The sequence below is a fragment of the Mobula hypostoma genome, chromosome 6, assembly GCF_963921235.1.
Source record: "Mobula hypostoma chromosome 6, sMobHyp1.1, whole genome shotgun sequence".
NCBI classification, from domain to species: domain Eukaryota; kingdom Metazoa; phylum Chordata; class Chondrichthyes; order Myliobatiformes; family Myliobatidae; genus Mobula; species Mobula hypostoma.
Window position 1 is genome coordinate 14486015 of NC_086102.1, and position 72089 is coordinate 14558103.

The 72089-nt window shown below is 41.8% G+C and overlaps 1 long non-coding RNA gene across 1 annotated transcript; it reads left to right on the forward strand.

The window, feature by feature from the left end:
* Positions 1-29100: 29100 nt before the first annotated feature.
* On the forward strand, positions 29101-31810 carry LOC134347460 (uncharacterized). Its single transcript, XR_010018162.1, has 3 exons — positions 29101-29319; positions 31166-31395; positions 31613-31810. It is a non-coding gene; the product is annotated as an uncharacterized LOC134347460 (long non-coding RNA).
* The last annotated feature ends 40279 nt before the right edge of the window (positions 31811-72089 follow it).

Consider the following 72089-nt stretch of genomic DNA (forward strand, 5'->3'; position numbering starts at 1 on the left):
ATTCCTCTTATTATCTTGTACACCTCTATCATGTCTCCTCTCATCTTCCTTCTCTGCAAAGAGTAAAGCCCTAGCTCCCCTAATCTCTGATCATAATGCATACTCTCTAAACCAGGCAGCATCCTGGTAAATCACCTCTGTACCCTTTCCAATGCTTCCACATCCTTCCTATAGTGAGGCGACCAGAACTGGACACAGTACTCCAAGTGTGGCCTAACCAGAGTTTTATAGATCTGCATCATTACTTCACGACACTTAAACTCTATCCCTCGACTTATAAAAGCTAAGACCCCATACTTTAATATACTTTGGGGAAAAAAAAGCAGAAAAGGTCCCCTTTATTCACACTTTTTACCTCCTGCCATTCAGCCAATCTTCTACCCATGCTAGTACCTAACCAGTAATACCATGGACTCATCTTGTTAAGCATCCTCATGTGTGGCACCTTGCAAAAAGCCTTCTGAAAATCCAAATGCACATCCACTGACTCTCCTTTGTCTATGCTGCCCGTTATTTCTTCAAAGAGTTCCAACAGATTTGTCAGACAAGATTCCAGATTGGGCATCAGGATGCTAGAAGTTTTCTCTGTTGCCCTGTATCACACCATACTTGCATAGAGGACAATAAAATTGATTCAGCTTGGAGGAGGCAATGCGGAGACAAGATTTTCACTCCCCCCCCCCCATTGTTTTCTCTGCACATTGGCTGTTAGACAGTCTTTTGTTTTATAGTTTCTTTTGGGTTCCTTTGTTTTGGAGCTGCTTGTAAGATGATGAATTTCAAGGTTGCATGAAGCATACATACTTTAATCATAAAGTACTTTGACCTCAGGGTTATAAAATTATGAGGTGCATAGTTTGGACACATAATATATTTTCTCTTCCCCTCCCGAAAGGCAGGCAAGTCTGAAATTATGGGCAAAGTTTTAAGGCAAGGTGGGGAGAAACTTATAAATCTGAGGGTTAAGTTTCCCGCTCACATGGAGGATAGTGATTATTTGCCAGCATTGGATACTATTACATTGCTTAAAGAGGTGATTGCATAGGTACTTAGGTGTGAAAAACAGGTTACTATATGCAGGCATAAGAATTGACACAAAAAGGTAGGCCAGAAGTGTCCTTTACTGAGCTACAAGTTTCCCCAATTCTACAATACAAGAAGAACTGGATTTAGTTGTGTACAGAACACTCACAGCCTAAACTGAATAGTTCATTCGCAACTCAATTCAATTTTCATAGAAAGTGAAAGTTGTCATTAGTAAAGATTGATTTTGGCAACAAGTGGGAAATGCTTCTGATCAATGTCATCACCAATTACTAATCCTCCACAGAGCTGGTGGAAAGATGACCACTGACCATTGGTCACAGCACTCACTTGACCCTGAAAGTCCAGCCTTTGTACATTTCCTCTTGGACAGCATTCAGCTGAGATTCTTAGCTAAAGTTATGGAGAGAAGACAGGAGAATGGGGTTAGGGATAATAAGTCAAATTATGATTGAATGACAAAGTAGGCTTGACCATGTTGCCTAATTCTGCTGCTATGTCTTATGGTTCATGTCCTTGGCCCACCCCTTATTGTCCTGGAGCCAAATGGTTCTGCTCTCCACCTCAGAGAGCGGCTACAAACCTACTGCATTGGTGGGTCTGGAATCAAATATGGTCCAAAGCTGTACAAGAGTCACTGGGTGACACCGGTGAACCAGGCAGATATTAATGTCAAATGTTGTTTAATGTTCAATCAAATCTTAATGAGATGTTTCCAGACATTGTGACCGAGTCTCAGCATTAGCCCATTCAACTGGATTGTTAATCTGGAGATAGTATCAGTGTACTACTGTACTCCACTGCTAGGGGGAGCCCTGGTATGCTTGAAGTTCTGAAGTAGAACAACATAAAACCAGCTGGTTGGCAAGGCAGCAGAGAACATCATGCCAGGGGCAAGAAAAGGGCAAAGAGGAAAAAATAAAGCACAAGCCACACTGACTACTTCCTTGGTTACTCCATGTCCTGGCAGTCACTGCTTGGAAAATAGTGCCCCTTCAAGTGTCTTCACATTGAAAATAATTCAAGTCATTCTATTTTTGTCCAGTTGTAAAGGATGGAAATGAAGTGCAAAGCACGACCATATCCTTGGCTCCTTAGATTGAAGTGCAATAGATATTGATTCATTTTGACAGGAGGTCACATTAAAATTATGTTAGTAGACTTGGGTAATGGGAAGAGACAACCCTCATTCAGCCTCCTGAAATATGGAGGCAACTCAAGAAAACAACGGAGAGATTGGAGTACACTTCAGATTGGTCACATTGTCTAGATGTGTTGGATTCCAAATACAATCCAAAGTGTTCAGGGCAAAATGCAACTACATTCAAGTCGCACACTCAATGATTCAGGAACTTCTCCCTCTCATCAAATTTCTGAATGGACAATGAATGCATAAACATTACCTCACTTTTCTTTTAAAAAAAATACAAATTTTAAAAATGTATATTATTGTAATTTATAGTTATTACTATGTATTACAGTGTACTCCTGCTGCAAAACAAATTTCAGGACATATGTTGGTGATATTAAACCTGATTTTTTCCATTCTTTGACAATCAGGCTTTCATCAGGAGTGAAAAGGGGAGAGGAGGCAACATATTCGTGTGCAAGTATTAGGGGAAAACACAACAGAAACATTTTCATCAAATGCTTAATTTGCTTTCTTGATCAGTTGGCCATGTGGTTGACTGCTTCCTTCTGCATTCCAGTTTTCTCAATACAGAACAGTAGAAAAGTAAACAAACAGTGCAAATAGGCAATAGTGAGGCAGTTTTTAAAATGGATCATATTGTGAATTGCATATGCCATGATACTACCATGTGACATGAGCTTGCTTTGCTTGAAGTAAACATATGAAGTTAGACTCACATTTCAGACTCGAGCATCTTCCTTTAAATTAGTTTCACATTTTAAATAGTTACACAACATAACAAATCTCCTCAAACTCAATTCCACAAGTACAGCTGCTGGAATGTCTTCTTCCTGATTGCATCAATGTGGGGCAAGGATAGATCTTCTGAGATATTGATGCCCTGGAACTTGAACCCTTTCCAGTGCTGACCCCTTAATGAGGATCAAAGTTCAAAATACAATTTATTATCAAGGTATACATATTACTATCTACTACCTTGCTAGTGATGCTTTTGTGCCTTCATAATTACCCTCTAAAATGCTGGAGCCATTCTTCTCTGTCTCTCAAAATGAGAACTTCAATCACATTACAATAATTGCTAATTAAGACTGCTTTGCAAGGACATTTATCAATCAAATCACATTAACAGGTTGTATACAAGCCTGCTCTGCATTTTAGGAATCTATCCCAACACCACCTTGTACTTTTCACCTTGCCATGAAGGTCTATCTATTCTTCTGGTGTTATGGATATTCATTGTCCACAGCCCGGGGGGTGGGGGCAGGTGCTCTTTACCAAGCTCAGCTTTCTAAACACAGCAGCCAACTCTCCTAGGGGTCAAAAAGTTTTTTTTTAGTTAAACATCCAATCAATATCCCTTGCTCAGCCACTTATAACGAAATGAAAAGCATCCTTGTTTTCCATTATTTAAGGGGTCTACTTTGGCTTAGTTAAACAATCCATTCACCTGGCCTGATGAATGCAACTGAAAAATATCACTGTGTGAAATCACCAAGCAGTTGAAAAACAAAAAATGGTATAAACCTGTAACACTGCTAAGGCTAATGTAATGGCTTCTCTGTAATGTTCACTGCTTAGGTAACAGTTTCTCTGTAGCAGCAATGTTTGGTTACAGCTAGAGATAACGGGACTTCAGCATGTGGCGAACACACAGAAAAAAATGCTGGTGAACGCAGCAGTCCAGACAGCATCTATAGGAAGAAGCACAGTTGACGTTTTGGGCCAAGACCCTTCGTCAGTCCCGAAACGTCGACTGCTTCTTCCCATAGATGCTGTCTGGCCTGCTGCGTTCACGGGCAATTTTTTTGTGTGTGTTGCTTGAATTTCCAGCATCTGCAGATTTCCTCGAGTTTGCGTTTTGGAATGTTGGGGTTAGCCAATCAGGAGTTTGTTGCCCTGTTTTGTGATTCTGGAAGCAGTTGATGTGAGAGACACAGAGAGAGAGAACGAACGAACGAGAGAACGAACGAACGAACACACGAATGGAGAGATTTGGTAGATCGCCAGACGGGGTGGACTCGGAGCGGGGGTCCGAAGGTCGGCCGCACTCTGAGATTGATGGTGGAAGGAGGACTGCTGAACTGTGTGAGCTCCAACTTTGTGTGCACAGACTATTTAATAAGATTTGGGCCCTTTTTCTTTTGCATTCTATTTCTCTACTAACCATATAGTCAAAGTAAGAGTTATAAAGCTTAATCATTTAATCATATTGTGTACTGTTTGTTATCTCGGGGCACTGATTTGTAACGGGGACACATCGTGCAGCATCCACCCAAATGAGATTTAAGTTTGGCTGGGCAGGGGGTTATTACTCCCTATACAGTATTAAGCTGCTAGGTGAAGGGAGTGTTACAAACATTAGACAGCCACCAGACCTGTTAGCAATGGTCAAGGAACAAGAAGCATGACAGCAAGACGGTCCTCTGCCTTCGATTTCTACAACAGATTTCACATTTGTATGCAACATGTTGGTATGTCTTTTTAGCTTATAGGAATTGTAACAGTGTTTTGGAAATCCTTTGTTTTAGAAATCATTTGCAATTTGGAAATCTTTCGTAAGATAAGACATTTACAATCTCAAGTTTTCTAAGAAGTGTATTTGAATGTGCATCACTAAAAATAAGTAAACTACTTCACCAGCTGGAAGCATCTCCTCCTGGGTTGGGAGGGGAAAGCCACCACTCAAATAGTGGGTATTGGCAGCTAAGCTCACTGGAGAATAAACAGGGAAGTGAACTAATGAGTAGATGGCTACAATATAACCACCCTTTAGTGAGGGTACACATGGATATTATCAGATAGTTCTTAAGATCTTTGTTGGAATTCAGAGCTTCACAGAAAGCAAACCCAATACTGGTAACAAAACCACTACGTGACTGAATTCCTGAAGGAGGAGTTTTTTTTAGTGGACGGTTCAGGGGTGGCAGAACTAGGGTAGGATATGCACTGACGTGGAATTGGAATATCATGGTCACATGAACTGAGGCTGTGAAAAGTTTACCTTGCGTACTGTTTATGCAGATCAATTCATTACACTGTGCATAGAGATAGAACAAGGCAAAACAATCACAGAATGTGAAGTGTAGCAGCTATAGAGAAAGTAAAGGGCAAGATCATGGCAAGGTAGTTTGTGGGGTCAAGAGTGGAGCCAATTACCCCATCTGCAGGAAGATGAGCAGAAGCTTTAACACACATGGAGGGAAAAACAAAGGGGGGGGGGGTATTTGTCAAAAAGAGGTTCTCTAATGACACTAAACCAATGAAAATCGTCAGTGCCAGACCCTCTCTTCAGAAGTGTTTTAGTAGGATTAGAGTAACAGAGCAAGGTGTTGCAGTAACCATGCTGGAAAGTCTACTGTGACCCATTCCCAACAGGGACAATAGAACAAGGTGCAATCATTTTTAGGTACTCCTTCAATTTAGTTGTAATAATTTGAAACTATAACAAGTGCAAAAATTTCCAAGTATTTTTGTGGAAATTACCTTTCCTAAAGGGCTCTGCTGTCATTTGTGCCTCTTTTCTCGACTGTGGACATTTCTGCACATACAAAGTCAGATTAGGCTACAAGTGAGAAAAGTAACTGGAAGTGAAAGTTGATCTAGGTCACATTTGTTCCTGTTTCCTCCCACATTTCAAAGACACTTGGGTTAGTAGGTTAATTAGTCACATGGATGTAATTGGGCTGGAAAGGCCCATTACAGTGCTGCATCTCCAATAAAAATAAAATCTGGTTTTCTAGGGAGTATTCTGGAGTTAGATCAGATAGCAAGATATTACCTTCAGCAACCAATCTTTAGTCCTGAATGCAGAGTGTAGATTAAATTTAAAATGCAGCCCTGGACAATATGTTCCAAGAGCTGTGATAGCAGTTAATTGTAAAACCAGACAATGCTGATTAACATTCGTTTTCAGTGTCTGGAGCGTGGGTGCGAAAGAGGTATGAAAATTATATGTAATTCAAAGTATTGTAAATACATTGCAAATCTAGAATTGTCCTTTAATCTTTAAACTGATAAAATATCATGTAATGTTGGGTCAAACAGGCCTAGTCTCACAGAGAGCATCTCATTTTGTTGAATAGAAGACTTCGTTTACCAGCAGCATCTCTCCAGGGCTTTGCTCACATTACAACAGCTCCACATGCATAGTGTGGATGCTCCATTTCATCTAATCACCCAGTCGTCGCCAAATTGTTAGTCCAACTGGACAAATAGAAATATAATCCAACTCTACAGCCAGACAGATCAGAAATTAACTTCAGCCCACCACATTTGACCATGTTCACCAACTTCACCCCATTCCCCAAGTACCATCTTTCAAAGCTCAAAAGGACATTTGTGTACTCACCACCCCCCTCCCTTGAGATTTGTCTCCTTACAGGCAGCCACAAAGAAACCCAAATGAACTCATTAGAAAAAGTCAGTCAACACCAAATATGCAGACAGCATAAAAAAAACACAAATCATGCTGTGACGGGGTCCTGAATTACCCCTATGAACTGTGCTCTTGAAAAGAGAGAGAGTTATTTAACACCGACATACTGCTCACAGTTTGTTTATACTTTCTACAAGGACATTGCCTGCTTGTATGTTCTTACAGACAGAGAAGGGAGGAGCTGATTGAATGACAGTTGGTACTCAGTACGGGGAGATAAATAAAGGTCAGATGATAGACCTGAGACACGTGGTTTTAGACACTGAATGAGCTTTGTTGTGCCCACAGAAAAAGTGGGTTTTGGAGGATCGATCAGGCGGATCGATCAGTGGCTCTCGCAGTGTGAACAGGGCGTGACCTGTTATTTGTGTGTCCAACCCTCACCTGGGTTGATAGCTCCACCACAGAAGAATGGTCCCCTTTGTTGTGGTCACAATCGGTGACTTCTAAAGGAATTCTGAGGACAACGGGAAGATCAACGGCGTCAGCTCATCTGAAGACTCAAATCTCTCCCTCTCTCTCCATCACTATTCAACTCAATACCGCGAACTGAACTTTACTCATCATCATAAGACTATCTATTTACCCCTAGACTTGAAGCTTGGTTTTCATACATTTCCACACTTACTGATATACAATCATTGCTAATCTGTTTGATTTATCTGCATTTATATTACTGTATTGCATAGTTACTAATAAATACTATTAGTTAATATCAATACCAGAATCCAAGGTGTTTTCCATTTCTGCTGGTTCTTTAACCCATCACAGGGTACGTGACAATGCAAACAATTTGAGTATGAAAATAGCATTTTGAAGAAAAGGCAGTCCTCAGTAATAAAGCCCAGAGCAGGCCACAGCCTTAGTTTAGTGTATAGCAGAGTAAACATATCAGAGCCCACAGACACCAAATTAGAAATGCTGCAACCAGGATAGTGAAATTTGTTATTTTATGATAGTAAGACAGTGCAAAGACAAAAATCTATAAATTACAAAAATAAATGCAGAAGGGAATAAAAAGCTCATTGGCTATAAAAAAATCTGATGATGCATGGGACAAAGCTTTTGTGTGTTTTCTGTTGGCCATAGCATTTGTGTCGCTGGACCAGGAAAATTTCTGGTGATATTTAATCTAGTATATTGAAGCTCTCAAACATCCCCAATTCTGCACCATCACAGACTGGGGCACTCGTGTCTTAGAGAATATGGAGCCTAGACAAAAGGAAATTTTCTTTAGGCATCTGCAGGAACTTATGATCCACAGAGAAACTGCATATTAAACATCTGTGCCGGACTGGATCCAAAGTACCGGGTGTCCGGAATGAGCAAAGCTTTCCATCCTCAGCACCAGCATCTCCCACTGCAATCCCCATGAATAACAGCAGTGAAGCAGAACACTAAATAATATAGTTTTGCAGACACTATAAACTCAGCTGCACTTTATTTTGAAACCCAACATTACCCTTTGTACACAGTATATGATTGATGCCAATTTCCAATTCTAAGGCTATATTTGCAATTATATACACAAGAGATTCTGCAGGTACTAGAAACCCAGAGCAACACATACACACACAAAATACTGGAACAACAAAGCAAGCTAGACAGCATCTATGGAAATGAATAGAGATAATTTTTGTTTCAGGACATCTTCAGGACTGGAAAGGTAGGGAGGGAAGACACCAGAATTTGCTTGTTTATTTATTTTTAAAATAGGTTGTGTGAAGGGAAAGAGGATAGCTAAAGGTGATAGATTAAGTTAGGTGGGTGGGTGGGGGGAGGGGTGGGAAATGAAGTAAACTAGGTGCAGACACCCCACCCTGCAAAAACTCATTTCAGGGTGGTAGCACCATCAATTTGCGGGAGAGGTGGGATATCTGCAATAGAGCAGCTCCTTAGCAGCCAGCCAGCTAGTTTAAATAACATTAGCTATGCTAATGAATGAATGACACCTGTTAAACTCACCTCAACATGTCTTTTACAGTCTTAACCCACCATGGGCAATAGAAAAGTCACTGTTGGAAACAGTGCAGAGAGCAACACTGTCATTATTTTGACCCCTATTAGGCAGGGGTACACTTTAGTGTAGTCTGGGGTGACGTACGTTTTATATTTTCTTTTTTTGGAACGCTCTGCCATGATGCTCTCTCGCTCACTTTCTCACACGCTCTCAAAAAAAATTGATTTCCGGGATATTGTATATAATTTGCGGCCATCAGGGAGCCACTATTCATATGAGGGAGACTCCCGGAACTTCCGGGAGAGGTGGGATGTCTGTAGGTGATTGGTGGAAAAGGAATCTTATAGGAGAGGACAGTAGATGATGGGGTGGGGGGGGGAAGAGGAAGGGGGAAATAGGGGAGCCAACAGGGGAATGTGATAAGCAGGTGAAGAGAAGAGGTAGGAGGTCAGAAAGAGCAACTGAAGTAGTAAGGTAGAGGGGGGAAAAAAAAATCTACTGCAAGTTGGAAAATTTGATGTTCGTGCCATGAGGTAGGAGACTATCTAGACGGAATGAAGTGCTACTCCTACAACCCGAGAGTGGCCCTCTTGCAGCAGAAGAGGTGGCCATGAAATAACATGGCAGAACAAGAATAGGGATAGGAATTAAAACATTTGACAAACAAGAAATTCCACTTTTTGCAGACGGAGCGAGGTGCTCAACAGTGTGGCTCGAAGGGCAGGAGAAGCCTATTCTGCCCTGCATCTCAGTCAATAAAATAAAGCAATCCCCCAGTCTACGTTAGGTCTCACCAATGTAGAGGCTGCAGCACTGGGAGCACCGTATACAGTAGCTGACCCCAGATTAGCAGCGTAGTGCAAACACTTTTTGTGAGAGACTGAGGTTACATTGGACTGTGGGTGCAAAACGGTTTATACAATTGCATTCTGATATGCAATTATATTCTTCCCCAGATGGAGGACAACATACCAAATTGTAACTCCCAAAGGCATTTCACTGGTACTTAACAGAACAGTAAAGAAAATGGTACTGGTTAAAAGAAAACTGCTAGGAGCAGAGATGAATTGTCAAGTTCGAGAGATTTAGGTTTTGAAAATCCATTGAAATAAACCATCAATTGAACAATTGGAGAGAAATGCAATTCGCAAAAAGAAAAAATAGAGAGCTCTGGGTAACCCTAGGAAATTTCTGAAGTACGTACATGTTCGGCACAGCATTGTGGGCTGAAGGGCTTGTATTGTGCTGTAGGTTTTCTATGTTTCTAAACCTGTTTAAGTGTACAATTCCTTTAGAAAAATTACAGGGCTGAATAGTAAAAATATGGGAAATAAAAGTAGTTATGTTAGTACATAACTTTGAAGTTTCAAGGGTCGTCAACCTCAGTTGTTTCACCAACGTTCTGTAGCAGAGCAGCACAGTGGTTAGCAATAATGTACAATGCCATCTGTATATTAAAACAGGGTTTAGTTATTGCCACTGTAAAGAGTTTTGATGTACTTCCCATAACAATGTGTGTCCTCTGTGTATTCATTTCCACCCACATTCCAAAGGCATATGGATTAGGGCTATTGAGTTTGGGGCATGCTATGTTGGTGGGGGAAGTATGGTGACACGTGTGGGTTGTTTCCAGCACATCCTCAGATGTGTTAGTCATTGACAGAAACAACGCCTTTCACTGTTCTGATGTTACAAATAAAACTAATCTTTAACGTTGGAAAATGCTACCATCACCCACCACCCCCCACACACCCACAGTCCAGACCTGTATGTAACCTCAGTCTCACACAAAGTGTTTGAACTACACTCAATTGCCACTTTTAGATATTTACATTAACAAGGTGTACCCAATAATCAGCCAATTGTATGGCAGCAACTCAACACTTAAAAGTATGCGGACATGATCAAGCAGTTCAGTTGTGGTTGAGACCAAACATCAGAATGGAGAAGAACTGCAGTGGAAGTGACTTTGACCATGAAATAATTGTTGGTGCCAGATGGGGTGGTTTAAGTATCTCAGAAACTACTTATCTCCTGGGATTTTCACACACAACCATCTCTAGAGGTTACAGAGAATGGTGTGAAAAACAAAACAGCCAGTGGGCAGCAGTTCTGTAGGTGAAACACCTTGTTAGATGTCAGCAAAGAATGGCCAGACTGGTTCGAGCTGACAGAGAGGCAAGAGAAACTCAAATAACCACACATTATAACGTTGGGTGCAGAAGAGCATCTCTGACGTAGATGGGTTCCAGCAGAAGATCACAGACATGCACATTTTATTCGGTTGAGGAGGTCCATAAAGTGGCCACTGAGTAAATGTGTCAGACAATTAGCAACATCTGTAATCAAGTCTTAAAAAAACCACAGAACTTCACAACATCTGCAAGACACTTCTGATGAAATGCATTGCTTTAAAAACAATGCTTAAAGTCCAAATTAATTACCTGTATTAGACACGAGTCAGTGCTTCAGTCAGGAACAAAGAAAAACCATTGGCCGACATTGCCATTTATATAAAAAGGAATTTGGTGACTGGATAGTGATCTGTTGTATTCAAGTTAATTCATTAAATTAACTTTTCTCCTGTAATTCATGAAACTAGATCTGCACATCACTGTCAGCAGCAGCATCCATTATGCATCCTGGCTGCATTTGAACAAAGTAGCTTGTTTGATCATCCCAGAGTCCCACCAAGAATCAACCATGTTGCTTATGCAATCTAGAGTCACATATAGGCTAGAACTCCAATGATCATCACTTTGAGGTAGAGGCTTGCGATTTCCTGAGATCTGAGAGCAACGCTGTCTGGAATTCAGCTCCTGGTAAGATCACCCATGGGAATAGGGTGAAGGGGGGAGGTTCCAGAAAAACAGTGTTCCTAGATCCCTTTCCATCAAGGACTGTGTAGTGGCTATACAAAGTCACGCACATAAATGGAATAAACCCCTCAGGAGAAGATCACACATGCCTTGAGTGATCTATCACATACCCCATGACAGGAATAAAGAACCAGCAGAGTTGGAAAACACCTTGGAGTCCAGTATTGCCATTACCTAATGATATTGATTAGTAACAATGCAATACAGTAATATAGATGTAGATAAATCAAACAAGTTAGCAATGATTTTTTATATATCAGTAAGTGTGGAAATATATGTATGAAAAACCAAGCTGGGGAAGGGGGAACCGATCTTCTCGTTGTCCTCCGAAATCCTTTAAAAGTCAATGACTGTGACCACAACAAAGGGGACCAGTTTTCTGTGGTGAAACCAGGCAAGGGTGGACACACAGACAACTCCCCACCAGTCAACCCCTTTCCTTTTCACTGCAAGAGTGACTAATCGATCCGCCTGATTGATACTCCAAAAACCCACTTTTTCTGCGGGCACAAAGCTCAGTGTCCAAAACATGTGTCTGAGGTCTATCATCTGACCTATTTTATCTCACCATACTGGATACCAGCTGTCATTCAAATAACTCCTCCTTCCCCTCTCTGTGCAAGAAATACAAGCAGGCGATGCCCTTAAGTATAAACAACCTGTGAGCAGTCTTCATCTCTCTCTCTTAAAAACAAGCTGTTGGTGTTAAAGAACTCTCTCTTTTCAAAAGCGCAGTTCATAGGGGTAATTTAGGACCCCATCACAGATCGCACTACTTAGATTAGATACAAACAATGAACAGTAGATTTGGCTTCCTAAGTAACATCAAGAAACTGTAACCCTGCTGTCTGTATTCCTAACTACCACCAAAATATCTCAATTGCCTTGATAGCATTTAAAACTCTACCTCCAGGTCCAAGTCTCTGCCTTCCAATCCAACAATGTACCCACAATGTAACTGCACTGTCGACTCTGACATGGTTTGAAGTTCAGCCAAAGCTCCAAATGTATTCTTCTTTCCCATATCTGGAATTTCAGTCATGTTGTTCAGAACATGAGGACTGCTAAAAGGAATAATAAAAACCTGAGGCGCAAAAGCACAGGAGGAAGCCATCCAGTCTACTATGCCTGCAGCAGTTCCTTGAAAGAGCTATATGATTCATCCAAATTCCCTGCTCTTTTCCCAAAGCCTTACAAGTATTTTCCTTTAATGACTTATTGAATTCCCTTTCGAAAGGGACCTTTGGATTTGTGTCAGTCCTCATTTTTGATCATATATTAGTAACAACCTCCACATCCCATTCTTTTATATATAGCATTCATCTGATTATCTGACTACAATTATTGATGCTCTGTCCACTGGTTTCCTTACTTACTTTCACCAACAAAGTCTAAATAAAGACTTGTGCAATCTCCCCTCAGCTTTTCACACTCCAAGAAAAATCTCGGCTTCTGGATTTCCACATTACTAAATTGCTTAAACCCACAAGATCACAGATCACTTTGCTCATCCAGTGAGCATTTAATTGTCCAGAAGAGCCTGAAATGTAGTATGCAAGGTTACCCATTTTCTTGGGCAACATTCCTGCTCTAACTTCAAGGCACATCTCTTGCTACAATTCTCCTCCACTTTCTCTGTATTTTGTTAAGCTAAAAAACAGCAAGGCTGTTGCCAATTTTGCACCAATTAGTTCTGAAATACAGGCGGCGAGTCAATACACACCAGAAACCCAATTGAAACTATTCCAAACTCATTAGACTTAGAGGAAGCATTATCAAATCCCACTTGGACAGAAAACAAATCCTTATCACAGAGATGAAGGAAAAGTTACTGAACAATTTAACAATGATCCACAAGGCTCAAGTCCACACTTGCATTCATCCTTTGTAGGGACAAAGCTCATCCTTTGCAGGGACAAAGCACAAGGAACACGCCTCCCACAACCTCTTTGACGTCCTGCTGTCAGACAGAAGGCATTGCAGCACAAGAACCACGACTGTCAGGCTGGATAACAGTTTCTTTACCCAGGTAGTTAGACTTTTTAAAAAAACACCCTATTGCCACCCAGTACACCATTTGCTCTGCTGTCCCTACTCCCTGCGCTGGGCACGCCTCACATTTTATTGACATTCACATTTATACCACTGCTTGTTTTATAATAGCCATCTTACGTTATACTGTCTTACATAAGTATGCATGTCACACTGTCAACCTGTCAAACTTCATGCCACCCAGAGAATTTTGCTAATATTAACGATACATCCTGCGCACGACTATATGAACTGTGCTTGTGTACCTTAGCCACCAGAACAATGTTTCGTTTAGCTGCCTATATGTGCATGGTTGAACAACAATTACACTTGAACTTGAAGTAGTTGACCCTGTGATCCAGAATCGATTCCACTCTTCAACAAGTTTAGAACAGCCATGATGCTGCCCTCAGCTCCATTTTCCTGCTCATTTTGCACCTTTCTAGTACACTGCAGACCAAAAGAAAATTTATTTCAGCCTCTCATACATTTGATAACTCCATCTCATTACTCTGGGATGGTAGAGAATTTCCAACCTTCAGAAGGGTGGTTTTTAATTTCCTTGGTAAACAGTTCCTCCAAGAGGACTGCAACCTTGATGTGGTTTGGAGGCCCGTGTGCCTCAATGGCTCAGAGCACTATGTTGGCTGGAGTCAGGGCTTTTATACTTTGGTTCTTGGTGGGGTCACCCATTCAAGCAGGTCAAAGGGTAGATGTCAGACTAAGAGTGGTCCACCAGTCCTCCAGTTTCAGGGCCTCAGCTGAGGGGTAATAACCCTGACTGGCAAAACAAAGTTGTTACAGAAGCAACAATGAAGACTCCTTCTATATCCGAGTGCGATGGTATTCCTGAGTCTCTTTCATGACTGACTGCAGTAGAAACTGAGAAGAAGCTACTGACATGATGAAGGAAGCCCTAAACACCAGAGGTTGAGGACCTTCACTGCTGCCCTACACACCAGCAGCATAACAGGCAGCAATTTGTAAATAGTTGCAGAATAATGTTGTTCATATCTGTTAATTTTAGAATCCCAGTGGAACAATTCAGCATTTACTTCAACCGCTTCCGCAATGTTTCAATACAATGGTCACATTCTTCCACATGAATGAGCAGGGACCCAACCTGCTCAATATTGTCTGGTAGTGATTTGAACTGCCTACCAATTAATACTTATTGAATCAGGAGACCAAGAACATAAGCAATGCTAGACACAGTCTTAAAGCTCTGTACCATGGTAACAAGACTTAATTATACACTTTCCCCATTGCAACATGCAACATTCCATTTGCTTTTTAATTGCTTGCTGAATCAGCATGCTGACTACACTTTATGCAAGTGGACAACAAGAACACTCCACACCATAACATTCTGCAGCCTCCTTCTAATTAGACAATCTACACACTGTCCCTGTGTAGATTCTACCTGTTCGCAGTTTACCCCTCACCGCCTCCATAGTGGCCACATTATTGGGTATACGAGTGGAACCTGGCATGGTTCTCTGCCGTTGCAACCCATGCACTTAAAGATTTGATGCATTTTGCATTCAGAGATGCTCTCCTGTACACCATTGTTACAAAAATGTGGTTATTTAAGTTATGTCACCTTCCTGTCAGCTTGAACTAGTCTGATCATTCTCCTCTGACCCCCCTCATTAACAGTGCATTTTCATCCACAAAGCTGCCACTCACTAGAATTTTAATTTTTTTCACACCATTCTCTGTAAACTCTAGATACTTATGTGAAATCCCAGGAGATCTGCAGTTTCAGAGATACTCAAACCATCCCATTGTGATGTTTGGTCTGAACAACAACTGAACTGTTTGACCATGGCTGCATGTTCTTATGCACTGAATTGCTGCTGCATGATTGGCTGATTAGATATTTGCATTAAGGTGTACAGGTGTACCTACTGAAGTGGCAATTAGGTATACTTGTGCACCATCAGCAACTGTGTTTTCAGAACATCCAGACTCTTCATCCAAGTCATTGGTACAGATTGCAAATAGCCAAAGACCCAGCACTGATCCCTCTGGCAACTCTTGCAATGCAGATTGCCAAGCTGAAAGCAACCCATTCACTGTTAGCCAGCCAATCCTCCATCCATACAAATATATCAACTGCAAGCCACAAGTTCTAACCTTGCATGGCACCCTGATTACATTCAAAAATTCAAATTCCAATTCCCCACCATCTATCCTGCTCATTATATCCTTGAAATCCAAATATGTCAAACAATGCCCCTTCACAAAACATGTTCAATCTGCCCACTCACATCATCAACTTCCAAATGTCTTGCCGCAGGTTCTTCATAAAATTGATTTCAGCATTTTCCCCAATGACAGATGTTAGGCTAAATAGCCTGCAGCATCGTACTTTGTCTGCTTCCTTCTTTGTATTTAAGTTCCTGATCCTTTGGAACATAGGGCAGTTTTGAAGATCACAACTGCCTCTTGTGATATCCTAGATTGCAGGCCTATAGACTCAGGATCAGAAATGGAATCAGGTTTAATATCACTGGCATATGTTGTGAAATATACTGTATTGCTACCACAAAATGATAACTATAAATTACAATAAAACAGTACTGTGCAAGTCTTTGAGATTACACACACTAGCTATGGTGCCCAAAACTTTTGCACAGTACTACATTTGTCAACATTAAGGAGAGAGCGAGGTCGTAAATGTGGTGTGAGCAAAGGATGTTAGGAATGGTGAGGGTGGTGCAGAGAGGTGTGGGGTGGGTGGCAGAGGAGGAGTGCTGGGATGGGGGGTGGGGCAGAAAGAAGAGGAGGGTGACACAGGTGTAGACACACCCAGCTCTGAGACACTAGAAAAGGTCAGTAGATTCCAAACAATTGGAATATTGATCATTATGGAATGTCTCTCTGGTACTTCATACTCCCTCCACCTTTTCTCCCCAACCATGGTTTCCCCTCACCCTGCCCCTTTCCCACCCTTAATCCACAATAGAGACCTGTATTAGAGTCAGGTTTATCATCACTCACATGCATCAAATTTGTTTTTCTGCAGTACAGTGCAATACATAGAATTACTCCAGCGCAGTGTAAAAGTCTTAGGTACCCTAGCTATATGTGTGCCCAAGTCTTTAGCACTGTACAGATATACAAAAATTGAGTAAGTGCAAGCAAAAGAAAAAAGTGAGCTGGTTGTGGATTCATTGTCTATTTAGAAATCTGATAGCACCAGGGAAGGAACTGTTCCTAAAATGTTGAATGTGTCTTCAGGCTTCTGTACCACCTCCTATCTGGTAGCAAGCAATGAGAAGGGGGTATGTACTAGGTGTGGGGGGTGGGGGGTATCCTTAATGGATGCAACATTTTTTGCGGCATCACCTTTTGTAGATGTTCTCAATGCTGAGGCAAACAGTACCCATGGTGCAATCCCCCCCTATCCTGTTCATTGACCACCCCCCATACCAGATAGTGATGCAACCAGTTAGAAGGCTCTCCACAGAATATCTGTACAAATTTACAACCCTCTGGTGACATACCAAATCTCCTTCATTTCCCTTAGTGTGCTCACCACTTTGTCCTTGGTCATTGTTAATATCCCTCACAGAATCATCCCCTTAGGATGTTTCTGATGTCTTAGTAACAGAAAAAAAAACAATTTATTGCTGCTTGGCCTACTGCGTTCACCAGCAACTTTTTAATGTGTGTTACTTGAAATTCCAGCATCTGCAGATTTCCTCATGTTATTCAAACATCTGTTTTCTTTTCCTTCCCTCTTCACATTTCTATTTCCCTTCTCTCATCCGCCAATGGAGGAAATTTACACTGGCTACTCTTAAGTACACTCAGTGACCACTTTATCAGGAACAGGAATGGAAGGCAGTGTCATCTCGTGTTGCTGTAGCCCATCAACTTCAAAGTTTGGCATTTTGCATGCTCAGAGATGATGCTTTTCTGCAAACCACTGTAGTAACATGTGGTTAGATGAATTACTGTCGACTTCCTGTCAGCGTAAACTAGTCTGACCATTCTCCTCTGACCTCTCTCTCATTAACAAGGTGTTTCAGTCCATAGAACTGCTGCTCAAGGGATTTTTTTTTTAATAATTTGCACCATTCTCTAAATGCTACAGACTACTGTATGTGAAAATCCTAGCAGATCAGCAGTTTGAGAGATTCAAACCACCCTGTCTGGCACCAATCATTCAATGGTCAAATTTGCATTTCTTCATCATTCAGATGTTTGATCTGAACTACAGCTGAACCTCTTGACCATGTCTGTGTGCTTTTATGAATCAAGTTACTGCCACATGATTGGCTGATTAGATATTTACGTTAATGAGGTGTACAGGTAAATAAAGCAGTAACTGAGTGTATACAAACCTAATTTTCACTTTAATGTTAAGGGAACTTGATTACATGTGAAGCTGTGCATAACTCAGGGATGGCCTTCCCTATCCTGATGTTCGGGCTGAACAACTGGAACTCTTGGCCATGTCTGCATGCTTTTTGCACATCTGAGTTGCTCCTACACGATTGGCTGATTAGATATCTGCATTACTAGGTATGCCTGTGCACCTTGTTAAAGTGGCTATTGGGTTTTTCTGTGCAACATTGGCAACTGTAGTTTAAGAATATCTAGACTCTTTATTCAAGTCATTAGTATAGACTGGAAATAGTCAAAGACCCAGCACTGATCGCACATGATTGGCCAACTAAATATTTGCATTACTGAGCAGGTGAGAAGTATACCTTAAGTGGCCACTGAGTGTATATTTTGAAGCTATAGTAGTTTGTGCTGTTTGGTCATCTTTGGGAATATTTTGGAAAACAATAATTTGTTAACACAAGAACTCTACCACATAACTGATCAAATTTCTCAATGGAATTTATCCACTCTTGCAATCCATTTCCCCAGTCAAATTTAGCCAAGATTACCCTCCATTCCTTTACAAGTGTCTCTCAGTTTCAGACAAGTTCCTTAAACTCAGTGTGAAATTCAAATGATCACTCATCTTAAATGGACCAAGACCATTAGTTGGTTTCATTGCACTTTATACCAGGAAATCTGAAATGAGATCTCATTTGTGGCTGGTTCCACCCCAAACCATTCTATCCTGGAATTTACACTGAATGCCTCATCAGGGCCATCTTTGACAAGTTGTACATAGAATATTATACCATATTTAGGCCCTTTGGCCAGGATAGAGTGCTGACTTTTAACCTTTACCTAGTCTAACACTTTCCTCTCACATAACCTTCCATTTTCCTTTCATCCACACCCTAAAAGCCTTTTAAGTGTCCATATATATCTACGCAGCTACTCTGGAAAAAATAATAAACCTTACCTCTGACACCCCCTATACCTTCCTCCAATCAGCACAAAACTATAAAACATGCAATACAGGAGCAGAATTAGGCCATTTAGCCAATCAAGTCTGCTCCACCATTTTATCATGGCCAAGCCATTTTTCCTCAGTCCCTCTGTCTAAAGAAATTCCTCCTAATCTGTTCTCATCTTTGTATTCTCAGGCTGTGCATTCTCATCATAGACTTGCTCCCTTATGGAAAACAGCCTCTCCACATCCGCTCAATCCAGACCTTTCAATATGTTTCAATAAGATTCCTCCTCATTCTTCTGAACTGCAGTGAGTACAGGCCCAGAGACATCAATTAACTAATTTCTTGTAAACCTCCTCTGGACACTTCCCAAAGCCAAGGGATCTTTTTAGATAAAAGGCCAAAAACCTACCACGCAATACTCCAAATGTGGTCTGATCAATGCCTTTTAAAAGTCTCAGCATTACATTTGTTTTTTTAAAAAAAAATTTAGAATTTAGTCCTCTTGAAATGAATGCATGGCAACTCCATGAGGACAAAGGAAATGGATGCAGACCTGAACAACATACAAGGCAGTAGCCATTCTCTAATGTCTATTCTGAGACCAGCATGGAGCAGGCCAAGTTTAAATATCTTCACAAAGACAATAATTAGCACTTAAAATCAGATTAGATAGCAATCTTTATATTACTCCCCTCATAGAACTATTGCTGCTGGTGAGAGTTACTTCAGAGGATTAACCTATCCACAATCAGCATAATGTTAAAAGGTCTGCTTGCTTCCAGTGTGGGCACCGATGACTAGCATGACTGGTGGCCATCAGAACCAAAAACGAAGTCACACAACTTATGCAGCGACCACAATGCCTACCATCTACAAAATCCACAGCAGTAATTCAATGTTGTCACCAAACCCAGAAATCTGACCGGCTAGAGAAAAAGTCATCAGGAGCATGGGAATGTGTTAGGTACTAGAGAAATGATTATTATTGCACACTGTTCATAGAGATTATTACAACGCATTGACATAAAGTAATAAAGTATTACAGCCCATCCAACCTATGCTGAACTGTTATTCTTCTGGTACCATCGGCCTGCACCTGAATCATATCCCTCCCAGCCACACACTAAACCGCACTTCTCTTAAATGCTGAAATCAAACCCACAGCTACCATTTTCACTGGCAGCTCATTCCACACTGAGCGAAGTTTCCCCTCAGGTGCCACCTAAACATTCCAACTTTAAGTTCCTCTCACCCAACATCAGTGGAGAAAAACCCTGCTTGCAGTTACTCTCAGGAGGACAAGGCAGAAAAAAATAAATGAAGAAGAAAGTGCAAAAGCTACAGAGAAAGTGTAGACAACAGGAATTCTGCAGATGCTGGAAATTCAAGCAACATACATCAAAGTTGCTGGTGAACACAGCGGGCCAAGCAGCATCTGTAGGAAGAGGTGCAGTCGACGTTTCAGGCCGAGACCCTTCGTCAGGACTAACTGAAGGAAGAGTGAGTAAGGGATTTGAAAGTTGGAGGGGGAGGGGGAGATCCAAAATGATAGGAGAAGACAGGAAGGGGAGGGATGGAGCCGAGAGCTGGACAGGTGATAAGCAAAAGGGGATACGAGAGGATCATGGGACAGGAGGTCCGGGAAGAAAGACAAGGGGGGGGGTGACCCAGAGGATGGGCAAGAGGTATATTCAGAGGGACAGAGGGAGAAAAAGGAGAGTGAGAGAAAGAATGTGTGCATAAAAATGAGTAACAGATGGGGTACGAGGGGGAGGTGGGGCCTTAGCGGAAGTTAGAGAAGTCGATGTTCATGCCATCAGGTTGGAGGCTACCCAGACGGAATATAAGGTGTTGTTCCTCCAACCTGAGTGTGGCTTCATCTTTACAGTAGAGGAGGCCGTGGATAGACATGTCAGAATGGGAATGGGATGTGGAATTAAAATGTGTGGCCACTGGGAGATCCTGCTTTCTCTGGCAGACAGAGCGTAGATGTTCAGCAAAGCGGTCTCCCAGTCTGCGTCGGGTCTCGCCAATATATAAAAGGCCACATCGGGAGCACCGGACGCAGTATATCACCCCAGTTGCCTTAGCGAACCCGTCCCTTTTTATCCCCCTGTTGGGGTATCACCTGTCCATCACTTCAAACAGTTCAGGTTCAAAGCAAACCAGTCTTGACAATACCCAGACCGGTGTCTCCTTCCGTTAATCTCTCTCATCTCTTCATTAACATTTCCAAATGCTGCTCCATTGTCTTACTTATCTCTCTCCTGAAGACAGGTGGCAGATCAACTGTTGATCCCACTGGTGATGGCACAGGACAGTCAACATCTTAGTCTATGTGTACTTTTGTCACAAGAGTATGCATTATGATCAGAGATCAAGGGAGCTACGGCTTTACTCTCTGGAGAGAAGGAGGATGAGAGGAGACATGATAGAGGTGTACAAGATAATAAGAGGAATAGATAGAGTGAATAGCCAGCATCTCTTCCCCAGGGCACCACTGCTCAATACAAGAAGACATGGCTTTAAGGTAAGGGGTGGGAAGTTCAAGGGGGATATTAGAGGAAGGTTTTTTACTCAGAGTGGTTGGTGCATGGAATGCACTGCCTGAGTCAGTGGTGGAGGCAGATATACTGGTAAACTTTAAGAGACTACTAGACAGGTATATGAAGGGATTTAAGGTGGGGTGGGGGGGGAGTTATATGGGAGGCAGGGTTTAAGGTTCGTCACATCATTATGGTCCAAATGGCCTGTACTGTTCTATGACAACACTTCACAATGGTAGTGAAGCAGAGGAAGGCTGTAGCAGTGAAGAGTCTGGTCATCTTGTAATCCACGCCACTGGAGCCCAATCTGTCCTGGACAGTAGGGTGGCTGTCCGTGCATCCACATCCCCACATTAAACAAAGTCTTGCACAGGCATTCTCTATTAATGGATTAACCCCTTGGAAGATGATACTCCACTTGAATGATCATACTACTAATTAAAATACATAAAACTCTAATCTAGAAATAAAAATCCATGTTCTTCAGTCCCATTGGGATTGGAAACCATTGAGAGTTCCCAGTACATGAACTGCAGCAGTTTGATAGGGATCACCTGCCTTCCAGAACAATAGCATCACAGGTGACATAGATGCACTTTAAGTAGGTACTGCACAGAAAGAAGGGGCTATTCAGCCCATGCTGGTTCTTTGAAAGTGTTTCACCCCCTCCTCAGCAAGTTATGCACAAGAACATTAAGAATTTGATTTGCTTCAAAAAGTTTCAAATCACATTCTACTGTTGCTTTCAGACAAATCACTGGCCTAAGATGCGAATTTAAAATATGGTCTTCCATTTCCTTTTGAAGTTCTTGTCAATTATTTTAAAAAACACAAGCTCAGCTGAATAATTGTCCCTTCTTGCAGCCAAGTGAAAACACTGTTAATTATAATGAGCATCAGCTGATTCAGCATCCATGACTCACCACCTTCAGAAGAATGGCAAGCACAACAAAGTTTTCTGTAACAAAGAGGAGGAAGGTGGAGAAAGTTAACAATAGAATCTGTCCACCTCGACATTATGGCAGAAAATAATGCAGATCCCACTATTGTTCTGGGATGATGCAAATTATAGACAATCAAGTAATTGCTATGCAAATTGATAGGATTGGCAAGAAGGCATATGGTGCAGTGGCCTTTATCATTCAGGGATTGAACTCAAGAGATGCAAGGTAATGTTGTGGCTCTTTTGTCCTCTCCCATCAGACTTCCCCTTCTCAGCCCTGTCTCTCTTTCACCCAGCTCTTTACCTCAACCCTCCACCTTCCGTTTTCACCTATCACCTTGTGTTTCTCTCTCCCCTCACCTTTTTTTCCCTCCAGCCCTGCCAAAGGGTCTCGGCCCAAAACGTTGGCTGTACTTTTTCTCCCCACCACCCCATAGAGGCTGGCCGGCCTGCTGAGTTCCTCCAGAATTTTGTGCACTGCTGGGAATATTGTGATCAGTTCTTTTCACCTCAATATAGGAAGGTGATAAAGGTTTAGAGGGCACACCAGTGATTTACCCAGATGCTGCCCGGATTAGTAAGCATGGCTGCTGAAGATATGCGATCAAGCACATTTTGCTCTTTGGAGTGAAGGAGGATGAGGGGTGATCTGATAGAGGCATACATGATATGAGGCATAGATTGAGTGGAAAGATAGAGACATCCCCCTCCTTCAAGGCAGACACAGCTAATACAAGGAAACAATTTTAAGCTGATTGGAGGAAAGTACAGGGGGTGGGGGAGAGAATATCTGAGCCAAGTTCATTACACAGAGACCGGTGGGTGTGTAGGACACACTGCCAGGGGTAGTGTTAGAGGTAGATACATTAGGGGCATTTAACAGATTTAGATAGACAAATGGATGATAGAAAATAAAAAAAATGGGGAGCTATGTAGGAAGGAAGGCTTACATTGAACTTAAGAGTAGGTTAAAAGGTCCACACACAACACTGGGGGCTGAAGGACCTTGAGGGTGATGTAATGTTCTAACGAATACAAAGACTGCAATAGCAGAGGAGATGCAGTCATAATATGGGCATGGGAGGCTCCAAAAACTAATTACCAAAATATTTCACTAAAAAGATTTGGTTTAATAATAATTGGCCAAGATATCATGGAAAATTGTTTTTTTTAAAAAAAGCTGTCTGAAAATGCACTTTTGAAAAGAATGCAAATTCAAGTGCAGTGTCTGAACTGTACTGTACGCCTGCTGAGATAGAAACAGTCCCTGTCATTGCACCCAGAGAGTAGACTTCAGGTTGATGAAAGAATGGTTCACACTTCCTGCCCCGCAACCTGAAGTAAACTGTAACACAAGTGTTCAGAGGAGCCATAAATAGCATGTTGTCAAAGCAGCTTAACAAAAATAAAAAAATAATGCCAGGTCTGAAAGTAGACTGCCAATCATACAATTGAGTTATTGTCAGGCTCACACCTTAGCAAAGTAGCAAAATTTCCATCACAATTCAGGTTTTAGAGAAAAGCATCTCTTTTGAAGATGCAGTCTGACATGCAGTGTGTGACCCATATCCACTTTATTGCAAGCAGGGTATGGCGACGCTTCATGATCAAGTATCTGCTGAGTGCAGCTTGTATCAAATATACTGCCAAAATGTTTACTGCAACTGTTTTAAGCAACATTCTTGGAATCTGTACACATGTGCCAACAATAAAATGCATGAAGAACTAGAGAAATATTAATACTTTCTATCTACAAAATATATGTGCATGACCACAAACAGAATCAACACAAGGATCAGCTCAGTGCTTATTTTGTTGAGATTTCATATAAACTATTAATAGGTATTAAAGGGCATTATCCAAGTAACTTCACTACCACATCTCCCACTGCTGACAGAAGAATTGGTCCATGATAAATAATTACCAAAGATTGTTTTCTGAAGTCTTTACAAAAAGACAAAGAAAGTGTGTTCCTTGCTCATTGTACTAAGGCACTCACAAATAGGCAGAAGCTAGAGGAATCCTAGTGCTTTATTTTTAATAGTCTGATCAAAATATATTCTTGACTGAAAGAGCCCATGACTGATCATTGATGCAAAAACCTTTATTACTTCATTGCCATTATTTCTAAAGTACTGGTTGCCATAAAATATTATAGATATTAATACAAGTTTCAAAAAGTGTACAAGCTCTGAATTGGATATTTGTGTTCTTTCAATAACGCTTGGAGTTCCCCCATTATATACATATTTTACACACACACAACCAAAGGAGGCTGTGAGGTGCTCCTTCCAACTGCTAGCCTGCAGGTTACCCTTGGGCAAGGTGTAGTACCTGCTTCTTTAGACCCCCCCCCCCCAAATCAGGGTCACGTGAAGCCATGGAGCAGATGGTGGAATGAACAGCTGGTGCACATCTCAAGTCCTGGTTATACAACCACTGACATAGGCAGACAATCTCTGAATTGTACTGATAAGGAGTCACCCACCTTGTAAAGGCATTGCCAAGACCATGGCAAACCACTTCTGTAGAACAATTTGCCAAGAATAATCATGGTCACGGAAAGACCATGATCACCCACGTCCTAACACAGGGCACATAACAAACGAATATATATTATCTATCTATCTATCTATCTATCCATCTCAAAAGGACATCTTGTTCTCAAGTTTATGCAAATATAGATAAATACATTTCTGACTAATGATATACAAAACAGAATTAGCCACTGAACAGTACAGGTTCTTCCCAGGATTTGAATAGTGGGCTCAAAGTTGAAAACAAAACAAGAAACTAGCTCCATGAGACGCAAAGCCTCAATGGCGGGGGAAGAAGAGGGAAGAGAACCATCGGTACTTTTACTCAACACACAAAGTGCTGGAGGAACTATGGAAAGGAGTAAACAGTCGATGTTTCGGGAAGCTAGTTCCAAGAATGCAACAGCGAGTGAAGACCCTGGATCACTAGGTGATAAGTATTGTGCAGGGATTCGTACCAGGAAGAAAATTATCATTGCATCTCATTCACTTTGTGGGTGGAAGGGGTCAGTATCTGATGAAGGTACTTATCTTGTATCATTACACAACTGACCTTTAGATTAAAAGCAGTTAAAAATTATAACTAAGACTAAGAAAAAGTCAAGCTTCATAAAGACTGAAACACCTTCATTAATAACATCAAGTTACTTTCCACACTAGGGATTAAAAACTAGTGTACTGTCAGAGCAGGTTACTCAAGCCCAAATTTACAACACTGGGTCAACGTCAGCCCTAATCATTTTTACCAAACAGAAAGATGAAGGTAGTTTAATTAAGGGATCTAAGTCAGGGTATAAAGCTCACATTGCAGAAACATTGAACATCAGAACCTCCTCATATCCAAAATAAGTCACCAAGTCACATTACCATCCTAAACCTCACCAACTCCTCCAGCGAGTCAGACACCCAATTCAAAATCAATCTCCTTTATATTTACAAGATACAAAAGTGGAATTAGACCATTCAACACATCATCTGCTCCACCATTGCATCATAGCTGATACATTATCCCTCTTCACTCCATTCTTCTACCTTCTCCCCATAACCCAGGATACCCTTAGTAATCAGGAATATATTAACTTACATTTTAAATACACCCAATACCTCCACAGCTGCCTGTGGCAATGAACTCCACATATTCTCCACCCTCTGGCTAAAGAAATTTATCTTCATCTCTGTTTTAAAGGGACGCCTCTTCTATTCTGAGGCGGTGTCCTCTATCCTAGACTCCCCACCTAGAGGAAAATATTTAGGCCTTTCAATATTGGATAGGTTTCAAAAAGATCCCTCCTCCGGCGAGTACAGGCCCCCAGCCACCAAACGCTCCTGAAATTCACCTTGGTCAAGTGTCATGGCGTACGCTGTGATTTCTAAATACTCCCCAACTACAGAAATATTTACCAACACATTTTACTTCCCAAATAATCACAGGCGCACGTGCAGCTTACTTCAATTACGTCTCATAATGAAACGTAACCATCTCTTGACCATTTAATTAAAACATCTGTGCATTAAATGAGTTTCATCTTGAAGCAGTTTTAATAGCGGTTAACTCTCGTTTTCTCTCCTCAGCAGGCAACTAAATAGCTTCGAAAGGGGCAATTAACCGTTTGAAACCATTCTGTGCAGGTTAATCATGGCCAACCGAATTGAAAAAATAAACTCATATCTACCATACGTGAATCATCCCGAGTCTGGGCGTCTTTCAAGTTGAAATCTATTCCTATTCTTTCTAATCCTACACAAAACAAAATATCCTTTCTCTGCCCATTAAAAATAACCACAGCTACCCCTCACATCTCTGATAGAATCAATGGTCTCGAATCAATTTGCAATGGACAATTCGTCCCCATTTCCCGCCAGGGCTCAGTTTTTATCCAGTGGAATCCCTTCAATCACAGCTGTCAAGGCATGTTCTATCCCTCCCTAATCCCGAACTGTAAATGTGTCCAACCGCTAGCCCTTCGCTGAGACCTCCGATCCTTCACGAGTCCCAACTGATTACTTGCAGTGAAGAACCATTACGCTCAGGTAAGGAGGGATTGGAGGCGGTGGGCGAAATGTTGGTAATCTATCCAATGCTGCGGAAATCGGAGGGAACGGACAGCTCATACCAATGATCTCCAGAGGCTGGTTTCCTTGTTTAAAGCTTGCCCGCCGTTACCCCGACCCTCTCTCCACTGAGAATCCAGGAGAGTGGCGAGGGATAACGGGCTTAGAGCGACAAGGACGGAGAGCTAATGTCGGCTCGGGGTCCTCCGTGCATTTAAGGATATTTGTAACTTTAGAAGGTGCAATAGGAATTAAGGAATGATGGGTTGATTTGTACTACGTCACTTGTAAATATTGTCATCTGTGTGTATCCCGCTGCCCCACGGAGGTGAACGCAACGGATGCGGGGTTAAAGTTTCAAAGAACATTTGGGGCGAATGTCTTCAAAACCCGAGTCAGCACTTTGTCGCTTCAGAGGCGCAGACATCAACGCTGCCCCTCGTCCGACGCACATGTCTTCCGTACTTTAACATCACTGACACTTAGAGAGTTCAGACCCCAGGCGTCTTGGGCAGGGAGCTAGGTGGGTGGGGAAAAGCAGAGGGCAGACTGACTGCAAAGCGCGGCTGGGTGAGGGATTTACGAACAGACCGATAGCCCAGCCGACCCAGTCTCCCTCGCCCCCTCTCGATCTCCGTCTGCGCGTTCATCCGAACCCAACTGCTACTCTAGGAAATCTTTCTTCCCCAGCACCAATTCCTTGGACATTGATAAGAAATACAGTATGCCATGCAACAGTTTGACTTTCACAGACTGCGAATCGTACAAGGTTGTTTCTACCGTGTTCCGTATCGCCCGCATTTTTATCACGATATCATGTCTGTCTTTGCACACCCCCCCCCAACCCCCATCGGCTTCCTCACAAATAGGCCATTACTTTACAATTAAGTCTGTAACTGGACAGTGTTGACATAATGCTGCTCTTTATAATGAAGATAAATTTTAAAAAGGGCGTATATATAACAAGGTTAGTGTGTTAAGGGAAAGACCGTATTGATCAGAAACAACTGCCTACGCAGATTGTTTCAGCAATACAATCCTAAAAGCATCAATCAACAGATAGATTGGTAGGCAACAAGACTGGGTGGAGAGCATTTTCCCTCAGATCTCTCCTGCAGGACGGGTCCGTTGCTCTGAAAGACCCGCTTCCCCAGTGTACGATGAGAATAAAGTATTAATTTAGAGTTTGCTTATGAATGCAGAGCGCACGTTTGGAGACGACTTTTCATGGGATCTTACAGCTCCGCATCGCCCCCTTCTGAAGGAAGCAGCACGCTTCGGGCGAACGGCACTCCACTCGGAGTCGTTTCCGATCAGCCCGCTCTGCTCAAACAAGCGCGCCGGGTTTAAGCTCTCACACGGGGCGAGGACTGCCTAAGACACCGCTGTCGCCCGCAGTGACTGCTCGAGGCTGCGCGTCAACTAGATTCAGGTAACGTGGGGAATATACTCATGACTTCAGGTGTCCCGAATGACCACGTCAAAAAAGTCTATACCGCACGCAGCATCTTACCAATTGAAAAAAGTGCTCGAAATATAGTCGCTGAAGCTCAGGGGAAGGGGGTCTTATACGTTTGTCTTAATTTTCTTCATTATAAAGGAGCGATAAAAATACACGCGATGTACAAACTCTTTAGAATCCCCGATGTACCAGCCGAGTAACGTTAATGGGCGATTGATTGCAATTTACGGGGGCTCTGCTCAACGCCCCTGATTTAATTCTTAATGACGAGCAACACGAAGTTAGAGGAACTCCACTCTCACACTTCACTGCCTCTAGAATGAGCGCCCAACACAAACATCTGCACAGTCCCTTTCTCAAACAACCAACATCTGTCACAATAGTAGCCAATAACACCGACGCACACCTCGCTGACAGTTTAACATTAAACAGCCAAAGACGAGATTTCAAACAACTCTTCAGTACGCATCCTTTTCTACAATCTACTCCGGTGTTCATTTCGAATCTCACACTGCATTGCAGTCAATGCTTCTACCAGCTATTTAGTATCATTTATGAACACTCTCCTACCTTCCCCAATGCAGATGAACAATCCGATTAGGTAGAGCGAAGCGAAGGTCATTTTTTTTCCCTCAGGAGCTGGCCTTGTTGCGCGCTGACAGGTCCCGGAGACTCGCACACAGAGTCGCTTGCTCGTCTGCCAGAGCCTTCCCTGAAACTGGCGCTGGAAACGCTGCCACAGTGAACTATATCGCATGCCAGCCTCTGCCAGAATATCCTTCCGCGGCGGGGCGGCGCGTCGCCTTCACACTCCGACGGTAAGTCGGGCCAGTAGTTGCTCCGAGCGGGAGTGTCCGTACTTAGGGAGAGAGTGACGGGAGGGTACGGTGAGAACAGGAGGTCGATGGATGGAGAGCCAGAGATCTGGACAGAACCAGCTAGGGAAGGAGCAATTGATACAGGTACATTATAGTTAGGCATATTGAGGCAGGTATGGGTATAGAGAAAGGCATGAGCTGTCCGTGTGTGTATGATTCCATGAATACATGGGAGGCAGTCGTGTCGATGTCGGTAGATCAGTGGAGTTAGTTTGGTTAAAAGGTGTAGGGTGAGAGAGAAGGAATGGGAAGTTGTGAGTCGTGGGTCCCTGGAATAAATAGGTGGCAACTAGTCATTTTAAATAATTATCAAAATCGCGCCGTGTCTGTCTAAACCGTTGCACCTCCCGTCAATGTGATCTGTTACAGCAGCCCCTGTCCCCCAATATTACAGACGTTATGGACAACCCTGGCGGATACAATCTGCGGATGGACCCCGGGCTCTGAGATCCGAGGTTCCCAGCGGCTGACAGATATCTGACCAGCCCTTGGAAGGGGAAGGGTTGTCACTGCAGTTTAGGGGAAAAACCACACACAAAACGCGCGAGAAAGTTTGTTTCCATCTCACGCAGATGGAGCGAGAGTCGGTATTTTTCAGGCTTTGCCTGGCAACCATAACAGTTCTTCTGAGAATGGAAAGTAGCTTTGTAAAAGATACCGTGTGCGTTTCCAGATGCATCTCCTGCGGGCTGGTGTTGACTGTGGCGGGGCTGTGGGCTACTATGTGCAGGCGACGCGTGTTATGTAGTTAACAGAGATTTTCGGAGACCGGAGATAACAGGAGTCGTTCCTCTCAGGTTAATTACGCAAGACTCTTAACTTGTGGTTAAAGGTACCCGATCCACCCTAGAGACTAGAAATCCGCAAAATCCGGATCACCAGTGCCGAGGAAATAATCAGCAGGTTATCAGTTGCATGAAATTGGCACCGCTTCTAAGCGTGCCGATATTGTACGTTTAATGTGTTAACAAGCAAAACAAAATGAGCTGAACATTTCACTAATTTCAGGGCATCCAGTTATTCAATTTTTAAAAGTAAAATAATATAAGAAAAACAATCGAAATAGAGAAAAAAATTACTGGTTGGAATCTAACCGTGCCTCACTTTTAAATAAACTGCATAATATGGAGAATATTTTCAATATTTCAATGTTTATCTTTTAAATTTTGGATAGCAGTTCTGCAGATCTTGAGTGATTTGGAAATCGGGGGGGGGGGGGAACCTGCAGTTGTTGGAAGTCTGAGACAACTCAGTAAATGAGCGTGTTAAGCCACGCTAATCATTTCTCCAAGCAGTAAGGCTGATCAGCACCTCCACCCCGCCACACTCCCCAGCACCGCTACTTTAGCATTTCCTGTCAGAGGCATCTTATGTACGGACACTCTGTGCCCGGCATTACTTTATGGACATATCAATCTATGTATATAAGCTATACCTATTTATACTTATTGTCTTTTTATTATTGATTTTTTATTATTGTGTACTTTATTTTGTGTTTCTTGTGCTGCAATGGATCCAGAGTGAAAGTATTTTGTTCTCCTTTGCACTTGCATACTGGAAATGACATTAGATAATCCTTGCATCTTAGGTGTTAGACTTGAAATGTTAACTCTGTGTATCTCTCTCCTCAGATGCTGCCCGATCTGTTGAGTTCTTCCAGCTCTTTTCCTTTGCTTATGTGCTACTGGTTCAGAAGTATGTTGTAAAATACTGTGTTTATGATTTGTGTGAACAGATGTGGTAAAAAAAAATCTCAGTTTCAACATTCGGTGGAGCTTTAAACCACAAAAAAAAGTACTAATTATTTGCAGAGGGGAATCATTAGGCTGGTGCTTGTGATTTGGGAATTTAGTTTCATTGAGTATTTAGATAAACTAATGTTGGCAGAATTAATTCACACTGAATCACTGAATCTTGGGTTTGCCTTCAGAATTTTACAGGAACCATTGCAGATAAAGAGCCCATCCCATAGGTACAGGAACGTCAGAACCCAAACTGCCAGACTGGTAACTACACTTTCACCTAATAAATACCCTGCCATCGCCAAGGTCTCATCACTCGCAGGAGTTTGGGACTGAGAGGAAAGTTGGATCAGCCATGCTGAAATGGTAGAGCAGAAACGATGGACCAAATGGCCTAATTCTGCTCCTATATCTTATGGTCTGTACTGTTTACTGTTTATATATACTGTATTTTACTACATGCATTTTGAATTATATACTTTTAATTTAAAGAATGAGGTTTTGTTTTAAGTGCTGTACATGACGTATGTTTTGTGGGTGCACTGTGGTCCAGAGGAACATTGTTTTGTTTCATTGTATATATGTCCAGTCAGATGACAATAAACTTAAATCTGTAAACAAAACTTTCTCTTCAGTACAAGGTGATGGCAACAAGGGAGTTGTTCTTCCTGGAGGAGAAATTTGGGAGAAAACCCAAAGGAAGTTATGAAGATTAAAAAGAAAATGTCTAAAGTTATGAAAAGAAAAACACTTCTGATCTTGATTGAAATGGTAACTCAGTATCTTGTCGCCACAAGGAGTAGCATCTATCATCGAGGACCCCTACCACAGGCCGTGATCTTTTCTCACTGCTACCCAAGTGAAGAAGCTACAGGAGACCTAAGCCCCACATTACCAGCTTCAGGAACTGTTATTACGCTTCAACCAACAGACATCTGAAATGGCATGAATAACCTCACTCACCTCAACCCTGAACTGATTCTACAACCTGCAGACTCACTTTTTAAGAGGTTTCTACAACTCATGTTCACAGTATTATTTATTTAGGTATTTGTTTATTATTATTATTATTATTGATTATTATATCAGCACAGATTATCTTCTTTTGCACATAGGTTTTTGACAGTTTGTTGTTTCATCAATTCTGTTGTATTTCTTTGTTCTACTGTAAATACCTGCAAGAAAATGAATCTCAGGGTAGTATATGGTGACATAAAATGTACCTGTACACCTGCAACAATACATCCAATCATATGGCACCAACCCAATGCATTGACACATTCATACATGGGGACACAGTTAATTTGCTGTTCAGGTCAAGCATCAGAATGGAGAAGAAATGTGATCTAAGTAATTTTGACCATGGAATGATTGTTGGTGCCAAATGGGGAGGTTTGAGTATCTCAGAAATTGCTGATCTCCCAAGATTTTCACAAAGAACAGTCTCCAGCATTTACGGAGAATGGTGCAAAAAATACATCCAGTGAGAGACAGTTCTGTGAGTGAAAATGCCTTGTTAGAGAGGTCAGAGGAGAACGGTCAGACTAGTTTATGCTGACAGGAAGGTGATGGCAATTCAAATAACCATGTGATGCAACAGTGGTGTGCAGAAAATCATCTCTGAATGCACCACACATCAAACTTGAAGTGTATGTTCTATAGCCACAAAAGACCACAAATATACAGAACCACACTCATTGGCCACTATATTCAGTACCTCCTGTTCCAAATAAGGTGGCCACTGAGTGTACATATTCTGATAATAAATTTACTTTGATCTCTCCTCCCCCTCCCCCTCCAGATGCTGCTTGAACTGCAGAATATTTCCAAGATGTTCTCTTTTTGTTTCAAAGTTATGAAGGTGTTTGGTTGTGTGGATGGAGAAAATGATGCTTCTGGTGGTTGGTTGGGATCTATAGCACACACACTTCAAACAAAGCAGCAAATCTGGAAATACTCAGCAAGTCAGTCAGCACCTGTAGAGAGAGAAATGGGAACTCAATGAAAGATCATCGACCTTGTTTCCCACACCACAAGCACCGCCTGGCTCATTGAGTGCTCTTGTTACTTATTGCTAGTTATTTATTGTTGCATTTCAACAGCTTGTTGTCTTCTATGATCTTGCTCATTCAGTGAGCCTGTTTACAGTTACTATTCTATAGATTTGCTGAGTTTGTCCACAGGAGAAAAGAATCTCAGGGTTGTATGTGGTGATGTGTGTACTCTGATAATAAATTTTACATTGAACTTTTTGAACTTTGAATATTTCTAGCAATATTCACCTTTATTTTAGATTTTTGAACTTGCTTTCAGACATGGATTTAAGATATGTCAAAATAGCCTGAAGGGAAAAGAAAGATTTTTTTTTCATTTTAACCATCCAAAAAGCATTGCATAAATAGATTTAGCAATCATTTAAAAAGGAAAGTCTAATTACAGGGCTATGAGGAAAATGCAAGATAGTGGAACTAATTAGATAACTCTTTCAAAGAGCCATCACAGGTGCAACAGACAAGGTTTCCTCCTGTGGACTGTAGCAGTGTGGCTGTGTTGCTAATTAATAGTACAGAGGCCTGGACCAATGCATCTGAGATGTCAGTTCAAATCCCCACCATGGCAACTGGGAGACTTAAACTCAATTCTTAAATAAATCTGGAATTATAGATCACTGTGTGTAATCCTAAAAGAAGTAGACTGTTGTAAAAAACCAATCAGATTGATTTATATTCTTTAGAGTCAGAAGTCTTCCATCCATACCCAGAACAATGTGGCTGCATTTGAATTGCCTGAACAAAATAATTAAATTCAAGGACAGTAAATGGTCAGCTTTGTCTGCATAGTGAGTTGTTAGTGAGTTTTCTAAGTTCAAAGTAAATTTATTTTCTAAGTACATATATGACACCATATGCTACCTGAGATTTGATTTTTTTTTGCAGGCATTCACAGTAGAACAAAGAACTACAATAGAATCAATGAAAAACTACAAACAAAGACTGGTAAATAACAAATATGCTAACAAGACAAACTCTGGAAAGACAAAAAAAAATCAATCAATCAATAAATAATATTGACAACATGAGTTGTAGAGGCCTTGAACGTGAGTCCATAGGTTGTGGATTCAGTTCAGTGTTGAGGTGAGTGAAGTTACAAATGCTAGTTCAGGAGCCTGATGGTTGAAGGGTAATGTTAGTTCCTGAACCTTGTGATGTGGGACTTAAGGCTCCTGTATCATCTTCTTTTTCTTCCTCTAACTTTTAACGGCGGTTGGTAGTCCAACTTAGAGATGCATTACCACCAATAACGGGACTGGAGTGGGGTATAGAGAATTGAGAAATAAAACCTCTACTACTATATCAAATGAAAACTAAATTACCCAAAAGAGCTCTGCTGATTGTATGTAATGTAAGACAATATTGTGAATTAAATTAGTCACTTCCATAACTTAATAAAGTTTTTAAATGAAAACTATCAAGCCCCAAAGATAATAGTGCAGCCTGCTTTCGTTTTCTTTCAACCTTATATGCTTCACATTGTGAAAGAATGAGTTCAGCTGTTTCATAATGATGGCAAAACCTGCACACCCTGGAGTGATGTTTTCCAACAAGCTATAAGGAATAATTAAGCATAGTATGGCCAGTTCTAAGTACCTTCTTGTTGATGGCAACAACGAGTAGACAGCGTAGCCTGGATTGTGGGGGTCCTTGCTGGATACTACTTTCTTGTGGCAGGGTGCTTGGTAGATGTGATCAAGGGTGGGGAATGCTTTTTTCTGTAATGGACAGGTTATCTCCACCACTTTTTATAGGCTTTTCTGTTCTTGGGTGCAGGTGTTTCCATACCAGGCCATGATACATCATGAGGAATGTCTTCTCCTGATGGACGTACTGTGCCATAATACTCTGCTCCAGCTTAATGTGTACAACACTTCCAGTGGCATAAACATAACAGATTCCACTGCTGTTGCAAATCAAGAGCAATACTCACACAGGCTGGAGGAGCTTAACATGTCAGGCAGCATCAATGCAGGGAAATAAACAGTCAATGTTTCTGGCTAAGACCCTTCATCAAGAAAGGTAGCATTGTGAACACGAAGGGAAATATCAAAAGGAACCCAACCACAGTTTGTAAGATTGCATGCAAGGGGTCAGATATGTGATGCATGAATAGAGAATAGGAGCACATTTGCCTGGAAGGCCCATTATTACATTTCTCCCTATTTTAACAGGGAGGGATTTTAACAGAAAGATGTTGATAGCTTTCTATAGTCACACAAACAGGTTCAAAGTTTCTAGGTACAAGCTTGCTAGCAGATTTTCACCAATGTTGGTTGACTGCACCCTGAGACTGGTCATCTACTGTTGTAGTGGGGAACTGCAACCACTTACCATCCCTTCACCACTTACAACAGGGTTTGTTCAACCAAGCTTAATTTAGCTCTGGCCCTGGGCGTTTTCCCAGTATACTGAGTGGAAAGGAATGGCTTGTAGGGATTAAGGTAAGAGTACTTTTTTCCAGAATTTTGTTCTTGTTGAGTTCATTTCAACTAATTTTTTTCTGGTTTTGATTATATTTTGTTTATTGTATATTTGTTATTAGTGAATAAAGTTGGTTTGTGTGGAAAAGGGTAAACTGGTTGGGTTAAATGGCTTTTGTTTGTCACTTTAATATTTTCTGTTGTGTATTCTACCCTTGAGCATTGTTGAGGATTCCTGCCACCCATTTCACAATCTCTTTGACCCACTACCATCAGGAAGGAGGTACAGCAACTTCTGGACTAGTACTGACAGAGTCTTCCCTCAGGCTGTGAGTCTAATGAGTGGCCTGCCCCCACCAAGGTCTCATCACTGGGACAGTGAACAGTTTACTGTTGGCCAGTGCTGCACGCTACATGCATTTTGAATGATATTTTATTAACTTATTCATGGTAATGTTTGTTTTGCGCACCAAATGGTAAAGGTCTTGTGAGTGCACGGTGGTCTGAAGGAACATTGTTCTGTTTGCTTGTATATGTGTGCGGTCAGATTATGATAAACTTGAACTTGAAATACTACACCAATCTCTATAACCTCTTTCTTTTCAACTTTGAATGCTCTACTTTTCTCCAACAGTAGTCTTGTGCATTGTCCACTTCTCTTGCTTTAGAAGCCCTAAGTTCCGGAATTCTCTCCCTCATCCTCTTTGATCCTATATCTGAATGTTCTGCTTTAAGATGTTCAATTACATCTACCTCTCTGGCAGACCACCTAGCTGAATATTGGCTGATGTGGTTCAGTGTCAAACATTTTCTCACCATGAACAGTATGCCATCTGCTAGGTGCAGTGTAAATGCACGTATGATAAAGTATGAATATGATAGAGTGGAGGGCCTGAGAACCCTCTTTTGCTCTCCTTATCAGGAAAGAATGGCAGATTTTCTTCCTCAAAGGATATTAATTCTTAGCCAGCTCCATGAAGGGCCCAAGCATCCCACCACAGAGAACCTTTAAAGTAGAGCATTCTGCCTGGTTGCCCCAATGCACAGGATTGCAAGGAGCTACTGGCGGTTGTACATTTAGCTTGCTGCATAACAGTCAGAGCCCTCCTATCACAGAGGACATCTTTAAGAGGTGGTGGCACAAGAAGACAGTGCCTTAAGGACCATTTAAGGTCCATCATTAAGGACCCTCACCATCTGGGACATTTTCTCTTCTCACTATTACTGGCCAAGGGGAGATCAAGGAGCCCAAAGACCCACACTCAAATACGTTTGGAACAGCTTCTTCTCCTCTGCCATCAGCTTTCTGAGATGGAATAGGAGGTGTTGCAGCTCCAGTCTAGGAATGGCCTCATCGTGGCAGTAGAGGAGGCCGTGGACGGATGTGTCAGAATGGGAATAAGGATTGGCCGCCAGAAGATCCTGCTTTTTGCAGGTGGAAGGAAAGTATTTAATAAAGCTGTCCCCAATTTATGCAAAAAAAAACAGGACTTCATCTGGGTGGCCTTCAACCAGATGGTATAAACATTGATTTCTCCAGCTTCCGGTAACATTCCCCCTCCTCCTTCCCTCAGTTCACCATTCTGGCTCCCCTCTTTTCTCCTCAGCTGCCTATTAGCTCCCCTGGTGCCCCCCTTCCCTTTCCCCCATGATCCACTCTCATGTCCCATCAGATTCCTTTTTCTCCAGTCCTTTACCATTTCCACCCATCACCTCCCAGCTCTTACTTAATCCCCCCTCCCCCACCTCCACCTTCCTATTCTGGCTTCTTTCCTCCTTCCTTTCCAGCCCTGATGAAGGGTCTCAGCCCGAAATGCCAGCTGTTTATTCCAGTCCATAGATGCTGCCTAACCACCTGATTTCCTGATTTCCTCCAGCACTCTGTGTGTGTTGCTCTGGATTTCCAGCCTCTGCAGAATCTCTTGTGTTTATCCTTTACTATTGTGTTACTGCACCCTGGCAATGCAAGAATAGTGAACAGAATGTTAATAAGGATGGAATCTTCATCATTTATTCCCAATTGCCGGAATACCAATCTTCAGCAAAACAGTTGTCCAAACCTTTTACCTGTTGTTTTTCAAAAAAAGACATAAATTCAGTAATAATGACATGGTTGGAGTTCTGTGTGAAATGTGCTTCCTCTTCTTCTTGAGGGAGCTGGAACTGAATGAATCACATTAGCGATGGAAAGATTTTAAATCAAATAAGTTCTAATGGAGGCTTTGAAAAAATTGATCCTGGGTCACTGATCTTGTAAAGTGTTGTGCTAACCACAATGCTATTGTGTTGCTTTATTTTGTTCAGCCAGGGCGTTTTTGCAAAATGGAAAATACTGCTTGGAACACTGGACAAGTAGGCATAACAATACCTTTCAAAGACAAATTAGATAAATGTTGGAAAAGCTTCAAGGGCTGGAAGAGCGGGCAGAAGTTTGAGGGGCAGGAGAAGGGTGGGGATCTCATTGAAACCTATGGGTTACTGAAAGGCCTGGACAGAGTGGATGTGGAGAGGGTGTTTCCATTAGTAGGAGAGCTTAGGATCTGAGGGTACAGCTTCAAATTAAAAGATGTCCCTTTAAAATTGCAATGAGGAATAATTCTTTTCAGTCAGAAAGAGGTGTATCTGTGGAATTTGTTGCAACGGAGGCTATGGAGGCCAAATCATTGATAATATTGAAGCCAGAGATTGATAAATTCTGATAAAGGGTCTTGGCCTGAAACGTCGACTAATCCCTTCCAAAGATGTTGCCTGACCTACTGAGTTCCTGCAGCGTCTTATGTTTATTGCTCTGGATTTCCAGAGGACTGATTGGTTCTTGATTATAAAGGTGTTAAGGATTACAGGGAAAAGGCAGGAGAATGAGGTTGGAAAGATCAACCGTGATTAGATGACGGAGAAAACAAAATAGCGCAAGTGGTCTGATTCTGCTCTGAAATCCTATGGACTAATAGTTTAATGGGATTAATTAGATATCTTTAAAATAAGGAAGTCTAAGCCCAAAGGGCCAAGAGCAGCTAATATGCACTTCAAGATTAGTTGATGCCATAATGGATAATACTTCTTTCACAAAGATGAGTGTGAATACACTTAAGAATGTATTGGAAAGTTATGAAGTTAAATAGGGTCAGAGATGATTGATGGCAAAGCTGCAGGGGCTATGAAGCAATTGACCACGAACATTACGGGTAGCATTAAATAGAGTTTTGATTTAGTCCAAGTGGAAATAGGCAAGAAAATTATTTGGCATAAATTTTAAAATGTTTGTCTGAAGTTCCTGAGAGTGTAGGGCTTGGAACAGGACCAGATATATTGAATACGTAAAACTCATACTTATTCATTATCCCTTTCTTGGTATTGCAAAGATCAGTCAAAAAAAAAATACACTGGAAGATCTGTCATTGTTTTTCAATGGGGGTGTGGTCACTTTATGCACACCCAGATTGAAGACTGAGTCAAATATACCTGGGCAAGTGAAGAGAAGAGAAGGGCTTAGAGGGGAGCCAGAACGGGGAATGGAAAGAGAGGGAATGGAGATGGGGAGATATTACTGGAAGTTGAAGAAATTGTTGTTAATTGCATCAGGTTGGAGGCTATCCAGACAGAGTATGAGGTATTGCTCCTCCATCCTGAGTGTGGCCTCATACAATCATCACCTCCCTCTGGTGCCCCTTCTCCCTCCTTTTCTTGTATGCTATACTGTCCTCTCCTAATAGATTCTTCCTTCTGTAGCCTTTTACCTGTTCCAACTATCTATAACCTCCCAGCTTCTCACTTCATTCCCCCTCCCTGACCCACTCATGTTCCCTCTCACCTGGTCACACCTATCACCTGCCAGCTTGTAGACCTTCCCCACCTCCACCGTCCAGTTATGGCTTCTGCCCCTTTCCTTTCCCGTCCTGATAAAGGGTCTTGGCCCAAATTGTCGACTGTTTATTCATTTCTGTAGATGCTGCCAGACCTGCTGAATTCCTCAGCATTTTGTGTGTGTTAATCTGGGTTCCCAGCATCTGCTGAATCCCTTGTGTGTATGAGGTGTGTTGAGGTGACTGCTGCAGATAAGTCCAGCTGTATTGATTAGTTCTAGCGTTGTAAAATGATGTCAGTGTCAGCAATAAATCAGGATGGAATGTCCAGTCAGCACTTTATGGAAAAATGCCGGAACAGATGTTAGTGAATACGGAGCTCACAAGAAGGTCACTACAGGATCTCCAAGTGTGAACAACAGGCAATGAGGACAGAGAAAGTCCCACGTAAACAAATTAAACTTTTCAAGAGTTAATCGAACCAATACTGCAACAAGATTCAGTACTCAATTGGAAGAAGATCATCTGCTGAATTTAGGAGCTGTCATTGTGAAGACCCAAGTTTGGAAAGCAGCTGCCTCATCCTTTAGGATGCCCATAACCGCATTTCAGCCAATGAGGTGCAGTTTTGCTGTATAGTCAATGAGAGAACTTGAGCAGCCAATGGGCACATTGTAATTTAAGGAATGGAATAATAACCCTTTTTAATGTAATTGGATTGAGGCATATCTTGGGCCCTGATGAACAGAGTGTTAAGTCGAATTGAGAAAGGGAGCAAAAAGCATATACTATTTATTAACACAAGGTACTCTGCAGATGCTGGAAATCCAGAGTAACACGGACAAAATGCTGGAGGAACTTAGCAGGTCAGGCAGCATCAATGGAGAGGAATAAACAGTCGGTGTTTCAGGCCAAGCTCCTTCTTTCCTAAGTGCTGATGAAGGGTCTCAGCTTAAATCATCAACTCTTTATTCGTATGATATTTATTACTAATTCCATAATGTGAGCCTGTCCTTCACAATGGAACTCTACTTTTTTTTCCTGGGAATTGGGTTCAGAAAAAAAGTCTTGCCAAGTGTCTGAGCCTTAAATGTGTGACTTAACGATCCAGATTCGTTGTTGGGCCATGGCCCCTTTTAACAAGTGGTACATTGGTCTCACCTTGGTTGTTGCATTCTGAGCCAGCTGCCTACCTGTCTTCCGTGGTTATTTTCATGCCCAAGTATTCTCAGACAGGGAGCATGTGGTCACTATGGATATAGTGGTGGATTTCCAGGAGCAGTGCCACCCCACAGAGGATAGAAGTTTTATACATAGTAATCATCATCATCATCATCATCATGTGCCATGACGCATGACGTGGGTGATCATGGGCTTTCAGACCATGATAGTTCTTGGCAAATGTTCTATGGAAGTGGTTTGACAATACCTTCTGGGCAATCCCTTTACAAGATTGGTGACCCTTGTCATTTCAATACTCTTCAGAGATTGTCTGTCTGGAGTCACTGGTCGCAAAACCAGGATTTGTGATCTGCACTAGCTACTCATAGGAATATCCACCACCTGCTCCCATGGCTTCAAGTGACCCTGATTGGGGGGCTAAGCAGGTGCTACGCCTTTCCCAAAGGTGACCTGCAGGCTAGTGGAGGGAAGGAGCCTCCTTGGGTAGAGACATATCTCTACTCCGCACCTGGATAGATATTAATAACCATAATTTAATTTGAAATTGTAACAGTCTTGTTTGAATTTTGTGAGTGAATAAACATTTGTAGCTTGGGGTGGCTGAATCTCCAGGGCCTAACAAGGTGTTCCCTCGGACCCCATGGGAGGCAGATGCAGAAATTACGGGAGTCATAGCAGAGATATTTAAAACATTCTTAGCCATGACTGAGGCGGTGGAGGATTGGAGGATAGCTAATGTTTCTCCATTGTTTAAGAAAGGCTACAATAATAAGTCAGGAAATTATAGGTAGGTGAGCCTAATATCAGTACTGGGTAAGTCATTGGATCATATTCTAAGGGACCAGATATACAGGTATTTGGATAGACAAGGTCTGATTAGGGATAGTCAACATGGATTTGTTTGTGGTAATTCGTGTCTAACCAATTTTATTGAGTCTTTTTGAGGAAGTTACCAGGAAAGTTGATGAAGCTAAGGCACTGGATGTTGTCTACATGGACTTCAGCAAGGCCTTTGACAAGGTCCCACATGGGAGGTTAGTCGAGAAGGTTCAATCACTTGGCATTCAGGATGAGGTAGTAAATTGGATTAGACATTGGCTTCACAGAAGAAGCCAGAGAGTAATTGTAAATGGTTGCTTCTCTAACTGGAGGCCTGTGACTAGGGGTGAGTCTCAAGGATCAGTGCTGGGTCTATTGTTGTTGTCATCTATATGAATTATCTGGATGATGATGTGGTTAACTGGGTCAATAAATTTCTGGATGACACGAAGATTAGGGGTGTAGTGGACAGTGAAGTAGACTATCAAAGCTTGCAGTGGGATTGGGACCAGCTGGTGAAATAAGCTGAAAAATGGTGCATGGAATTTAATGCAGAAAAGTGTGAGGTGTTGCATTTTGGGTGGACCAACTCTGGGTAGGTCTTACACGGTGAATGGTAGGGCAATGAGGAGTGCAGAAGAACGGGGGGATCTGGGGCTCCAGATCAAAAATTCCTTGAAAGTGGCATCATGAGTAGATAGCATTGTACAGAAAGCTTTTGGCACACTGACCTTCATTAATCAATCCATTGAGTACAGGAATTGGGATGTTATGTTGAAATTGTTTAAGATGCTGCTGAGACCCATTTTGAAGTATTGTGTCCAGTTTTGGTCACAACTTACAGAAAAGATGTAAATATGAATGAAAGAGCGCAGAAAATTTACAGGATGTTGCTGGGACTCGAGAACCTTAGTTATAGGGAAAGGTTGAATAAGTTAGGACTTTGTTCCCTAGAATGTAGAAGATAGAGTGGAGATTTGAAAGAGGTATGCAAAATTATGTGAGGTATAGACAGGGTAAAAGCAAGCAGGGTTTTTCCACTGAGGTGGGTGAGACTATAACTAAAGGTCATGGGTTGAGGGTGAAAGGTGAAACGTTTAAGGGGAATATGAGGGGAAAACTTTCTCTCACAGGTTGGTGAGAGTGTGGAACAATCTGACAGCACAAGCGGTGGATGCAGGGTCGATTTCAACATTTAAGAGAATTTTTTGTATGTATGTGGATGGGAGGGGTATGGAGAGATGTGGTTTGGGTGCAGGTCGATGGGACTAAAGCAGATTAATAATTCTGCATGGACTAGATGGGCCGTAGGACCTGTCTCTGTTCTATCATTCAAAAAAATATATCTCTTTACCAAGATTCACTGGAGTGGAAAAGTACTTCAAAAACATCTCTGATTTAATGAGGCAGCAAGTGCAGACCATTTTTGTTGCTTCAAATGCTTATGAAATGAAATCTATTCCAATTTTGAATTCTTTTTGCATGCCTAAATTATGTTGCAGTCCATTTATAATTGACAGAGCATGGTACCTCTTTTGACTGCTCTCCCAGGTTACCATTCAGCTTCCACTTTACAAGATGCACCATTAATACACTTTCTCCATCTGTATCTCACACTGAGGATCACACTTAATCCACTCTCTCAGAATGGAAGAAAACTTGGGAGGTTCTTGCCTCCACATAAACTTACCGATTCCTATGGTGACCTATTCTCACCCTATTTCCTGTAAAAATGTTCTTCCCTTTTCTCAGTTTCTTCGCCTCTGCCGCATCTGTTCCTAGGATGCAGCTTTCCATTTCAGGACATCAGAGATATCCTCCTCCTTTAAAGAACTGGGTAATCCTTCCTGTACTATTGATCCTGCCCTCACCCACATCTCTTACATTTCCTGTCCACCCATGCTCACCCCATCTTCCTGCTGCTGGAATAATGATAGAGTCCTTCTTGTCTTTACTGACCACCCCAGCAGCCTCTGCATCCAACGCATTATCCTCTGCAACTTCCGCCATCTCCACAACTTAACATATCTTTCCCTCCCCCACCCCGCAACACACACAAAATGCTGGAGGAATTCAGCAAGCCAGGCAGCATCTATGGAAAAAATGCAGCCGACGTTTCAGGCAGAGACCCTTCGGCAGGACTCTCTTTAAAGACAGTCCACTGTTTGTGGGGACATTTCAATGATTGGACAAGTGAAGTTGAGTAAAGGTATCCCCTCTGGTTCAAGAGCCTAATGGCTGAGGGGTAATAACTGTTCCTAGGCCTGGTGATGTAAAAACCTGGACCTGAGGCTCCTGTACCTTCTTCCTGATGGCAGCATGACAAACAAGAGAAAATCTGCAGATGCCGGAAATCTGAGCAACACACACAAAAAGCTGGAGGATCCTTTTATTCCCACTCGCTGTCATCTACCAACCAGTCAATGCTCCAACCGTGCTAGTAACTTTCCTGTAACATCACAGGCTCTTAACTTGGTATACAGCCTTAGGTATGACATCTTCACAAAGTCCTTCTGAAAGTTCAAATCTACAACATCCACTGCATCCCTTTTATCTATCCTACTTCTAATCTCCGAGAATTCCAAAAGGTTTGTCAGACAAAATTTTCCCTTATGGAAACCATGTTGGCTCTGTCCAATCTTGAACTGTGTCACCAAGTACTCCATAACCTCATCCTTAAAAATTGACTCCAATATCTTCCCAACCACTGAAGTCAGGCTAACTGGTCTATAATTACCTTTCTGCAGCCTTCCTCCTTTCTTAAAGAGTGGAGTGACATTTGCAATTTCCCAGTCCTCTGGAACCATGCTAGAGTCCAATGATTTTTGAAAGATCATTATTAATGTCTTTCAGAACCCTAGGGTTCAGTTTATCTGGTCCAAATAACGTACTGTATGTAGCTTTACATCTTTCAGCTTTTTGAGCACCTTCTCCCTGGTAATGGTAACTGCACTCACACTCTTTCCTCATACCCTTTAACATCTGGCACACTGCTAGTTTCTTCCACAGTGAAGACTGATATAAAATACTCATTTAGTTCATCTGCCATCTCCTTGTCCCCCAGTACTATTTCTCTAGCCTCATTTTCTAGTGGTCCTATATCCTCTCTCATCTTACTTTTATTTTTTATATAGTTGAAAGTCTTTTTCTATCCTGCTTGATATCGTTTGCTAGCTTGCTTTCATATTTCATCTTTCCCTTCTAATGATTTTTTCAGTCGCTCTCTGTAGGTTTTTAAAAACTTCCCAATCCTCTATCTTCCCACTAATTTTTGCTCTGTTGTATGCTCTTTCTTTGGCTTTTCCAATAGCTTTGACTTCCCTTGTCAGCCACATTTGTACTATTTTACCATTTGAGTATTTCTTCATGTTTGGAATACACATGTCCTGCCCCTTCCTCATTTTTCCCAGAAACACATACCATTGCTTCTCTGCTGACATCACTGCCAGCAGCTTCTTCCAATTTGGCCAACTCCTCTCTCATACCATTGTAACTTCCCTTACTCCACTGAAATACTGCTACATCAGACTTTACTTTCTCCGTATCAAATTTCAAGTTGAATACAATCATATTGTGATCACTGGTTCCTAAGGGTTCTTTTACCTTAAGCTCCCTAATCGCCTCCAGTTCATTGGATGTGGTATATTTGGATTTTCAAAAGGCTTTTGACAAGGTCCCACATAGGAGATTAGTGTGCAAACTTAAAGCACACGGTATTGGGGGTAAGGTATTGGTGTGGGTGGAGAATTGGTTAGCAGACAGGAAGCAAAGAGTGGGAATAAACGGGACCTTTTCAGAATGGCAGGCGGTGACTAGTGGGGTACCGCAAGGCTCAGTGCTGGGACCCCAGTTGTTTACAATATATATTAATGACTTGGATGAGGGAATTAAATGCAGCATCTCCAAGTTTGCGGATGACACGAAGCTGGGTGGCAGTGTTAGCAGTGAGGAGGATGCTAAGAGGATGCAGGGTGACTTGGATAGGTTGGGTGAGTGGGCAAACTCATGGCAGATGCAATTTAATGTGGATAAATGTGAAGTTATCCACTTTGGTGGCAAAAATAGGAAAACAGATTATTATCTGAATGGTGGCCGATTAGGAAAAGGGGAGGTGCAACGAGACCTGGGTGTCATTATACACCAGTCATTGAAAGTGGGCATGCAGGTACAGCAGGCGGTGAAAAAGGCGAACGGTATGCTGGCATTTATAGCGAGAGGATTCGAGTACAGGAGCAGGGAGGTACTACTGCAGTTGTACAAGGCCTTGGTGAGACCACACCTGGAGTATTGTGTGCAGTTTTGGTCCCCTAATCTGAGGAAAGACATCTTTGCCATAGAGGGAGTACAAAGAAGGTTCACCAGATTGATTCCTGGGATGGCAGGTCTTTCATATGAAGAAAGACTGGATGAACTGGGCTTGTACTCGTTGGAATTTAGAAGATTGAGGGGGGATCTGATTGAAACGTATAAGATCCTAAAGGGATTGGACAGGCTAGATGCAGGAAGATTGTTCCCGATGTTGGGGAGGTCTAGAACGAGGGGTCACAGTTTGAGGATAGAGGGGAAGCCTTTTAGGACCGAGGTTAGGAAAAACTTCTTCACACAGAGAGTGGTGAATCTGTGGAATTCTCTGCCACAGCAAACTGTTGAGGCCAGTTCATTAGCTATGTTTAAAAGGAAGTTAGATATGGCCCTTGTGGCTACAGGGGTCAGGGGGTATGGAGGGAAGGCTGGGTTCTGAGTTGGATGATCAGCCATGATCATAATAAATGGCGGTGCAGGCTCGAAGGGCCGAATGGCCTACTCCTGCACCTATTTTCTATGTTTCTATGTTTCTATTACATAACACTCAATCCAGTATAGCTGATCCCCTAGTAGGCTCAACGACCAACTGCTTGAAAAAGCTATCTCTTAGGCATTGAACAAACTCACTCTCTTGAGATCCATTACCAACCTGATTTTCCCAATCGACCTGCATGTTAAAATCTCCCATGTCTACCATAACATTGCCCTTTTGACTCGCCTTTTCTATTTCCTGATGTAACCTGCAGTTCACCTCCCAGCCACTGTTGGGAGGCTTGTATGTAACTGCCATCAACGTCCTTTTACCCTTGCAGTTTCTTAATTCAACCTGCAAGGATTCAATATCATCTGGTCCTATGTCACATCTTTCTACTGATTTGATGCGATTCTTTACCAGTAGAGCCACACTACCCCCTCTGCCTACCTTCCCATCCCTCCGATACAATGTGTAACCTTGGACATTCAGCTCCCAATTACAACCATCCTTCAGCCACGATTCAGTGATGACCACAACATCATACCCGGCAATCTGTAATATTACAACAAGATCATCCACCTTATTTCTTATACTACACACATTTAGATACAACATCTTGAGTACTGTATTTGCTGTCCTTTCTGACTCTGCATCCCTGATGATGTGATAATCAGCCTGTTGACTGCAACTAAGTCCCATCACCTGACTGCTCTTCCTGGCAATTTGACTGCATGCTATCTTTACTTTTTTCACCATCCGTCCTTTCCTGAGTCCCTTCACTCCAGTTCCCACCCTCCTGCCAAGTTAGTTTAAACCCTCCCTAACAGGTTGAACAAACCTGCCCGTGAGAATATTGGTCCCCTTCAGGTTCAGATGCAATCCGTCACTTTTGAACAGGTCATACCTCCCCCAGAAGAGATCCCAATTATCCAAGAACCTGAAGCCCTGCTCCCTGCACCAGCTTCTCAGCCACGCATTTATCTGCCAAATCATCCTGGTTCTACCCTCACTGGCGCGTGGCACAGGCAGCAATCCAGAAATTACTACCCAGGAGGTCCTGCTTCTCAGTTTCCTACCTAGATCTCTAAATTCTCTTTTCAGGACCTCGTTGCTTTTCCTTCCTATGTCATTGGTACCAAGACATCTGGCGGCTCTCCCTCCCTCTCCAAAATGCTTTGACATGTTCTGAGGCGACCCTGGCACCTGGGAGGCAACATATCATCCGGGTGTCCCCTTCACGTCCACAGAATCTCCTGTCTGTTCCTCTGGCTATTGAGTCCCTTACCACTCCACTCTTCTCCCACTTCTCCTTCTGCATCATGGATACATGCTCTGTGCCAGTAACCTGGTCTCTGGGTATTCCCCGTGGAGGTCATCCCCCAGAACAGTGTACTTATTATTGAGAGGAATGGCCACAGGGGTGCTCTGCGCTAACTGCCTGTTCAGCTTCCACTTTCTTCTGCGGTCACCCAGCTACCCTCCTCCTGCAACTTATGTGTGACTACTTCCCTGTAACTCTGATCGATGATCTCCTCACTCTCTCGTACAAGCCAAAGGCCAGCCAGCTGCTGCTCCAGATCCTTAACATAATTTTCATGGAGCTGCAGCTGGATGCACTTCCCACAGATGTAGTTCCCTGGGAGACTCTGGGTCTCCCAGGAGTCCAACATCTGGCAGGAAGAACACACAATGGCCATTTAGCTACACTAAAGAGAAACTTACCCAGACAACTTACCCAGAGCCAACACCGAAGCCTCCTTCGCGCCAAAGCCTGACACTCCCACTCTCTCCACTGGCCCACTCCCAACAATGGCCGCTCTGCTTGTCTCCTCTGTACTTTTATTTACTGCTTGCTGCTCTGCTCCCACAAACCTGCGGGAAACCCTCTCACTGTGTGCTGCTCCTGCCGCTGCTGATTGGGCCGCTGGAATGTACTGGGCCCAGGGCAGGTCCACCCAAACGATAACACTGAGGAATTTTGAAGTTGCTGACCCACTTTGCCTCTGATCCTCCAATGAGGACTTCTAGTTTCCTTCTCCTGAAATCTATAATCAGCTCCTTGGTTTTGCTAACGCTGAGTAAGAGGTTGTTGTTGTGGCACCAGCCAGATTTTCAATCTGCTTCCTATATACTGATTCATCACCGCCATTGATACAAGTACCTTTTGAATACCTCCTGGAATTGCTACAGTTCTTCTGCAGCCAGTGCTGTTGAGTAGTGAGTTCAAAGACTCAGGCGCAGTGACATCCGAGAAGTAACACTTTTCAGTCAGGATTATGAGGGAATTCTTGTGAACTCTTGGGCTGGGAGAGTTTACTCTAAGAGGAATGATTCCATTGGTGGAGAAGTGTTGATCACGGATACACAGAAACAAAGTAAGAGGTCATTTAAGTTCGTAGGAATTTCTTCCCTCAGAACATTGTACATCTCTGGAACTGTCGGCCTTCAAGAGTGGTGGAGGCCTGATAATTAGGTATACTTAAGATGGAGATAGATAAATATTTTTATATCAAAATAAACTATTCATGGTACATATTATTTACAAGAATAAACGGCTTAATATCTTTTCGTTCTTAGGTTTATTGTCTATGCTTTAAGTAGTGTTGTATTATGTTCCTTAAAACCAGCAGGACTGTTGCCACTCGTAGCCCTCTGGGCTGCTTCAAAACTGAGTGGCTTCCTCACCCAACCTGGCCCCACCCTCTCCTGTAGCGGACGAACCCTGCACTGTGGTCCTTCCCCAATTTTGACAGATCAAAGAATCGAGTGATATTTTAATGGCTGCAGAGATATTGGACCCATTAGTTGAATTTTATTCACTATATTCCTGGAATGTACGAGAAGATTGGAAAGCTGCCAATATGATTCCCCTGTTCAAATGATGAAGGACAGAAGATAGGGAACTACAGGCTAGTTAGTTTAACAGCTGTTTTTGACAAGATGTTTGAGTCAATAATCAAAGAGGAAATAACTAATTATTTAGGAAATCTGAGTATGATTACACCAGTCAACAAGGGTTTTATAAAAGGAATGTTGTGTTTGACAAAATTCACTGGAATGCTTTGAGGATGTAACGTGGAGATCTGACATGTAGTCTATTTTCAAAAGACATTTGACAAAGTGCCACATACAGTAGGAGGCTGGTGCATGGATTGAAAGCACATGGTATCAGAGGAAGGTTGTTAGAATAGATTGAAAACTACTTAAACAACAGGAATTCTGCAGATGCTGGAAATTCAAGCAACACACATCAAAGTTGCTGGTGAACGCAGCAGGCCAGGCAGCATCTATAGGAAGAGGCGCAGTCGACGTTTCAGGCCGAGACCCTTCGTTGAAAATTACTTCTGAGGTTTTATGGGAGTTGGCAAAAAGTTTTAAGGTGCATTACCGTCACCTTCTGAACTGGAGTGTGGGTCAGGATATCTAAATCCTATGTATTTATTGTGATATCAAATTATATTAAAAAAAGATCTGTTTTCTTAAGGAACTGCACTATTTATTTAAAACAATAAAGTGGTTAGCACGACCCTTTTACGGTACAGGTGACCCAGGTTCAATTCCCGCAGCTGCCTGTAAAGAGTTTTTATGTTCTCCCCATGACCGCTTGGGTTTCCTCCAGGCTCCAGTTTCCTCCCACAGTCCAAAGACCTACCGGTTGGTAAATTAACTGGTCATTGTAACTTGTGCCATTAAATTGGGGAATTGTGGGGCAGTATGGCTCAATGGCCCAGAAGGGCCTATTCCACACTCTATCTCAATACAGTACGTAGAAGTAAATTTTAAAAAATCATCCATTCTCTTTCTTGATTATATTTTGGATGCCTCCCCGGTACATGTTCAACCATTTTTTGTTGATTACATTACTCACACCTCCCATGACCGTGTTTGAAAACTGGCTGTCAAGATCAAATATATTGGTATATTAACATGGACACATGTGCAAGAGTGTAACGAAAAACTTACTTGTGCCAGCATCACAGGCACAAGTCATTAAATAGACAACCTTCAACAGAAAAAAATAAATCAAGAATAAATTGTACACAATTGTTACAAGAAAACACAATTAGAACTAAAACAGAATATAAAAACATAAGGAATAGTGTTAGGATCAGGCCATTTAGCCTGCTAAGCCTGCTCTGCTATCAAGTGTGACTCATCTGGCCATGGACCTCCACCTACCTTTTTTTTACAGAGCTAAAAAGACCCTTCTGGCCCTTTAAGCCCCATTGCCCAGCAATCTCCCAATTTAATTCCAGCCTAATCACAGGACAATTTACAATGACCAATTAAGCTACCAACTGGTACATCTTTAGACTGTGGGAGGAAACTGGAGAACCTAGAGGAGACCCACACAATCACGGATAAAACGTACAAGCTCCATACAGGCAGCGGTGGGAATTGAACCCAGATCACCTGTACTGTAAAGCATTGTGCTAAACACTATGCTACCAAACTGCCTTTCCTCATAATCCATAATAGTGCTGCTTTGCAAAAATGTATCTGTCTTAAATATATTTAATGAGAAAAAATGCCAAGTACATTTTGGTGTGAGGTGGTCATAGTGTTGCTAAGCTCCAGAGATGAGGGTTTTATCAATATGATTCAAGAACCAAATGGAAAGTAGCTGTTCTTACACCTGGTGTTGTGGGACTTCGGGCTTCTGTACCTCCCGCTGATGGTTGCTGTGAAGGGATAGCCTGGCCTGTGTGATGACGAATCTTTAATGACAGATGTTGCCTTCTTGAGGCAGCGCTTCCTGTAGATAGTACCAATGGTGTGGAGGGGCCTGTGACGTATTGAGCAGAGTCCATTCCTCCCTGCAGTTTCTGACATTTCTGCATTTGAAACTGTAGACTATGACATTTCTGTGTTTGAAATGTTGTGGCAGATAATGATGCCACCAGTCAGGATACTTTCAACAGTTCATCTGTAGAATTTTGTTAGTGTTTGATGACAAGCTGAACCTCTTTAAGTATCCAAGAAAGTTATGACAAGGGTTCCCAACCTGGGATACACAGACCCCTTGGTTAATGGTTGAGGTCCGTGGCATAAAAAAAAGTTGTGAAACCCGCGCCTAATAATAACAGCTATGTGCTGGTCCCAGAACAGCCCATCTGATATTGTTTACACACAGGAATTTAGAGCTGCTGACTCACTCCATTACCAACCCACCAAAGTCGAAAGAGGTATATTTTCGCCCTTGTTCCCGTTCCTGAAATTATTAATCAGCTCATTAATGTTGCTGATGCTGAGTGAGAGGTTTGGAAGTACCACTCAGCCCTGCATCCCCCAGAGATCTACCTCATTCTGGTAAACTGACCCATCACCACCAATGACTTGTCCAACAATAGTAGTTCCTTTGGTGAAATTTGAGATGGCATTGGAGCTGTGCTTAGCCATGTGTGTATAAAGATTTGGGGAGCATGTTATTAATTAGGCTCATGTATAGCTAGAGTGTCTAAGACTTTTGCACAGTCTGTATTTGTCAACGTGGAATGGGGAGCGAGTTTGTAAATCTGGCGGGAGCATGGGATGTTGGGAATGGCAAGATATGGAGCACTGCGGAATGGGATAGGTGGCAGAAGAGTGGCAGGGGTAGGGAATGGCAAGGGTGCAGATACACCCAGCTCTGAGACACCAGGCAAGGGAATTTAATTTCAAACAATTGGTTTATTGATCATTACAGAATGTCCCTTTGGTACTTCCCACTCCCTCCTCTCTCCCTTCCCCTTTTCCCAACCATGATTCCCTTCTCCCTGCCCCCTTTCCCACTCTTAGTCCACAATAGAGACCCAGATCAGAATCAGGTTTATCACCACACATACGTCCTCAAATTTGTTTTTTTTTTGCGGTAGCAATACAATGTAATACATAACATTGGGTTAGCACAACACTTTACAGTACCAGTGACCCAGGTTCAATTCCTGATGCTGCCTGTAAGGAATTTGAATGTTCTCTCCATGACTGTGTGGGTTTTCTCCAAGTGCTCCAGTTTCCTCCCATAGTCCAAAAATGTACCGGTTGGTAGGTTAATTGATCATTGTAAATTAACCCATGATTAGGCAATGATTAAATCCAGGGATTATTGGGTACTGCAACTCTTTTTCTTTTTCAATCTTTTTATTAGTTTCATAGAATATAAACATAACATAGCAATAATACAAAGTTGTTGGGAATACATTGTTATACTTAACATGAGTAATTATGAAACCAAATAGTATTTAATTGACAGAACTCCCAATCATGTAGGATACCAATGAATAATACAGGACAAAAAGAAAATATCTAGACAAAAATCATGAAAAAATTAAAAAAAATTAAAAAAAAATAACCCCCCCTCAAAAAATCTAATCTAAACAGAATTAATCAACAAAGCTAAAAAAAGACCTGGGCAATTTTAACAACGTAAAAATGGAAGAAAGTAAGAATGAAAAAATGATAGAAATGGAAGAAAGTAAGAATGAAAAAATGGAAATGGAAGAAAGTCGATGGCTCCATTCCTCTCAACCAACACTACAGGGAAGTAAAATAAGTTTGGAAGTGGTCAAATTACATCATATGAAAATGCTGAATAAATGGCCTCCAAGTTTTTTCAAATTTAATGGAAGGGTCATAAACCCAGAAAGGCCTGTTCCACGGTGTATCTCAATAAATAAATAAATACTACATTGCTATGCAAAAGAATTAGGCACCTCAGCTAAATATATGTGCCTAAGATTTTTCCACAGTACTGCAAATAGATTCTTTTCAGACTAGGAAGAGGAAAGCAGTGATCGAGCACAGGTATCAGATTTTGTTCAAGGTTCAACGTAAAATTTATTATCGGAGTGCATACATGTCACCACATACAGGCCTGAGATTCTTCCTTCTGCAGACACACTTAGCAAATCTGTAGAACAGTAACTGTAAACAGGATCAATGAACAACAAACTGTGGAAATGCAAATATAAGTAAATGGCAATAAATGACGAGAGCATGAAATAGCAAGATGAAGAGATCTTAAAGTGAGACCATCAGTTGTAGAAATACCAGAAATAGAATGAGTGTAGTTATTCCCTTTTGTTAAACAGCCTGACGGTTGAGGGGAAGTAACTGTTCTCGAACCTGATGGTTCAAGTCCTGAGACACCTGTACCTTCTATCTGATGGCAGCAGCGAAAAAAGAGCATGGCCTGGGTGGTGAGGATCTCTGATAATGGATGCTGCTTTTCTACAGCAATGTTTCATGTAGGTGTGCTCAACGGTTGGGAGGGCTTTACCTGTGATGTACTGGGCTAAACCCACTATCTTTTGTAGGGTATTCCACTCAAAGGCACTGGTGTTCGCGTACCAGGCCGTAATGCAGCCAGTAAGCATACTGTTCACCGCACATCGATAGAAGTTTGCCAATGTTTTTGATGACATGCTGGATCTCCACAGACTCCTGAGGAAGTAGAGAAGCTGTTGTGCTTGCTTTGCAATTATATTTATATGGTGAGTCTAGGACAGGTCCGCTGAGGTAGTGACACCCAAGAATTTAAAGTTACTGACCCTCTCCACCTCTGATCCTCCAGTGAATATTGGCTCATGGACCTCTGGTTTCCCTCTCCTGAAGTCTACAATCAGTTCCTTTTGTCTTATTGACATTGAGTGAGACATTATTGTTAATACACCACTCAGACAAATTTTCAATCTCCCTCCTGTATGCTGATTCATCACCACCTTTGATACAACCCACAACAGTGGTGTCATCAACAAACTGAATATGGTGTTGGAGCTGTACTTAGCCACACAGTCATAGGTGTAAAGTGAGTTAGCATCTAGTTGTTCACTGTTTACATTAACTACTGGAGAAAGGAGCAATGTGTAACGTTCCCAAATGTGCTGGTAATTGAAAATATGCAGGTGAGCATGTTGTAATAAGGATACTGTGATTTGCAACAGATAGAGTGAGTGGGCAAAAGACTGGCAAATGGAATATAATGGGAACTGTGATAGAACGGAGAATAGTACAGGCCCTTTTTGTCCTCAGATATTGTGACAACCTTTTAACCCACATCAGCATCAATCTAACCTTTCCCTCCAACAAAGCCTTTCCTGCTTCTTTTATCCCTGTATGAGTCTCCTCCATGTCCTGAATGTATCTCTAACACCACCCCTCAAAATACATCAGAGGTGGAAGAAATGAATTGTTACGTTGGTGAGTGTTATGGCCAGAGGGGACCACCTCAGAATGGAAGGACATCCCATTGGAACAGAGGTGAAGAGGAATTTCTTTAGCCAGGGGTGGTGAGCCCAAGGAATTCACTGCCACAGACGACTGTGGACGCCAAGTCATTGGGAATATTTAAAGCAGAGGCTGATAGGTTCTTGATTAGTAAAGATACCCAAGGTTACGGAGGGATAATAAATCAGCCATGATGTATGGCAGAGCAGATTTGATGGGCTGAATGGCCTAAAGCTGTTCCAATGTCTTCTGAATGAATAGGTTACCAACCAAGTATTCCTGCACATTGTCAGGCTTTCAGAATGCTGTTGCTACACTTTTTCCAAGCAATTACAATATTACTGTCCAATATTCCCTCACAGTTCCATCACCAGATTCACATATCTGACTCCCTGTTCAGCAGTCTTAAATTTAATTTTAAAATCTCATTTTTTTCCCTTTTTAAATCTTCCTGTGACATCACTCCTTTGTGTAACTGTGATTTCCTTCTGCCGTGTAATCATTTCAATCATCTGCACTCTTCTAATGTAGCCTTATGCTTATCTGCATATTCCACCCTCCATCTCCTGACTTCAATTGTCTTGACCTCATCGAAGTGTAGAATAGTACAGCATAATACGGGTCCTTCAGTGCATGATGTCATGCTGACCTATATAAATGTACTCCATAAGACACAGTAGCAGAATTAGGCTAGTCAGCTCATCAAGTCTGCTTTGCATTCAATCATGGGTGACATATTTTCCCTGTCAACCTCAATGTCCTGCCTTATCCCTATGGCCATTCATGCCCTTACTAATCAAACACCTGTCAACCTTTACTTTAAATGTACTCAATGACCCGAGGCTTGACCTCCAAAGTTGTAGGTGGTCATGAAACCCCAAGTTCACCACCCTCTGGCCAAAGAAATTCCTCTTCATCTCTGTTCTAAAGGAACATCCTTGTATTTTGAGTATCTGCCCTCTGATCCTGGAATCTCACACAATTAGAAGCCTCTCCACATTCACTCTGTCCAGGCCTGTCAGCATTTAACAGGATTCAATAAGATCCCACCCTCCTCATTCCTCTAAGCTCCAGTGAGTGAAAGCCCAGAGCCATCAAACACTCCTCATATATTAACCCTTTCATTTCCAGGATCACTCTCCTCTGAACCTTTTCCAACGTCAGCACATTTTTTTCATAGATAAGGGTCTTGAAATTTTTCACAATACGTCAAATGTGTTTTGACCGATGCCTTATTAAGTCTCAGCATTACATCCATGATCAATCTACCTTGTTCCTCTGACACAATCCAGGACCCTCCACTTTTCTCTCCTCAATGTGCGGAAATTTCACCTTCTTCGAAATTTGGTTCTTAAATCATTCTGACCCTCCGCATCCTTCTCCTTCTTTATGCCCACATGTGGCTTCGTGTGAAACGTGTATTAATAACATTAGTATCAATGATCAGGGTTCAATTCCCACCACAGTCTCTAAGGAGTTTGTACATCCTCTGTATAACCACATGAGTTTCTTTTGGGTGCTCTAGTTTCCTCCCACATGTACAGGTTAATGGCTTTATTGGTCACAAGTGTGCAATTGAGTATGTGGTTCATTGGGCCAGAAAGATTTCTTCCTGTATTGTATCTCTAATACCCAGTAAATAAAATTTAAAAAACATCAAAGAATCAAACTTGCTGTTGAGAAATGTTATACTTTTCATTACTGATTTTATTTTTATCCCCTTTGAGGATTTCACTACATAATCATTGTACTCAGACTTCATCACCTGAAGGTCCAATGTGTGTACTCCTGTTGTCAAGTCAAGTGTATTGTCATTTAACTTTATACATTATTTATGTAACGATGAGCTTGAGTACAGAGAGGAAATTAAGAACCTGGTGGCATGGTGCGAAGACAATAACCTATCCCTCAACATCAGCAAGACGAAGGAATTGGTTGTTGACTTCAGAAGGAGTAGCGGACGGCACGACCCAATTTACATCAGTGGTGCGCAAGTGGAACAGATCAAAAGCTTTAAGTTCCCCGGGGTCAATATCATAAATGACCTGACTTGGTCCAACCAAGCAGAGTTCACTGCCAAGAAGGCCCACCAACGCCTTTACTTCCTGAGAAAACTAATGAAATTTGGCCTGTCCCCTAAAGCCCTCACTAATTTTTATAGATGCACCGTAGAAAGCATTCTTCTAGGGTGCATCACAACCTGATATGGAAGTTGTCCTGTCCAAGACCGAAAGAAGCTGCAGAAGATCGTGAACACGGTGCAGCACATCACACAAACCAATCTTCTGTCCTTGGACTCACTTTACACCGCATACTGTCGGAGCAGTGCTACCAGGATAATCAAGGACACGGCCCACCCAACCAACACACTTTTCGTCCCTCTTCCCTCTGGGAGAAGGCTCAGGAGCTTGAAGACTCTTACGGCCAGATTTGGGAACAGCTTCTTTCCAAGTTGATAAGACTGCTGAACGGATCCTGACCCAGATCTGGGCCGTACCCTCCAAATATCCGGATCTGCCTCTCGGTTTTTTTGCACTACCTTACTTTCCATTTTTCTATTTCCTATTTATGATTTATAATTTAGAACCATAGAAACTACAGCACAGAAACAGGCCTTTTGGCCCTTCTTGGCTGTGCCGAACCATTTTCTGCCTAGTCCCACTGACCTGCACACAGACCATATCCCTCCATACACCTCCCATCCATGTATCTGTCCAATTTATTCTTAAATGTTAAAAAAGAACCTGCATTTACCACCTCGTCTGGCAGCTCATTCCATACTCCCACCACACTCTGTGTGAAGAAGCCCCCCCTAATGTTCCCTTTAAACTTTTCCCCCCTCACCCTTAACCCATGTCCTCTGGTTTTTTTCTCTCCTTGCCTCAGTGGAAAAAGCCTGCTTGCATTCACTCTATCTATACCCATCATAATTTTATATACCTCTATCAAATCTCCCCTCATTCTTCTACGCTCCAGGGAATAAAGTCCTAACCTATTCAACCTTTCTCTGTAACTGAGTTTCTCAAGTCCCGGCATCATCCTTGTAAACCTTCTCTGCACTCTTTCAACCTTATTTATATCCTTCCTGTAATTTGGTGACCAATACGCCAGATTCGGCCTCACCAATGCCTTATACAACCTCATCATAACATTCCAGCTCTTATACTCAATACTTTAATTAATAAAGGCCAATGTACCAAAAGCTCTCTTTATGACCCTATCTACCTGTGACACTACTTTTAGGGAATTTTGTATCTGTATTCCCAGATCCCTCTGTTCCACTGCACTCCTCAGTGCCTTACCATTAACTCTGTATGTTCTATCTTGGTTTGTCCTTCTAACGTGCAATACCTCACACTTGTCTGTATTAAACTCCATCTGCCATTTTTCAGCCCATTTTTCCAGCTGGTCCAAGTCCCTCTGCAGGCTCTGAAAACCTTCCTCACTGTCTACTACACCTCCAATCTTTGTCAGCAAATTTGCTGGTCCAATTTACCACATTATCATCCAGATCATTAATATAGATGACAAATAACAATGGACCCAGCACTGATCCCTGTGGCACACCACTAGTCACAGGCCTCCACTCGGAGAAGCAATTCTCTACTACCACTCTTTGGCTTCTTCCATTGAGCCAATGTCTAATCCAATTTACCACCTCTCCATGTATACCTAGCGACTGAATTTTCCTAACTAACCTCCCATGCAGGACCTTGTTGAAGGCCTTACTGAAGTCCATGTAGACAATATCCACTGCCTTCCCTTCATCCACTTTCCTGGTAACCTCCTTGAAAAACTCCAATAGATTGGTCAAACATGACCTACCATGCACAAAGCCATGTTGACTCTCCCTAATAAGTCCCTGTCTATCTAAATGCTTGTAGATTCTGTCTCTTAGTACTCTCTCCAATAACTTACCTACTACCGACGTTAAATTTACTGGCCTATAATTTCCCGGATTACTTTTCGATCCTTTTTTAAACAACAGAACAACATGAGCCACTCTCCAATCCTCCGGCACCTCTCCTTTTAAATATTTCTGCCAGGGCCCCTGCAATTTCAACACTAGTCTCCTTCAAGGTCCGAGGGAACACCCTGTCAGGTCCCGGGGATTTATCCACTTTAATTTTCCTCAAGACAGCAAGGACCTCCTCCTTTTCGATCTGTACAGTTTCCATAATCTCACTACTTGTTTCCCTTAATTCCATAGACTTCATGCCAGTTTCCTTAGTAAATACAGACGCAAAAAACCTATTTAAGATCTCCCCCATTTCCTTTGGTTCTGCACATAGCCGACCACTCTGATCTTCAAGAGGACCAATTTTATCCCTTACAATCCTTTTGCTCTTAATATACTTGTAAAAGCTCTTTGGATTATCCTTCACTTTGACTGCCAAGGCAACCTCATGTCTTCTTTTAGCCCTTCTGATTTCTTTCTTAAGTATTTTCTTGCACTTCTTATACTCTTCAAGCACCTTATTTAATCCCTGCTTCCTATACATGTCATACAACTCCCTCTTCTTCTTTATCAGAGTTGCAATATCCCTTGAGAACCAAGGTTCCTTATTCCTATTCACTTTGCCTTTAATTCCTACAGGAACATACAAATTCTGCACTCTCAAAATTTCTCCTTTGAAGGCTTCCCACCTACCGATCACATCCTTGCCAGAGAACAACCTGTCCCAATCCACGTGTTTTAGATCCTTCCTCATTTCTTCAAATTTGGCCTTCTTCCAGTTAAGAACCTCAACCCTAGGACCAGATCTATCCTTGTCCATGATCAAGTTGAAACTAATGGTGTTATGATCACTGGAACCAAAGTTCTCGCCTACATAGATTTCTGTCACTTGTCCTAACTCGTTTCCTAACAGGAGATCCAATATTGCATCCCCTCTAGCTGGTCCCTCTACATATTGATTTAGAAAACTTTCCTGAACACATTTTACAAACTCTAAACCATCTAGACCCCTAACAGTATGGGAGTCCCAATCAATATATGGAAAATTAAAATCCCCTACCACCACAACTTTATGTTTCCTGCAGTTGCCTGCTATCTCTCTGCAGATTTGCTCTTCCAATTCTCGTTGACTACTGGGTGGTCTGCAATACAATCCCACTCATGTGGCCATACCTTTCCTGTTTCTCAGCTCCACCCATAAGGACTCAGTAGACAAGCCCTCTAATCTGTCCTGCCTGAGCACTGTTGTAATATTTTCCCTAACAAGCAATGCTACTCCCCCACCTTTCATTCCTCTGCCTCGATCACATCTGAAACATCGGAACCCTGGAATATTAAGCTGCCAGTCCTGCCCCTCCTGTAGCCAAGTTTCACTAATTGCTACATCATAATTCCACGTGTCAATCCATGCCCTCAACTCATCCGCCTTCCCCACAATACTCCTAGCATTGAAATATATACATCTCAGAAGATTTTTACCACCACTCACAACCTTTCTATCAGCGGATTTGCTTAAACCTTCAACATCATTTATTTTCACCGCAGCCACACTGTCAGCTCTGGCACTCTGGTTCCCATCCCCCTGCAAATCTAGTTATCTAGTTTAAAGCCTCCCCAAAAGCATTAACAAACCTCCCTGGAAGGATATTGGTCCCCCTGTAGTTCAAGTGTAACCCGTCTCTCTTGTACAGGTCCCACCTGCCCCAGAAGAGGTCCCAATGATCCTGAAATCTGAAACCCTGCCCCCTACACCAGTTCCTCAGCCACTTGTTCATCCTCCAGAGCATCCTATTCCTACCCTCACTGGCACGTAGCACAGGTAGCAATCCTGAGATTACCACCCTCGAGGTCCTGCTTTTCAACTTCCTACCAAGCTCTCTATACTCACTCTCCAGGACCTCCTCACTCTTCCTTGCTATGTCATTGGTACCGATGTGCACCATGACATCTGGCTGATCACCCTCCCACTTCAGAATGTCATGCAATCGATCAAAGACATCCTTGACCCTGGCACCCGGGAGGCAACAAACCATCCTGGATTCTCTGTCACGACCACAGAACCTCCTATCTGCACCTCTAACTATCGAGTCCCCTATCACTACCGCTCTCCTCTTTCCCCCCTCCCTTCTGCACTGCAGAGCCAGACTCAGTGCCAGAGATCTGGCTACTGCAGCTTGTCCCAGGTAAGTCATCCCACCCCGCCCCCCCCAGCAGTATCCAATGCGGTATACTTGTTGTTGAGGGGAATGGCCACAGGGGAACTCTGCTCTGCCTGCCCTTTCCCCTTCCCTCGCCTGACAGTGACCCAATTTCCTTTCCTCTGCTCCTTTGGCGTAACTACCTCCCTGTTGCTACTATCTATAATCTCCTCATTCTCCTGAGTGATCCGCAGGTCATCCAGCTCCTGCTCCAGTTCCCTAACGCGGTTTGTTAGGTGCTGCAGCTGGATGAACTTCATGCAGGTGTCGTTGTCAGGGACACCGGAGGGCTCCCTGACTTCCCACATCCTGCAAGAGGAGCATTCCAACATCCTGCCTGGCATTCTCTCTACGCTAGACAATCTGATTAAAAAACTTACCAGAACCTACCCTGGCCTCTGCCTGTTCTCGCCAAAGTCTGTTGAGCCAAAGCCATCCCACTCTGAATCAGTCCACTCCGATGATGGCCGCTGTATATGGTGGTCTGCTTTTAAACCTTGGCGCGCTACGTCACGCGCCTGCGCAGTGCAGACCCTTCTCCCCGAGCAGTGTTTAAGAAAAAAAAACAACTTTTTCTACCCAAATTCTTCCACTCCCTTCTTCAGCTGCTTGCTTCGACTGAAACAAGAACCGTCGAAATTTTCTCTTTTTAAACCTTGGCGCACTATGTCACGCACCTGCGCAGTGCAGATCCTTCTCCCTGAGCAGAGTTTAAGAAAAAAAAAACGACTTTTTCTACCCAAATTCTTCCACTCCCTTCAGCTGCTTGCTTCCACTGAAATTTAAATTTTTATATTTACTAATTTTTATTATTTGAAATATTTTTAATATTTAATATTTGTAATCCTGGGAGCGGGAAGTACAGAATCAAATATCTCTGTGATGATTGTACGTTCTAGTATCAATTGTTTGGCAACAATAAAGTATAAAGTCTAAATATAAAGTATGCTATCAAATGAGATGACGTTGCTCCAAACCATGATGTAAAGCACAGTAGTACACATAACACACATATAACACACAATAACTTGGGAAAATAAGGATAAAACCTACAGATGAATTACACATAAACCAATGAAATAAAGTGCACAGGTTAAATATTGTAAGGTGCAGAACAGATTAACCAGTGACACTTCGAATACAACGTGGCAGGGAGTTTAGAAGCCTAATGGCCTGAGGAGAGAAACCGTTTCTCATCCTGACCATTCATGTTTTTATGTACCAGAATTTCCTGCCTGATGGTAGAAAGTCAAAGAGGATGGTGGATAGATGGGTGGGATCCTTAATTATACTAAGGGACCTGCCTACATAGTGCTCCTGATAAATGTCCCTGATGGATGTAAGGGAGACCCCTATGTTTTTCTCAGCCGTTCTCATAGTCCTTTGAAGGGACTTCTGGTCCGATACTCATCTGCTACCAAACCAGATGAAGATGCAACTTGTCAGGACGCTCTCAGTGCTGCTCCTGTAAAACGCAGTTAAGATGAGGGAAGGGGGCTCACTTGCTCCAATCTCCTTAGGAAGTGGAGGTGCTGCTGTGCCCTCCTGTTCAGTTCAACCCATTTCAAATTCTTTCCAACAAAGCATGTTCATATATATTGAGCCAATCATTGAATAAATAGTGATCAAATTCTGAAAAACGTACATCACGTGGCTCCCTCCTGTGCATTGTTCTAATTTTCGTTTTCATAGTTGCATCTTGAGAACTCACAACAGGGTCAGAATTAGATTTATTATCACTTAGGTGACATGAAATTTGTTGATTTCCATTAGCGTTACAGCGCAAAGACATAAAATTCTTCTAAATTACTAAAACAAATATATAGTGCCAATAGGACTCCATCCAAGATGGTCACAGCCAGACATCCCACCCTGCAAAAACTCATTTCAGGGAGGTAGCACCCCCACCCCCTGCAAGCTCATATTCCACCCTCCAGCCCTGGTCGACCTCCAAGGGTGTATGTAATACTTTATTTAGTGATCTTGTCTCATCTGTAAACCAAGTCAGGTATATGCAGAAAATGTGACATTAAAATATGTACTTATATTATCATGTTTATCCTATTACAACTTTAACCAACTCTACAGGGAGCTTGGCCTCATCACGTAGGACATCAATAGAGTAGCTCCTTAGCAGCTAGCCAGCTAGTTTAAATAACATTAGCTAAGCTAATAAACAAATGATACCCGTTAAACTCACTTCAACAGGTCTTATAAATTTTAACCCACCATGGGCAATAGAAAAATCACTGTTGCAAACAATGCAGAGAGCAACACTGTCATTATTTTTGAGGTCACTGTAAAGCCTGCCCACAGAGAAAACTGATAGGTCTACTTAGCACGAAGAGAGACCAATCAGGATGCTCACTCTCACTCCCCCTCTCCCTCCCCCTCTCCCTCTCAGAAAAATCGATTTCTGTGCGTCAGGGAGCCGCTATCAATATGCGGGAGACTCCTGGAACTTCCGGGAGAGGTGGGATGTCTGGTCACAGCGGCCTCTCTGGGTTTAGCAAAAACTGCAAAGCTTGTTCTAAGCATTTTTCCTGTAATCGCAAAATCCATCTGGACATTGGTAATACAAGGTACTGCAAGACCGGTTCATTGGTTTATTGGGAAGACCAAAGTCAAGGGAACTGCGTGTCATCGGTTGTTGTGCAGGCAAGGCCCTCATGCCATAGCACCACCTGCTACAGCCACTCAGGGGAGGAGGTGTGGGAGGGATCAGAGGCACTGGAATCTGTGCTGAGTTTGGTGCTGACCCCTGCAGGCTGGCTGTCCCATCATTGCTGCTCTCTAGTGTTTGCTCCCTGGAAGCCTTCGTCTGTGGCTGTGAGAGATGAGGAACTGCTGCATACTTGTTCTTGCAGAAATGTGGCTCCAGGACAACATCCCATGCATCATCAATCTTCGGGCCATACCATTCAGGGACTTTTGCGAATATTATTTTGTGACTGTATGTGCTACCGTAACTATATGTGTTGTGTGTTCTGTGTGACTGTATGCACTGTGCATCATGTGTGAATGTATGTAGTGTGTGTTGTGTGATTGTATGCACTGTGTTTTGTACCTTGGCACTGGAGGAACACTGTTTCATTTAGCTGCATACATGTGCCTGCTTGACTGACAATTAAGCTTCAACTTGAAATTGAACTTGAACTTGAATATTGAGGTCGTCTTCCGATGTTTATGGACCATTCATAAATCTGACAGCAGAAGGGAAGAAGTTGTTTTCTGAGTCATTGAGTGTGGAGTACAGATCTTCAGGCTCCTGCAGCTTCCCCACAATGGTATCAACAAAAAGGGGGCATGACCAAGATGGTGAGAGTTCTTAATGATGGAATCACTGCTTATATGTTTCTGTGGAAGCGGCTTGTTATCTACTTCCTTTAAAATATTTATATATATTAATGTGTTTATTAGTACATGGTAATGCTTTAAGAGCATTATGGGCCTATTTATGTTAACATGAGGATATCTAGGGTAGAAAGGGGAGTGCTTTAATGGTGTCTGCATTATTTATTACTTATTGGGATTTTGAATCCTTATCCCTTATGATTAACTAGGACTTAGAGTCAATTAAAAGTCTGGAATGAAGGAGTTGGTTTCATCCATGGAGAGGTAAGGCTAGCTCATGCAAACTTAATTTACTCACTGACAGATATTCTTCTGGCGAATAATATTGACAAGATCACCTTTGGTTCCTCTTCCTGCCCTGGAGCTGTACACACAAAGTGTACCTCTGTAAATTTCTCTTCTCTGCTATTATTGATTCAAATCTTTTTTAATCAGCGTCAATTATCCTGCTCTGACAGTCTTTTTGAAGTATCCACTGCCTGACAGGGGAAATAGATTTTCTAAAGAATTTATATCTAAGAAGTAACTAAACAAATGGGTAAGACTCTTTAGGTTGTTGAACTCATTCTGTTGTCTTGGATCCAATCTTATTGTCACTAAAGTAAGATGCTGCAAATGGTAAACATTTTAAGTAGCCTTTATTGAAAGAGGAATGGAATGGAACAGGAAATAGTAAAATCACACAAGGGGTCAGCTGACGTTGGTGGAAAGATCATAGAGTCATAGAAAAATACAGCACATAGGCCCTTCGGCCAACCTAGTTCATGCCATACCATTTAAACTTACTAATCCCATCGACCTGCACCCACAATAGTCATAGAAAGTACAGTACAGACTTCTCAGCAGTTAATTTGTTTCTCTTTCCTCAGATGCTACCAGACCTTTTGGGTGTTCTTAACATCTTCAGGTTGAATATTGTGTAAAATGGCTCCTGGAGTCCTGAAAACTTTGGTTAAGTTCTTTCATTGTCGGTGTGGTCTTTCATTGATTCTATTATAGATATTGGTTTTATTGAGTATACCCACAAGAACACAATTCTCAGAGTTGTATATGGTGACATATATATGTATTTTGAAAATAAATTCTTATTGAAATTTGAACTTATCAAGAAGGACATTCTTGACATAGCAGCAGTGAAGGCTCAGAAGGTTGATTTTGGATATGAAGGGTTTATCTGATGAGGAACATTAAGCAGATTGCGTCCACATATTCTGGAATTAGAAAAAATGACAGATGTTCTCTTTAAAACATTTACTCAATGGCCACTTTATTAGATACACCTGTAAACCTGCTCATTAATGTAAATATCTAATCAGCCAATCAGATGGCACCAACTCAATTCATAAAAGCATTTAGCCGTGGTCAGGCCACTCAGGTGTTATTCAGACCAAGCACTGGAATGGAGAAGAAATGTGAACTTGACTTTCCTTGCTGGTGTCAGTTGGATTGGTCAGTTGGAGTATCTCAGAAACTGCTTACCCCTCCTGGGATTTTCATGTACGACAATCGCTAGAGTTTACAGCGAACAGTGCAAAAAACAAAAAAAAATCGGTGAAAATACATTGTTAGATTTTTTGGGTTTAATCAATTTATTCTAGCAAGTCCCATTATATCAAATTTTCTTTTTCAACCTTCCACAATGGAACAAGCTTACTTTGATTGGAAAACCAAAGGTATAATATCTTTTCGCGATTTATTTTTGGATAATTGTTTTATGTCTATTGATCAAATCTCTAATAAATATAATTTACCCAGATCTCACTTTTTTAGATATTTACAGATTAGAAACTTTTTAATTACTGTTTCCCCTAATTTTCCACACCCATATCCAATGGACATTTTGGAAAAAATCTTAGATTTAAATCTCTCTCAGAAAAGTGTAGTAGCAATTATATATAATATAATTATGAATTTATGTCCTGATGCTTCTAATAAAATTAAAGCTGACTGGGAAAGAGAACTTGAGATTAATATACCGACTGAGAAATGGGAAAAAATTCTTCAGTTGGTGAATTCATCCTCTGTATGTGCTAAGCACGGGTTGATACAGTTTAAGGTAGAGCACAAGGCTCACATGTCCAAAGATAAACTATCTCGTTATTACTCTTATATTAATCCAATATGTGACAGATGTCATTCCGAGATAGCTTCTTTAACCCACATGTTTTGGTCATGTCCCTTGTTGGAGAAATATTAGAAAGATATTTTTGATATTATTTCAATGGTCCTAAACATAGACTTACAACCTCATCCAGTTACTGCTATCTTTGGACTACCAATGATAGACTTAAATAATTTAACCTCTTCATCACGAAGGATGATTGCATTTCTTACTTTAATGGCTAGAAGGTCCATTTTGTTGAATTGGAAAGAGATTAACCCTCCTAAGGTATTTCATTGGTTTTCACAAACTATGGTGTTGTTTGAATTTGGAGAAAATTAGAAGTGCAATTTATGACCCTTCCATTAAGTTTGAAAAAAACTTGGAGGCCATTCATTCAGCATTTTCACTTGATGTAATTTGATCATTTCCAAACTTGTTTTATCTCTCTGTACTGTTGTTGGAAGGGAATGGAGTCGTCGACACTAAGGTTTTCTTCTTTTCCATTTTTAAGTTGTTAGTTTTGCCCAAGTCTTTTAGTTTAGTTGATTAATTCTGTTTTTCTTTGGGGATGGGGTTTGTTTTTTTTTCTTTTTCATGATTTTTTTTCAGTTTTTTTTTATTTGTATTATCCATTGTCAGTTCTACATGATTGGGAGCTTTGTTAACTTACACTATTTGATTTTACAATTACTTTTTTTAAGTGTAACCATATTTCTCCTATTATTTGTATTATTGCTCTGTTTTGTTTCTATACTTCGAAATTAATAAAAAGATTGAAAAAGAAAAGAAAATACATTGTTAATGAGAAAGGTCAGAAAAAAATGGCTTTACTGCTTCAAGCTTTACTGGAAGGTGACAGTAACTCAAATAGCCACACATTACAGCAGTGGTGTGCAAGAGAGTGTCTCTAAACATGCAACATGCTAAACCTTGAAGTGGATGGGTTACAGCAGCAGAAGACCATGAATGTATAGGAGCTACCTAATAAAATGGCTACTGAGTGTATATATTCATGAGCTGACTTCATGGGCTTAATGCTGACAGGATATCTTCCCTCATAGGAAATCTCCCTCATTTTTCTGCAATGTACATTTTTCTGGCAAAAAACATTGACTTGATAAATAACCCACTTTTTTTTCAGTTTACCAAATTGAACAGCTTTGATATGCTTCACCTATCACCTTCTAGCTAGCTTCCTTCCCCTCCCCCCACTTTTTTATTCTGGTGTCTTCTCCCTTCCTTCCCAGCCCTGGTGAAGGGTCTCGGCCTCAAACATTGACTGTTTATTCATTTCCATTGATGCTGCCTGACTTGCTGTGTTCCTTCAGCTTTTCTTTGTAATGCATTACTTCTTGCACTCTGTTCTTTGGTGAAATATTCCATCTTAATGTTTTTCATTTTAATGTACATATAAATTTGGGTAAATGAAATTAGCATGGTGGTGGGCAAAGGAAACACTTCAAAGATAACATCAAAATCAGCCTGAAGAAATTTAACATTACATCTAAAACTAGGTAGACATTCCACTCAACAGATAAAGCTGGAGGAAGGCTGTTCAAGAGATTGCTGTTTTAGATTAGATTAGATTATGAGGACACTCAGTCCTCGTTTATTGTCATTTAGAAATGCATGCATGCATTAAGAAATGATACAATGTTCCTCCAGAGTGATATCACAAAAAAAAAACAGGACAAACCAAAGACTAACACTGACAAGACCACATAATTATAACATATAGTTACAGCAGTGCAAAGCAATACCATAATTTGATAAAGAGCAGACCATGGGTACGGTAAAAAAGAGTCTCAAAGTCCCGATCGACTCCTGATAGTCCCTGATAGCAGGTGGCAGAAGGAAGAAACTCTCTCTGCCATAAACCTCCAGGCACCGACAACTGTCGATGCATTGGAAGCACCCGACCACAGCTGACTCTGAGTCCATCCGAAAACTTCGAGCCTCCGATCAGCCCTTCGACACTGAGCACCATCTCGGCCGGGCGCTTTGACCTCATCCCGGCCGCCGAGCAACACGCAAAGCCGAAGATTTGGGGCCTTCCCCTTTGGAGATTCTGTATCACACAGTAACAGCGGCAGCGAAAAAGGCATTTCAGAAGTTTCTCCAGATGTTCCTCCATTCTCTCACGTCTATCTCCATCAAATCAGAATTGTGCATGGCACCCTACTTGACAGATTACAGACATCATTCACCGGAGTGGCCGCGCAAGCTGCGTTGCGCCACCATCTTCGCCTCCTTTACATGACAGCAATCTCCAGTGTGCCACAGAGAACAAGCAACAACTGTGAAAGGAGAGACTGAACAACCAAAAGAGCTAGCCACTAACCACCGACACCACTTACTTTTGCCCCACACTGCACCAGAATATGCGGATCCCAGATCGGCCTCAACAGCCACCTGATAGTCAGCTCTTTAGGAGAGGAGCATACTTGATTAGAGTAATTGCACTACAGAGACAGATTTTCTCGATCACTTTAAATGGCCAGTGAGGGAACAGGGCATGTTAGATCTGGTATGATGTAATAAGAAAGTGTTAATTTATGATCTGATAATTGACAGATACTCAGTGAGGAATCTTTTTAGTCAGAGGGTGGAGTTCATTGCCACAGATGGCTGTGGAAGCAGAGTTATTTGAGTACATTTAAAGCAGAGGTTGATTGTTCGTTATGTGCCAAGTGGTTTGATGTGGTAGATCATGATCTTTCCATGACCATGATTGTTGTTGGCAAATTTTCTACAGGAATGGTTTGCCATTGCCCCTTTCTGAGCAGTCTCTTTACAAGATGTGTGACCCCAGCCATTTATCAATACCCTTCAGAGATTGTCTAGATGGCATCAGTGGTTGCATACCCAGGACTTGTGATATGCACCAGCTGCATGCACAACCATCCACCACCTGCTCCCATGGCTCCACATGACCCTGACCATGGGGTGCTACACCTTGCCTGAGGGTGACCTGTAGACGAGCAGAGGGAGAGAGCACCTTACACCTTCTTTGGTAGAGATATGTCTCTACTCTGCCTCCCAGAAGGCAGATAGGTTCTTCATTCGTTAGGGTATCAGAAGTTCTTTTTTTTTAAATTTTATTTTTATTTGGAAAAGGAATTCACAATTATCATGTACTTTTTTCACACATATAACCTTTTCCATTTTTTATATGTATAAAACTACAATTATTTATACATTCTTAAGTACACATTGAGATGATATAAAAGGAAAATAAACATTTAAATAGATAATTATGTACTGTGGTAAATCTAACCTATTAGGCTAAGTAATGAAATTAGTTGTTAAGAAAAATGGTAATAATAGTTTCCATACAACCCTTCTGGACCATTTCCATAGGGTATCAGAAGTTCTAATGAGAAGGCAGGAGAATAGGGTTGAGAACGTAGAACATTGAACAGTACAACACAGCCAGGCTCACCATGTCGTACCAACCTTTTAATCTACTCTAAGATCATTCTAACCTTTCTCTACTGCATAACCCTTCATTTTTCCTTTATCCATGTGTTCATCTAAGACTCTTCTAAGGTATCTGACTCTACTACCATGCCTGACAGCACCCAGCACTCTGTATAAAATCTACCTCTGACATGCCCCCTATACTTTCCCCCAATCACCTAAAAATAGTGCCCTTTCTCATTAATTATTTCCATCTGTAGAATAATAAATTAGTCATGAACAAATTACAGAGCAAATGCGATGGGTCACAAAACATAATTCTTCTCCTTTGTCTTATTTAGGAAGCAACAAAACAAAATGATGGAATTTTATATTTAAAAGTAGAAGTGACTCTCTTCTCTCTGATACCAAAGTCTTAAACTTGATAAGGTAGGAGGTATGAGTTGGCTGTTGTGGACTGGAAAACTACATTAATAGCTCCGATAAATAAACAGTGGCAAATGTTTACAGAAATAGCACATTTAGTATAAGTAATATACGTTCTATTAGGACAAAAAATGGCCTGTGCTCCAGCCACAGTTATCAAGAAAAATTAAAGAGAGCGTTTGTTCAAGCAAAAGACTTGTAGTGTTGCCAAAAAATACAGTAAGCCTGAAGATTGGTAAATTTTCAGAATTCTGCAAAGAAGGATTAGGCATTGATAATGGGGAAAAATGCATAATTCAAGAGTAGGCTCATGGAACAAAATAGATAAAAAAAATAAGTTGTAAGAGCAAGCGATTCTACAAGATACTGGAAATCCAGAGTAACACCCACAAAATACTAGAGGAAAGCAGATCAGGCAGTATCTATGGAGATGAATAAACAGTCCACGATTCAGGCCGAGATCCTTCATCAGGACTGAAAAACATTGTAAGAGCTTAAGGCAAGGAACCTAAGTGAACTTGTTGTGTCTCTCCACATGAAGGAGGCACAGAAAACATGCAATAGATAGTGGGGAACTGCGGATCTGGGATGAACAAGGAGCCGAAAAGAATTGTAAAAATTTGCAATAAAGTGGCCACTAAGTGTAAATCCAAACCGGCTTGAATTTTTTGGAGCATGTTCCGTAATCTTGGGCTCCTCAGTAGTTAACTTAAGCACCCCACTCAACCTAAAAATTGCACTTTGAATTTCTGTGTTTGTGCAGGTGGGTGATGGTGTCTTTATTTGACATTAATCCAAAGGCAGTACATTTGACTGTGTGAAGATCTCTCTGTACCATTCTGAAATGTCAGCTTGGATTGTTTGTACTTTGATCTCTGGAACAGGATTTGAACCAATGACCTTTAGACATAGAATAGACACTGTTATGAATGAGATAAAACAATGATTATTGTTTCTGTGATGCTGTCTGGGTAGCCTTTAATAACATGAGGGCCTCAAGCAAGTTTGATGCACAGCAGTTATATTCGCAATATACCACCTGGAATTCTTTGCTCTGTTCTGCACTCAACCATTTCTTGGCAAATGGAATCACATTCAGCTGATAATAAATCACACAAGACCCAAAGAAGCACTTTCCTTCCTGCCGTTGACTCCACAGTGTTCAGTTCAGTTCATAACTTCTCTGATAACAAAGCAACCATTCAGCATGCATTTGGAAATAGATAGAGTACTGACTACAAGTAAGATCATCTCAGCTTTGAGCAAGTTCAACAACCTGAATTGTTAGTTGCACTGTCTTTGGTAATGCACTTTCTCAATGGCACCAATGGCCAGAAGCTGGACTAAACATAGATTAGAATAGAGGATTAACACATTATCTGCTGTACAATGAGACTATTCAATAGTTTTCATCAAGTTAGAACATGGATGATATACTTACTCAGACACAAGGAAATCTGCAGATGCTGGAAATTCAAGCAACACACACAAAAAATGCTGGTGAACGCAGCAGGCCAGGCATCATCTATAGGAAGAGGTACAGTCGACGTTTCGGGCCGGGACCCTTCGTCAGGACTAACTGAAAGAAGAGATAGTAAGATATTTGAAAGTGGGATGGGGAGGGGGAGATCTGAAATGATAGGAGAAGACAGGAGGGGGAGGGGTGGATCTAAGAGCTGGAAAGTTGATTGGCAAAAGGGATACCAGACTGGAGAAGGGATATATTTACTGTTTACCAAGAAGGGTGCATTTACATTCTCTTATTTTGTGATGTGTGTGTGTGTGTGTGTGTGTGTGTATTGGCAAAATAAACATTTGCTTCCCATCCGTAATTAGTATTTTTTCCTGTTTTCCATTCGTCTTAACATTTCCCTTCTCATCACTTCCCTCTAGTGTTCTTTCTCCTTCCTTTTCTCCCAGAGTCTGCTCTCCTCTCCTCTCAGATACTTGCTTATTCAGCCTTTATCTTTTCCACCGTTCGTCTCTCAGCTTCTCACTTCAGTCCATTCCTCCACCCATCCACCTTCCCTATTATTTGGTTCCACCTATCACCTGCCAGCTTCTACGCCTTCCACTACCCCCTACCCACCCTTCTTATCTTGGCTTCTTTCCCTTTCCTTTCCAGTCCTGCTTAAGGCCCTTGGCCCAAAACATTGACTCTTTATTCCTCTACACAGATGCTGCCTGACTTGCTGAATTCCTTCAACACTCTTTGTGTGTTCCTCATAATTAATAATAGTTTTATTGTCAAATGTACAGAGATAAAATGAAAAAGCTATGTTTTAGTATATAGAACATTACAGCACATAGACTCTTCAGACTATAATGTTGTGCCAAACTTTTAACCTACTCTAAGATCAATCTAACCCTTCCTGCCTTCATAGGCCTT